Source organism: Mesocricetus auratus, unplaced genomic scaffold (genome assembly GCF_017639785.1).
Source record: "Mesocricetus auratus isolate SY011 unplaced genomic scaffold, BCM_Maur_2.0 Super-Scaffold_100031, whole genome shotgun sequence".
Classification (NCBI taxonomy): domain Eukaryota; kingdom Metazoa; phylum Chordata; class Mammalia; order Rodentia; family Cricetidae; genus Mesocricetus; species Mesocricetus auratus.
This window is the reverse complement of record NW_024429212.1, coordinates 17818453-17890541: the sequence shown is the minus strand read 5'-3', so window position 1 is coordinate 17890541 and position 72089 is coordinate 17818453. Positions and strand designations below refer to the sequence as shown.

Here is a 72089-nt window from a genome sequence, read left to right as displayed (position 1 = left end):
GTACCCGGGGCATCTCAGTCTCGGGAACTGAGAGCCCCGAGCTGGGGACTCAGGGGTTCTTTTATAGCAAAAAGCGCAGTACAGAAGCGAGAAGCCTAGTTACAGGACCCTGATTGGGCAATTTAAATGAGGCTGGGGCTCAGAACGAGGGCAATTGAGGTTTTGCTTGGAACTCAAGTCTCGGCCTTGGCCCTATCTGAGGAACAATAGGTCTCTGTGCTTGCCCAATCTTGCTGGGCTGGCTATGCAGACAGCAGACACCTGTGTCCCTGGGCAGAGTTCCCTTCTGATAGTAGTGACTATTCAGCCATTCAGCCATGAGGACCTTGAGCTGAGCTCCCTTCTGATAAAAAAAATGACTATTCAGCTGAGCTGTGGGGGAAACGGAATTTTCCATAAGCCTCAGCTGCCTGTGTAGACTGGGCCGGGGTCTTTCAGGATAAGAGAAGAAGGGCGGTGAGTTAACATCTGAAGTAAAACTGTATGTCACTGTAGATCTGAAGCAGAAAAATACTAGTCAGATGATAAAGAGGTGAACTGAGGTGAGTCAAACCTTGTGAGTAAAATGTATATGATTGAAGACACTTAAAGAGGTAAACTAAACTCAAAGGCTTTACTTCTAATAATTTACACTGGGAAAAAATTGTATACATATAACAAAGCCTTAAGTTCCCATTCAACTCTTATTATTCATACTAGAGAAAAATAAAGGGAACAGACCCTAACTCAGCCCCCTGCTTTAACAGGCATGACAGGCTACAGAACAGACACGTAGGCCTCTAACACAAGGAAACTCCAGATCCTCTGGCCTTCCAGAGCCTAGTGCCAAAACTGAACACAAAGGAAGTCCAGACCGCCTCCTCCCCTCCAGCCTCCTAGATACTTGGTTCCTGGGAACTGTTTGGCCACAAAAGAAATTCCAGGGGAGACCAAAACCTCCTCTGTAGTCTCCAGGATATAGTTCTGAAAACTATTGGTATCTATGAATAACAGGCCACCTGCAAGTAACAAGACAAAGCCATAGAAACCACAGAATGTTCCCTCTCAGCACTGACCAATGAGAATAAATGGTACACAGACATTTCATGCCAAAATATGACTTTGAGAAATCCTCCTAATTGTTCCCAAATGTCAACCAATCAGAAACCAACCCATACCTACTAATGTAATCCTATAACTTTTGTCTTTAAAACCTATAAATAGACAGGGAACTTCACTCCCTCTGGAGAATGCTATGTTGGTGTTCCAGATGGGATCCCTGTCATGGTTGGATGAACAATAAAACCTTGCTTTTGCAGTTTGGTGGGTGTGTCTTCCTGGTAGTCTCTGGGAATCTTCGCAACTTGGGCACAGCAATATGAAACAGAAAAATATTAGTATTTATATTTAGTTGTGTATATTTTAATAGCTAGGAGAACCAGAGTACAGCAGAAACAAGTACAGAAATTTTTAGAATTTGTAAATTTTCTAAGTATCCTTCCCTCTCACATAATTCACCACCACAGATGTCTCAGAGCTGTGCTGGGGCTTGGGGAAGCGAAGATTCGACCCTCCATGTGCCCTAGGTCAGTGGGTACCAAGAACTCAAAGTTGCTACAATGGTGACCATTGATTTGTCAAGAATCTGTGGATATATATGACCTGCAGTGGGCCTGCCCAGTCCCAGAGAGCAAAGACAAGCTGAGGCCTCATGATGGTACAGTTCCTGAAGGGAAGGCCAAGCCTAGAAGCCACAACCTTGGGTGCTTCCCACATGGCTGCTGCCAAGACAATTGTATGGAAAATGCTAACTAGTGCAGCCTACAGAAACTGCTTTATGATCTTTTAGAAAGAAAGCAGATATCTCTGATTGTTTCCAAATCTGTTCAGATTTTGGACCCTCATACTCAAGCATTAGCTATAGCTGCTGCATTGAAAGAGATTTCAGTTAAAGATATTTTATTCCAACTAACTAATTATGGCCTAGGGAAAAGGAGGGCTGAAGGATGTATGTATGTTCTGTATGGTGTGACCACACATGAGTGTGATTGTGATTGCCTGAATCCTAACAAAAGGAACTCCTTTAAATTTCTTTGAATATAGTCAAAAAGGGCACCAGATCAGACAGCATCCTAACAGGAAAGTTTGGAGAGCTATGCCTCCCATGCCAGCCCCCAGAGCCAGATGGCGGAAAATGGCCAAAGCCAGCATCATGGCCTGAGAACCAAAGGAGCAAGGAGCCTGTATGGATGATTCAATAGCCTTTAAGAGAGGAGAGGATACAGAAATTCTCCTATTTTTGTGGTTAGGGTTATTTTTACTCAAACCACCCCAGAAGGTGGTAACAAAATTGTGATGATGGCCCAGTGATGCACTGTAACTCTTGGTGGTACATTAAAAATAGTAACTCCATGAGTAAAACCCCCATGGGCTCAGGTCAGATGTTTCTATGGATTCCTCCAAAATGGTCTTGACCCCTTTGCTCATATTATTGCTCTTTCTTTTCTTTGACTAGATTCTGGGAGCTCAATCCAGTGCTTAATTAGTGATTGATGGGGGACATCCCAACCTATTGTGAGTGGGGCCATCCTAGGACTGGTGTTCCTGGTTTCTTCAAGAAAGCAGGCTTGCAAGCCATGAGGAGAAAACCAATAAACAACACTTCTCCATGGCCTTTGCATTCGCTCCTACTTCCAGGTCCCTGCCCTATTTGAGTCCCTGCTATGACTTCTCTCATTTTCATTAATGGACTGTTAGGTAGCATAAGTATAAGATGAAATAAATGTTTCTCTCCCTTAGAAACATGGTGTTTCATTACAGCAATAATAACCATAATAATGACAATGTCTCCATGTTTTGTGAGTTGCCGGGCGGTGGTAGCACACGCCTTTAATCCCAGCACTCGGGAGGCAGAGGCAGGCGGATCTCTGTGAGTTCGAGACCAGCCTGGTCTATAAGAGCTAGTACCAGGGCAGCCTCCAAAACTACACAGAGAAACCCTGTCTCGTAAAAAAAAATTGTAATGGTAACTGAGAAGGTTAGAAACTTTATATCTCTGTGAAATTGGAGCTATTGGCAATTGTGTGCTGTCTGACAGAGTATTGAACCCCTCAGGTGGGGGAAGCCACATTTCAACCTTTCACTAGTTGATTTCAGCCTTTTTAGTCCTTTTAGTTTGTATTCACTTGAATAGATTTTTTTTTTGGTTTTTCAAGACAGGGTTTCTCTGTATTGTTTTGGAGGCTGTCCTGGAACTTGCTCTGTAGAACAGGCTGGCCTCGAACTCACAGAGATCCACCTGCCTCTGCCTCCCGAGTGCTGGGATTAAAGGCATGTGCTACCAACGCCCAGCCTTTGAATAGATTTTTATGACTGTCCTTATTTGTTATTTTCATTTATTCCACAATACCTTCTATGCTATTTCTTTTATCTTTAACTCACATACTTTGCCTCTTATTCTTATTTGCCTCATTTCTCCCTTTCCCACTCACTCCTCTATTTTTTAAACAATATCCTAGTGCCTATCTGTCTCAGAACCTTTTGGAAGCATAATTAAAGTAAAAACAACTGAACAAGGTAGTCACTGTCTTTGAGTTGAGTACTCACTGTGAACAAATGAGACTCCAATGTAGTTGCTGATTATTATGTTAAGTGTGCCACAACCAGAAGACAAATAACCATGTGTCTTTTCTATTATAATTACTCTAGATTTAAGTGTGTGTGTGTGTGTGTGTGTGTGTGTGTGTGTGTGTGAGTGAGTGTGTGCTTGGGAAATTAAAGTAGAAAACTGTCTAGAGGAAGGGAAGAACTGGATATCTAAAGGAATGGGGAGGAGGATAAGAGAAAACAATGAAATAAAACATTAAGGCGAAGAGTGGACTACATGGAAGGAGAAAGGAAGCCAGCAAGGGAGCCAGGATGATGATGAAAGATGTAGATAGCTCAGATAAATAAATAAACAAACAAACAAGCAAACATCTCCACCCAAAGTCATGAGAATCTAGTTTTAGTTCCTAATTCTCTTCTATTTTAATCTGCTTTATCAAAAAAAATCAGGGGTGGGGATGGGAGATGAAAAGTGATGTACAGGTTTAGATAGATGACTAAGTGGTTAAGAGCACTGACTGCTCTTCCAAAAGGCATGGGTTCAATTCCCAGCACCCACATGAACTTTTCTCTGGCCCATCTAGGTCCTACCATGCTTCTCTGCCCCAATTAAACACATGGACATTTTATGAGTATAAAGATGTTGACCTTTTGGCTAAGGTTTCTTATTTGCTAACTCAGTATTAATTATTAACCCATTTCTAATAATGTACGTATTTCCCCGTGGCCTTATCTTACCGGAGAAAAAGTCTGGAACTCTTTCTCTGTTGGGGTCTACATCACTTCTGTTTCATGTCTCTGAAGAGAAGAAAAGAAGAGAAGAGAAGAGAAGAGAAGAGAAGAGAAGAGAAGAGAAGAGAAGAGAAGAGAGTGATTTACTGCTTGTCCCTGCTTATATACTAATTTTCCATGCTATGTCACTTCCTGCCTGGATCACAAGGTGACTTCTCTTTACTGCATTTCCCAGAATCCTCCTCAACTCCTAGTCCCTGCTTCCAGATTGGCTAACAGTGCTTTAATCATCAACCAATAAGACAAACATATACATAGAAGAACATTCCCCATGACCCACATGCCAGTTCCCAACTGTCTGTAACTCCAATTCCAGGGGATGTGACACCCTCACATGGATATATATGCAGGCAAAACCCCAATGTATATAAATAAGTGAATAAATAAATAAACAATGTTTTTTAAAGAAAAATGATGTACTAATGATCCAACATCAACCAATCAGTTTTGTGTTGAATTTTGTTTCCATGTCATTATCTCCCAGACCCTTCTGTTTTTCCCCTGCTAAATAGGAACTCTTGTTCTATTTTGGAGAAGTTGAACATTGTTGGTTAATGTATTGTAAGTAAAGGCCAATTCAAACTATGAATAAATACTGTAGTGCTGCCTCATAAAAAATGTGTATATTGGAATATAGAATAGAGTTGTGGAAGGGAAGAAGTTCATAAAATACTCATAATAATTATGAACTGATAAAAAAATCCAACATTAAGCTGATTCCCTTAAAGAAAGAATATATACTATATACTGTACACTAAAACTGTGAAACAGAAATCATTTTACTTGTGACTACTCTTTACTTATTTTTAGTTTAATTATTATACTTTTATTATTTAAAACAATTTTTAAATTTAAATATATTTGATCATGTTTTCCCCTTCCCCAAGTCCTTCCAGACCCTCTCCCCTTCACTACCCAACCAATTTTAAGTTCTTTCTCAAAAACAAACAAAAACCAAGAAAACAAGATAAAACCACACCCAAATGAGAATACAACAATAACAACACTCCCACCAACTGTAACCAAATAAAAGCACACAAAAAAACCTGTGGAGTCAATTGCATGCTGGTCATCTATTCCTAATCATTAGACCTATCCTGGAGTGGTTGATAGACCCAACGTTGCTTTATTAGGGAAAACTGATTTTCCCTCTCCCAGCAGGTGTAAGTAAAGTTCAATTGCTAACTATCATCTTGACATTGGACAAGACAAACCAACAGAAAGAAAAGATCCCATGAGAAGGCATGAGAATCAGAAACCAGTTTGTTCATATACTCGGTAATCCCATAAAAACACTAAACTGGATGCCATAATATATAAGCAGAAGACCTGGTACAGACCAACGTGTGCTCTATTCATGCTGCATCGGTCTCTGTGAGTTCAAATCTATTTTGCTTGTGTTGATTTAGAAGGTCTTGTTTTCTTAGTATCTTCCATTCCCTCTTTCTCTTATACTATTTCTGCCTCCTCTTCCTTGAGGTTCCCTGAGCTCTGAGGGTAGGGCATTAATGGATATATCACATTTTGTGCTTTGTTTTTCCAAGATCTGTCAATCTGTAAATACTCCTGGCTTCTGCAGGAAGAAGTTTCTTTGACACTGATTTATGAGTATAGCAAAATATCATTGGGAGTCCATTTTAGCACCATATTTTTCTGTTTTGAACAGGATTGTTTGTTTTTATCCTGGTCTCTGAGCTGTCTAGTCTAAGGTTCTTGGTCACCTAAGCAATGTTGGATTCATTTCATGGAATAGCCCTTAAATCAATCAACTTATTGGTTGGTTACTCTCACAAACTTTGTGACACCATTTCCCTAGAATATCTTTCAGACAGTACACAATTGTAGAAAAAGGGTTTGTGGCTGGCTTGATGTGTACATTTTTTCTCTTTTTTTCTTCATAATGTGTAAAGTAGCTTCCTGTACCAAGGGCTAAAGGCTCTACGTATGCACTAGTTTGACATCTCCATATTCAATGAGTTATGTAGATGTCTTCAGCGATGAAGCCTTCCTATCACTTTGTAGAGAGCAAGCTATAGACTTGGAAACACCTGTGCTATTTGGGGATTCCCATGGGTCCCCTTTGGCTAACAACTCTATTAGATGTAGCCCAATCTCAGTACTGGAAGCTTTGTTGGATGACAAAGATGGCCAGTTGGGACACTATCTCCCTCATTATTTGGTGGTTTCATTTAGATTGCCTTCACCTTTTAAGATGTTTCTACTATATTGGGTTTTCATACTACATCTAATATGCACCTTAATTTTAGATGTTTCTCCCTGTATTTTCTCCTACAACCCTCCTCTCTCTTCCCCTTCCTCACTTAACCCTCTCATTACTGCCCCCCATTAATCCATAACTGCCTATTTCCTTTTCCTGACTTTCCAGAGCTATCCATTCCTCTAGTTTCTTACTCTATATCTACTCTCTGTAGTTCTATAGATTGCAGTTTCTTTACCATTGGTTTAACAGCTATTTCAACATATATGCAAATACATACCACATTCATCTTTCTGAGTCTGGGACACCTCACTTACTTTGATTTTTTCATATTTCATTCATTTGCCTAAAAATTGCATGATGGTCATTTTTAAAGGCTGAGTAACACTCCATTGTGTAAATATACCACATTTTCTTTATCCATTCTTATGTTGAGAGATATCTAGGTTGTTTTCAATTCTAGCTATTAAGAATAGGGCAGCAATGAACATGATTGAGCAAATATCTGTGGTAAGATAAAGCATCCTTTGGTTATATGCCCAGCAGTGGTAAAGCTGGATCTTGAAGTACATTAATTCTCTTCTTTCTGAGGAAGGGCCACATTAATTTCCACTTTTGTTTTTGATCTTAGGTATTCTGACAGGCATAAGATAAAGTTGAAAAGTAGTTTTGGTTTTCATTTCCCAAGGATGGCCACGGATGTTGACCAGTTCTTTAAGCAGTTCTCAACCATCTGAATTCATCTATTGAGAATTCTGTCTCGATCTATACCCCCATGTTTTCATAGTATACACCTTCTTTAGTTCCTTCTATATTTTGGATATTTGTCCTCTATCAGATGTGTAGTTGGTAAAAATCTTTTTTCCATTGTGTAGGTTGATGCTTTGTCAGAATGATAGTGGCTTTTCTCATGCATAAGCTTCTCAGTTTCATGAGGTCCCATTTGTTAATTGTTGATGTTAGTGTCTGTGCTGATAGTGTTCTCTTCAGAAAGTCTTTTTCTGTGCCAATGAATTCAAAGTTATTCTCCATTTTCTCTTCTATCAGGCTCAGTGTACCTGGTTTTATGTTGAGTATTTGGTCCACTTGGACTTGAGATTTGTTCAGGGTCATCAATCTGAATACATTTGCATTCTTATTTGTGCAGCCATACAGTTACACCAGTGTTGTGTTGAATATGCTGTTTTTCCTCCACTGTGTATTTTTCCCTTATTTATCAAAAATCAAGTAGCCATAGATGTGTGGTTTTATATCTTTGTCTTAAATTAAATTCCATTGATTAACATATTTGATTTTGCTCCAATACCATGCTGTTTTTATTATTATAGCTTTGTAGTACACTTGAAATTGGGGATTATGACACCTCCAGCAATTATTTTATTTTTCAGGATTGTTTTAGTTGTCCTGGAATTTTTGTTTTTCCATATGAAGCTGAAAATTGTCCTTTAATAATCTGTGAAGAATTGTGTTGAAATTTTAATAAACATTGCATTGAATCTGTAGATTGCTTTTGGTAAGATGGGTGATTTTTACTATATTAATCCTACCAATCTATGATCAGGAGAGATCTTGCCATCTTCTGATATCTTCATCAATGACTTGAAGTTTTTGTCATACAAGTATTTCACTTGCCAGCTTAGATATACTCCAAGATATTTATATTATTTGACTGTATTGTGAAAAGTGTTGTTTCCCTGATTTCTTTCTCAGACTATTTGGAGTATTCTTTAATGTATTTGATTTTTGCTTACAAAATGATACTATTTAGTACACTTGAGTCATAGGACATGGAGAAATGAAACTGCTACTGACCTGGAAGATTCATCTTGACTAAATAGCTTCCTAGTGGTGGAAGGTTCTATTTATAATACTATGGGGAAAGACAGAAGATACAACAACTGGCTTTCAAGATCTGCTTGCTAGTGTAATAGTGGCATAGATATTATAGGAATAAATCAAGAACTTTCTGCTTGGACTTAACACCTACTCCACAATATGGAACTCATGCCTGTTAACTGGGTCAGTACCCGTAACTGGCTACATCATAGGGCCTGGTTGATAGAAGTTTCTTTTGCAGTACATGATTTAATAATATAGAGAACCAAATATAATAATATAGAGAACCAAAAGTCATCAATAAACAGAGAATATGAGACTGTGGAATACTCAGCTCTAAATAGAATATCCATATCATACACTGTCACCCAAGGCTCAGGGAATAATCCCAGAAGAAGGGACAGAAAGATTATAAGAGCAAGAAGTACTGGGCATCTGCAGCAGTGCAGTATTTGCTGTAAATTAAAGGACTGCTGCACACATAAATTCACAATAGCTGTAAACACATGTATATAACCTACACAAAATTAAACCATCCGCCACTCCATAATGGACAGAGAAGGAGCTCAAGAACTCCCACCCATAGCTGAAAAGCTTTTGAAAATTGATACGTGCAAGGGGAAATAGAGGAAGTTTTCATCAGGCATGTAACCTATGAAAGGCTCTCATGCATATACATGTGACACTATATGAATTTTGAAGGAAAATGGTGGAGGAATATAAGAAGATTTGGAAGTGGTTGAATGTAGGGTGGATTTGATCAAAATTTATATGTATGTGTGACTTTTGAAACAATAAATATATAATTTTAAAGTCTTACTGCTGTCTACATAACTGATGATCATGGTGTGGAGTATTAGCTGTAGAAGAAATATACAGGAAGAATGTTAACTTCAAGTGCTTCAAAATTAAATCACTAAATACTATGAGGTTATTTCTAGTATTATTTGAATTCTACTGGCTCGTAATATAACTTTTACTTTCATTTTTAATGCTATTTTATGTCCTTTAATTTCATGATTAAAACAGAAAACTATGTGAATTACTCTAAGAATGACTGAATGAAGTTACTTAATAAATTCTTATATAAGTTCCAAAGACATTTATTTATATATTATTTATTTGACTTACTTCCTGTAATTACATCTTATACAATACTTATATACTTATATACAATGTTCCTTGAGTTAGAATGAATTTTAGAGCATATCTAAAGAGAGAAGAAATCTCCCACCCTCTGTTTAGTATCTGTTAATTGTACATAAGAAACATTTCCACTGAGAATTCCAAGGAATTCTCTGTGCTAACACACGCGAGAGAGGGATAAATGAATGACCTGGTTGCAAACAATACCTCAGAGGTTTGATGAAATGCATACAGTAACATACTCACAAACTGTGGGTGATACTTCTACTACCAGCTGCCTGATGTAGGTTGTATCATACTTGTGTCAACTGTAAACGTGAGTTCTGAAATTTGTGATTGAGTATGTACCTATGGAAAACAGTTGCTCTGTTCTCTAAAACATGAAAGATTTAAATGAATCTCTTCACAATTTCACTCCAATAGAAAATATAAGAATAAGACAAGTGAAATGACATTTTGTTTTAAAGACCATGAGATCTCAAGGAAGGTATAAAAATCTGTGGCTACTCACGTCTAACATGTACATGAACAACATACCTTATTTTACCTCAGAAAACCTTCTTGAAAATTAGAAATATTTTGCTCAGTAGTTTTAGAAATAACTAGTTTCCTGTTTGATTTTTTCTGTTTCTTAATCTTAAAATTTGATAAACTTAAGCAAATTGTTTTTTGACATATACTGAATACTTGAATGAAGTGCAAAGTCTTCATTTAATTATGTAACTGTATGATAGGAATTAGTTCATCTACTAAAATGTTAATTTACTAATCATTTAGTGGTTTTATACTACCAGATCTCATTCTTAAGTTCTTAAAAGAAGTTTTTACTTTCTCTTCTTCATGAAAGTGTCAAAAGTGACTTTGCCAACCCAAAGCTGTTGATAACTGAAATATGAGTGCTTTCCTGTAGTTGTGTACAGTCTGTCAGAAATATGAAAAAGAGACAGTAATTCCAGATACTTACTAATGGCTCTGTGTGCAGAAGACTCCAATAAACTTTTATTCTCGTTAATTTATTTTGCATCCATCTACAAATAAAATTTTAGATCCCATATTTAGATAGATAGCCATTAAATATTATATTCTGCTAATAAGTAAAGGACTAAATATTAAAATAATTGTATTAAATAACATTATAAGATACTGAGTCTATATATTCCTAGTTTCAAGAGTTCGTAGAAAACAGATGTTGGCTTTCAAAAGTCCTTGGTGCTTAATTGAGATCTTGAAGATTCTTATAATACAGGTAAAAAATGTATTTGGAGTAGGATAAATTAGTCAGTGGGAAATGTACAAACTCCTGATTTATTAGAGTATATTATCTTGTAAATTAGATATTTCATTATAACATCCCATATAATCTACTTTGGTTATATTTATCCTCTCTATTACTTTTTCCTGCATCTTTCTCCTCTCCCCTGTATGACTAGTTTTCCATTTACTGGCTCTTTTAATATATTGTACATATTTTAAAAATCATGTAGCATTTGTCTCTAAGGTACTGCCTTATTTCACTCAAGAAAACCATATCCAGCTCTACATAATTCGAGTAATGATATAATTTTATTCTTCTCTGCTACTAAGTAAAAACTTTGTAAATTTTCTATTCTCTTGTATTGGTGTCATGTGAGTTTTTGTCATTATGACTCTATAGTAAAAGCAGGTATTGTGACATCTCTATTCTTGTTCTTTTTGCTTAGGAATGCTTGGATACTCCGATTATTTTGTTATTCACCATGAATTTGGAAATTGCTGTGTCTATTCCTGTGAAGAATGTCATTGTAAATTAATGGGTATTGTATTGAATTTGTATATTGGGTTTGGTGACAAGCCACTTAATATCATAAATTCTGTTTATCCCACAAACATGAAAAGGTTTTCTATCTTTTACTGTATTCTAAAATTTCTTTCTTCACTGATTGAAGAAAGGTCTTTAATTTCTTCAATTAAATTATTGTCTGGGTATTATTTGAGGCTATTGTAAATGTTTTTGTCTTCCTTGCTTCTCTTTTCACTGAACTTGCTATTTTTGCATAGAAAATCTAATAAGAGGGTGAAGGGGGATTCCAGGTAGATGTGGTATCCATCTCTAATTCTAGTTTGGAGAAGAGATCCCCAGAAAAAGCTGACTAGGGATAGTGGCCATATTGACTAGCTCTAAGTTTGATTGAGATACCATCATTCAAGGAGAAAGATGAAAGAATAATCAAGAATGATTTCTTACATCAACCCTTGTCCTCCATGCTCACACACCTGTGCACATACACACTTACACACATGTATATCTAGTCAAGAGAAGGAATGGAAAAGGATGAAGGAAAAGTTAATGTTTTGTTTGTTCAGCTTATATTCTACATTTTTAAAATAATGTTTATCAGATGTAAGAGTTGTCTGGTGAAATCTTTAGGGTTTTATAATTTGGGGATCCTATTATCTAAAAAAAATACAGTTTGATTATTTTCTCTTTACTATTAGTATACTTTTCTTAACTTTCTCTTCTTTACTGATCCGGACAAGCTTTCAACCATACTGTTCACAATTAGAAAAGTCTTCTCTTAAATCTTATATTATAGGAAATGCTTTTGTATTTTCCCTGTTAAGTGTAATGTTGTCTACAGACTTGCTACATTATAGCTCTTATTGAGTTGAGGGAAGTTATTTGTATTTTTAGTGCCTTTTGTATTTTGATTACTGAGACAATGTATATTTTTTAAATATTTTAGAGCATTTGTTTAGATAATTATGTGATGCCTGCCCTTTATTTTTCCTTATATGCCATATTGTAATTATTGATATATATGTCATATCATCTTAGGTTTACTACAGTGACTCCTACTTGATCATGGCATTTATATTTCCTTTTTGCTTTGTTATGAACTGGTTGGAATATCAGGGTATTATTAGCTTCATATGATAAGTGTTATACAGCTCCTCATCTTCTCCTTAGTTAAATAGTTTGAAGAACACTGGAAGAGATTTGTGTTTAAAGATCTATAAGAATTTATCAACAAATGTTTCACTCTGATTTTCTTTATACTTTTAGTTTTTCTTTTTTAATTCTGATTCGGCTTAATCTATTTTTTCTTCTAGTTTTTTCCAATTTATAGGAAGTTACATTTTTCAAAGTATTGCCTAATCGTGTTCTAATTTTTAGTGGTGTCTATCATAACACCACTTTCTCCATCTGCAGCAATTTGTGTTTTAAGATTTTGTTTTGATTAGTTTGGTCAAGTTGTTGAAAGTATATACTCTTTTTCAATAACTATTTTGTTCTCTCAGTTTCTAAGACTTTCTGCCCTAATTATTATTATTGCTGTTTTCTAATAAGCTTGATGTGAGTAGTTCTTGTTTTCTTAAACCCTTGATGTTCCTTAATAGATAATTTACTTGGAACCTATTTGTATTTGTTTAAAAGTATTTAATATATTTGTTTAAATTACAGGTGTCTAAAACAGCTATATTATCATAATAGCTTTCATCTGTCCTTCAGGCTAATGTTATACTGTATTTGTATTTACCTGTAAGTTTGAAAAAAATAATTTTCTTCCTAATTTCTTCCATGATAGCAATCATCATTTAAAGATATGTTGTTTAATTGCCAAGCATTTGTACAATTTTTACAGTTTCTATTTCTGTTGCTCTATATTATATTACATTAAATTTGATAAAGCATAATGGATTAGTTCAATTTGTAGTTATAAAGGTATGCTTTATATCCTAAAATATGTTTTATTTTACAAAACCACCAGGTGCTACTGGGAAGAATATTTATCCTGTAACTGTTCAGTAGAACATCCCATGACCTTCTATTTTCCTTTGGTTGATTCAATTTTGAAGTGTTCTTAGTTGTGTTTTCAATTGTTTGTTTTGTTTTCTTTTGTCTAAATTGCCCATCTGTTATTGAGAATGTGGTATCAAAGTCGCCTACTGTCATCATGATAGAATCTGTTCATTTCTTTTGATTAAGTATTCCTTAATGAAATTGGACATGCCAACATTTGGTATATATGATATATGATCTTTGACACTCCTGTTTGATTGTTCCCTTTATTAATACAAGAGTATCTTTTAAATCACTAATACTGCTTGTTTTTAGGATCCATTTCTTGTAAGGTCACTTTCATTCTGTTTGCCTTGCAGATGAGTTCTGTTTCTTACACCCAGAAAACAATTGTTTCCTATATTTTACTCCAATCTGCTAGTCTCTGCCTTTTAATTGGAGGATTGTGATTGGTAACTCCTAGTTAATTCTGAAAGGTGTGTACAACTTCCTATCATATTTTCAATTGTGTGATGTTTGGTTCATCTGTAATCTTTATATCAGTATTTATAATTTTACTACTGAGGTTCATTCTTTTCTGTGTACTCACAGTGGTATGTATGTATGTATGTATGCATGTATGATGTGTGTATGTAATCTGTGAGTAGAATTCTTTTTAATTTTTATTTTTAAATTTAAATTTAAATTGGAATAAAGGTTGCTTCACATGTTAATTCCAGCTCCCTCTCCCTTTCCCTCCCCTCCTCCCAAGCCCTCCCACCGATTGCCCCATACCACCTCATTTCCCCAGGGAGGATGAGGCCCTCCATGGGGGGTTCCATAGTCTGTCATTTCATCCAGGGCAGGGCCTAGGCTCTCCCCCAAAGAGTCCAGGCTGAGATCATCTCTCATTGTGAGATAGGCACCCAAAGTCCATTTGTGTGTCAGGGATAAATACTGGTCTACTACCCAAGGCCCCATAGATTGTCTAGGCCTCCTCACTGACACCCACAATCGGGGGAATTGATCAGTCCCATGCTGGATTACCAGCAATCAGTCTGGGATTCAAGAGCTACCCCTTGTTCAGGTCAGCTGTTTCTGGGGGTTAAACCAGCCCAGTCTTAGTGCCTTTGGCCATCAGTCCTCCCTCTCTGTCAAAGGGTTCTTTGAGTTCAGCTCAGTGTTTAGCTGTGGGAGTCTGCCTCTGCTTCCATCAGTCATTGGATGAAGGTTCTGTTTCCCAGACTCTCTGGCAGTGGGATTGTAGGCTGGAACTCCCCAGATCTATGTCTAAAATCCATATATGAGAGAGTACATGCCATGTTTGTCTTTTTGTGACTGGGTTACCTCACTCAGGATGGTTTCTTCTAGTGCCATCCATTTGCCTGCAAATTTCAGGATTCCATTTTTTTCTGCTGAATAGTACTCCATTGTGTAAATGTACCACATTTGCTCTATCCACTCCGGCTGAGGGGCATCTAGGTTGCTTCCAAGTTCTGGCTATTAAAAATAATGCTGCTATGAACATAGTGGAACAGACATCCTTGTTGTATGAATGTGAATCTTTTGGATATATGCCTAAGATTATAATTGCTGGGTCTTGTGGTAGGCTGATTCCCATTTTTCTGAGGAATCTCCATACTGATTTCCAAAGTGGCTGTACAAATTGCCACTCCCACCAGCAGTAGAGGAGTGTTCCCCTTTCTCCACATCCTCTCCAGCATAAACTGTCTTCGGTGTTTTTGATTTTAGCCATTCTGACAGGACTGAGATGGTATCTCAGAGTTGTTTTGATTTGCATTTCCCTGATAGCTAGGGATGTTGAGCACTTTCTCAAGTGCCTCTCAGCCATTTTAGACTCCTCTACTGAAAATTCTCTAGTTAGTTCTGCAGCCCACTTTTTAATTGGATCCTTTGGTGTTTTGGAGACTTGCTTCTTGAGTTCTTTGTAAATTCTGGAGATCAGCCCTCTGTCAGATGTGGGGTTAGTGAATATTTTTTCCCATTCTGTGGGCTGCCTTTTTGTCTTGCTGACTGTTCTTTGCCTTACAGAAGCTTCTCAGTTTCAGGAGGTCCCATGTATTAATTGTTGACCTCAGTGTCTGTGCTACTGGTGTTATGTTCAGGAAGCTGTCTCCTGTACCAATTCATTCAAGGGTACCACCCACTTTCTCTTCTAAGAGGTTCAGTGTGGCTGGATTTATGTTGAGGTCTTTGATCCATTTGGACTTAAGTTTTGTGCATGGCAATAGACATGGATCTATCCGCATTCTTCTACATGCCAGCATCCAGTTATGCCAGCAACATTTGTTGAAGATGCTTTCTTTTTACCATTGTATATTTTTAGCTTCTGTGTCGAAGATCAGATGTTCATACATGTATGGGTTAATATCAGGGTTTCAATTCAATTCCATTGGTCTACCTGTATATTCTTTGTACCAATACCAAGCTGTTTTCAGGACTACAGCTCTATAATAGAGCTTGAAGTCAGGGATGGTGATGCCTCCAGATGTTGCTTTGTTGAATAAGGTTGTTTTGGCTATCCTGGGTCTTTTGTTTTTCCATGCAAAATTGATTATTGTTCTGTCAAGGTCTGTGAAGAATTCTGCTGTTATTTTAATAGGGACTGCATTGAATCTATAGATTGCTTTTGGCAGGATTGCCATTTTTACTACATTGATCCTACCTATCCAAGAGGTCTGTCTTTGAGGCTGAGGTGTGTTTCTTGTATGCAACAGAAGGATGGGTTCTGTCTTCGAACCCATTCCGATAGCCTGTGTCTTTTTATTGGTGAGTTAAGGCCATTAATATTGACAATATTGATGACCCTTGATTGCTCATTCTTCTTTGATTTGGAAAGGTTGGTGGTGGTGGAATTATGTGTGGAATTCCACCGCCTATGTTTTTCTGGCTGTATTTAACTTCCTTGCCAACATGTGATTTATAGGATTCAATGCTCATGATTTTTGACACTCCTGTTGGATTGTTCCCTTTATTAATACAAATGGATCTTTTTAAATCACTAATACTGCTTGCTTTTAAGGTCCATTTTCTTGTATTGTCACTTTTGTTCTGTATGCCTTGTAAATGAGATGTGTTTCTTACACCCAGCAAACAATTTTTTCCTATATTTTAGTCCAGTCTGCTAGTCTCTGCCTTTTAATTGAAGAATTGTGATTATTAACTCCTAGTTAATTCTGAAAGGTATGTACAACTTTCTATCATATTTTCATTTGTGTAATGTTTGTGTAATATTTGTCTCTTCTGTAATCTTTATATCAGTATTTATTATTTTACTACTGAGATTAATTCTTTTCTGTGTACTCACAGTGGTGTATATGTATGTATGTATATAATCTGTAAGTAGAATTCTTAAAAGAATCTTCGGTAGCACTGGCTTCATGATCAGACATTTCTTTAGTGTTCATCATGAAATTTTAAAGGTTTTGTATTTTAGTTATAAAGGATAGCTTTTTGGACACAGTAATCTAGTTTGGCAGAAATTTTCATTAAGGAATTAAAGCCAACCATTCCATACTCTATTGACTTCAGAGTTTATGTGGCTAAAGACATAGTTAGTCTTTCAAAAATGTCTTTTAATCTCTGCATATATGTTTTTGGGTGGGGGAAGTATGTGCACAAGTACAGAAATGGGCATTGGATTTCCTGGAGCTGAAGATACAGGTAGATGTGTGCTACTCATTATAGGTACTGGGAAGCCAGGTGGTGTCTTCTAGAAGAATGGTAAGCATTCTTAATAACTGAGCCATCTCTCCAGACCCCAACAAAAAAACTACTGTTATTCTTATGGGTTTTTCTTTATGTGTGACTGGCACTTCTCTCAGTTTTCAGTAATTGTTCTTTGTTCTTTGTATCTACTCATTTACATTAACATGGCAGTTTTAAACTTTAGGTAAAAGAAATCAAAGGAGAATGGCAGTAATCAATGAAAGTTATCCAGAAGAATTCATTCTGCTGGGATTTGCTGACCATTCTTGGCTGGAACTCCCTCTCTTCATTATTCTCCTGATAACATACCCCATGGCTTTGATAGGGAACATTGCCATCATACTGGTGTCCACCTTAGAACCCGGTCTCCACAGTCCCATGTATTTCTTCCTCACAAATCTCTCCTTTCTAGACATGTGCTACACCACAAGCATTGTGCCCCAGATGTTGTTTAACCTTGGGAGCTCCAGAAAGACCATTAGTTACATTGGATGTGTCATTCAACTTTATGTCTTCCACATAATGGGGGGCACAGAATGTCTGCTTCTGGCTATTATGTCCTTTGACCGCTATGTGGCTATCTGCAGACCTCTCCACTACACCCTCATCATGAATCATCGAGTCTGCATCTTGTTAGTGTCTATTATGTGGCTAACTGGAGTAATCTTTGCTTTTTCAGAGGCTACACTTACATTACAACTGCCACTGTGTGGCATTCATAAACTGGATCACTTACTGTGTGAGATTCCAGTTCTCATAAAGACTGCCTGTGGTGAAAAGGAAGCTAATGAGCTAGCACTTTCTGTGGTATGCATTTTTATACTGGCTGTTCCTCTCTGCTTAATTCTTGCTTCTTACGTTAATATTGGATGTGCAGTACTGAGAATTAAATCTTCTGAAGGAAGGAAAAAGGCCTTTGGGACATGTTCCTCTCATCTCATTGTAGTTTCCTTATTTTATGGTCCAGCCATTAGCATGTACCTTCAGCCTTCTTCATCTATCACAAGAGATCAACCCAAGTTCATGGCTCTCTTCTATGCAGTGATAACTCCTACACTGAATCCCTTCATCTATACCCTAAGGAACAAAGATGTAAAAGGGGCCTTAAAAAGCTGTTAAGAAGCATTTTCAGTTCAAAATGAAAGTTCACTGATATCAAATGAAATAGTTTAATGATTATAGTAATTTTATATTGGTTTCTCTAATAACTGTCATATATTCTAGGTTCACAGAATATGTCCTTGCCAGATTTGTCTCATTTTTAGCAATTTTATAATCAAGTCATATGATAGAAATTTTATAATCAAGTTGTATAATCATATTATAAATAAATTGGTTGCACAAATATGTACCAATATGGGCACATATTTGTATAAATACAGAATATTTTTCCTAGTTGATTCACAATAAACTAGTAACTATGTTAAGTAATAAAGGTAAATAATAAGCTCTAAGATTGTTATGTCTAAGTCAATTATTGCAAGGTCTTTTGCTGAATACAATAACATCAATTGGCTTCCAGTCAGTGTTACCTACAAAACATTTCTTTACTCGTGAATTGTGATTCATGTAGCTTCATAATGGTCTTAGGGAGAAATACACTATGCTTAAGTGTGACTTTATTAAAGCTGAGTATGTTCATGCTTTTAAAGAAAGCACTGTGAATTTTGCTTATGAATCGGGATAACATGTTTAAATAACGAATTTCTCAAGAAATATTAAATTGTGCAGAGACAAAACCATGATTAAACTTTTAATTCTCCATTTAAACATTGCTAGCATGAGTCTTGAATCAATAAGGAAAAGGAAGGGACATTACTAATGAAGTATAGTCTGGAAACTCTTCTGAGAATAAACTCAGAAATTTATCATGAATCAGTATGAGAGAAAGTTATGTTTCTTATGTGGAAGCAAGTGAATTGCATGAATAAACAATGAGTATATTTTTGATGTGAGCGATATTCAAAATGTGTTCCATTACAGCCCTGAATTTCTACATCGTAATTGTCAAAATTATAGCCCAAGGTTAATTTTTCACATAAAATTCCTTACAATTCATGCAAGAAAATTAACTTGATGTTGAAATTTTGTTACTCCATAAGCCATTGTTGAGAGAGAATGGGCTGGCTGTTTGTTATATAGAGCTGATCAGGAAAGAAAAAGAGAGACAGAGGGGGGGAAAGGGAGAGGTGTGGGAGAGGGGGACTATAACCCTCAAAGCTCATCTCCGAATGATCCACTTTCTCCATATAGGCTCCAACCTCTAAATGTTCAACTTCTCAAAACAGTAGCATCAACTGTACCCCAAATATTCAAACAGATGTATCATAGAGTAGGCGTTTTACAAACAAGCCATAACATAAGGGAATCTTTATTACACTGAAGTCAGTTTTCTCAGCATAAACTTTACAGTGTAGTAGAGAATAGAAGATAACAGGATAAGGTATCCAAAGCCTTAAGAGGTTAAAAAACCCACAAATTAAAAATATTATATAAATTAGATTATTTTCCGGACCACCTGTGTGTGCTTGGGGACTGCCACGGTGGGTTCCATCCCAGTGGTGGGAATCAAGGCACCCTAGTCTCCTGATCCACCCATGGGACTAGGTAAACCAGGACCCATACCCGGGCCACCTGCCTGTGCTTCAGGACTGCCAGGTGGCTTCCACCCCAGTGGCAGGACCCAAGGAACCCCAGCAGCCGAGTCTCCTCATCCACCCACCTTACTAAGACTATCAGGGCCTGTCTCCAGGCCACACTCCTGTTCCTAGGGTCTACCACTCAATCCCAGCAGGATCTAAAGTACCTCAGCATCCTAGCCCATTTCTCCACCCACAAGACCAGGAAATGGAGAGCTACCAGAGAATTGGACTTGCCTACATCCACCAGAAGGGAACCCTGGTCCCACACCAACAGGGAGAGGAAGAGGCACCTTCTGGAACCCACTGCAAGAATGGATGGGAAGGAGACAATATAAAAACAAAAGGAGCAACAGAAAAACCAATATGAAACCACCAGAGTCCAGAGACCATACACCAGCAAGACTGGAACACACCCAACACAAATGAAGCAGAAGATAGTGACATTAATAACAACTTTATGAAAATGATAGAGGCCCTCAAAGAGGATATGAGAAAATTCCTTAAAGAGATGGAAGAAAAAAACAATCCAAAAAATGCAAGAAATGAAAGAAAAGACAAAGCAAAAATTGGAAGAAACAATTCAAACAGTGCAAGGACAGAAATCTGAAATAGAAACAATAAAAAAGACACAGTCTGAATGAATGCTAGAAATAGAAAAGCTGGGAAAACAGCTAAGCACTGAGCTGAACTCAAGAAAGCCAGTAACAGAGAGGGAGGACTGATGACCAAGGGGTTAAAACTGGGCTGATTTAACCCCCAGAAACAGCTGACCTGACAAGGGTTAGCTCTTGAATCACAGGCTGATGCCTGGGAATCCAGCATGGGACTGATCAAGACTCCTTGAATGTGGGTGTCAGTGAGGAGGCCTAGGTAATCTATTGAGCCTTGGGTAGTAGATCAGTATTTATCCTGGGTATACAAATGGACTTTGGACTCCCATCCAACAATGTGAGATGCACTCTCACCCTGGACTCTTGGGGGAGGGTCTAGGCCCTGCCCTGGATGAAATGACAGACTATGGACACCCCCATGGAGGGTCTCACCCTCCCTGGGGAGATGAGGGGATATTGGGTGGGTTGGTGGGAGGGCACGGGAGAAGGGGACGGAAACGGAGGGACCTGGAATTGACATGTGAAGCATGCTTGTTTCTAATTTAAATTTAAATAAAAATAAATAAATAATATTAATAAAACATCTGGTCCCTATTAGGGAATCTTCAAAAGTGTGGGCCTGAAATCTCACACTGTTAGCCACAGACTGCTGCAACTTGGTATCATAGAGGTGCAGACTGCTGCCCTGTGATCCACACTTTAACCAGAAGCAAACTTTAACCAACCAGGACTGCCCTTATTTGCGCAGGCCCCATTCACATGGCCACAGTGCAGCTTACACTGACCTCCCAGCCTAGCTAATTAGAACTGCATTTGTTTGCATGGGATGAGCTACATGCTAGGAAACTACACACAAGGAAACTCACCCTAACTATAAATGTACTTTGCTAAAATGGAGACATCTCCCCAACACCTGCTTCACACCCACTGCCCTGTGCTATAGGTGATACTGTAGTCACTTCCCAGAATGCTGGCCTCTTGCAGTCTATTCAATAAACTATTATTTCTATTCTGGAAAGAAAACATACAAAAGAGACTTTGAATGTCCTCATTATGAGGGAACAATAAATACTTGGGAAGAGGATAGCTTAAGTAGTCTCAACTTGCCTATCCATGATATATAAATAAACCAAAATATCACACTGTATTCCTAATTAGTTATTTTCCATAACCTCCCCAAAAAGAGCCACCAACTGGGGAACCAAGTGTTCAAACAATTGAATCTATGGGAATATTTTATTCAAACCACCACAATACCCAATTATTAGAAATTATTTTCTTAACAAAATAAATACTTGCAGCCGGGCGGTGGTGGCGCACGCCTTTAATCCCAGCACTCGGGAGGCAGAGGCAGGCGGATCTCTGTGAGTTCGAGGCCAGGCTGGACCGACAGCCTCCAAAACAGAGAAACCCTGTCTCGTAAAAACCAAAAAATAAAAAAATAAAAATAAATAAATAAATACTTGCATACATTCTCTAATCAATAAATGAATGGTGTTTAGCAATGTCCTTGAAAAATGAAAGATCCCCTCATTAGAGGGAGACTCCCTAAGTCTTAGGAAGTAAAAAACTTGAAAATCTCAGGAAGTCCATGAAAATAACACAATTTACAATGTTCCTCAAAAGTTATAGAAGCAACAGATGCTATTGAGAAGAAGCACTCTGACTAGACAACCTGTTTGAGTACACTCAGACCTATGGGGCTTCCCAAAAGTCATGCATCCATTCTTGGGTAGGCTTTCTAATTATGCAAATATTGTTGGGCCACCCATGCTTCTATAACCTGTAACTCCAATAATCACACTGGTACTCTAAGCTATACTTTGGTGGAATCTTTTCTTTGGTCTGTCATCAGTGCCTATCTGGGATGAAGACATGTTGCTTTAAATCACCAGAGGAAAAGTTTTAAAGAATGAATTAAATATCAAATTATATAGTTAATTAGGAAATTTAATGAGTTTCTTTTAAAACACATCTAATAATTGGAGATGTGAAAAATTTATCTTAAAGCATTTCTAAGAAGAGAATTGCTTACAACCCAACTAAGGAGATAATTAACTACACATAAGAAATAAATCCACAAAGAACTCTGTCCCTAAGAACGTTTTCTGCTAATTCAATAAGGATAAAGCTACGTAAATGGTCTGCTTAAAAACTATCCCAGGAGTTTTGGAAACAGTATACAAATAGCACATATGGATCATTCCATGTATTTTCTACTGTCATCTCCCTAATCCATGATTTCTTTTTTGTCATAGTTTATCAATCACTCACTTAATTCATCATTTAATTATCCAAACTTGTTAAACACTGTATTTTTCTTTCAACTAAAGGTTCTTAGTTCATCTCTGAAAATAAAAACAAATCTAATTTCCTGCATATTTTCTTCTCATTGAAGATTATAAAAACAAGGTAAGTCAAAAGACATATTTTCGTGGGTCATGCATTTCCTGGAAAATATGTAGGTAATAGTCAATTAATGCATATTTGAAAATCAAACAGCATTTCATTTCAGGAAGTCTTCTCTGAGACTTGGAAATCCTGATTCATTGACTATGAGAACAAGCAAATCTCTTCATAAATAGTATCTCTTTTATGTAACTCTTACTTGAAACATCACTAAAAGTATTGAATTTCATTGACTACTATATATGACATTCTAAATGACAGAATGATGTCACATATATAAAAATTTTATGCAATGATTTTATTAATATTAGTACACAAAATATGGATTATTTTTAGATGTTTTCTTGTATATAAATGATTTTGAAATCTGTGGTCAAGTTTTTCCAAATTGACTTTTTCACATATTTTATCTAGTTGTTTCAGACTTAGATAAAATAACCAATATTGCTTTTTTATCTTCCCTACATGAAGCTAAGTAAGAGATGCAGCAAATATATTTTATGTTATAGAGGTGGCACATGAATAATATATGTGTATTTGCATATATAAAGAGAGAGAAACAGAGAGAGAGAGGGCTAAAGGGTTTCAAATGAATGGAGTTTGGGTTATTCTAAGGTGATTTAGAATCTAATTTATACCATGATTTCTTTCATATCAAACATCTCTTACTTTCTTAAAATATCATATTACTCATGTACTGAATGTTGTGGTTTTGTATGTGTCATTTAACTGAAAAGATGTATATATACATATATATCTTGCAAGTCTGATTCTCTGAACCTGACTTTTCTCCTGATAGTTGTAAAATTACTTAATGTTCATAAATGTATCTATAGTTATAGTTAGTATGACTTTGGTAAGTGTATGAATGCATTTTTAAGACAGGGTGGTACACTTATTAAATACAAAAATGCCTAAGATGAATGAATTAGTTCAAATTAAACATTTTTTCAATTATTTCAATATCTAAGCAGTTACACAAGAAAGAATACAACAAATACTTGAGCATGAAGAAAACAATATAGTTGTTTAATGTCAATGATTATATTGTTGAATAATAGTGTTTTGGAAGTTACATTTGGGGTAGCAAGATGACTCAGATGGTAAAGGCCCTTATTGCCTAAGACTGACCCTGTGTTTGATTCCTAGAACCCAAGATAGCAAGTGGGAACCAACTCCCAGGACTTGTCTCTCGGACCACACATTCCATATGCATTCTTCGACTTGCAGATATCCACACTCTTCCAACTTATTCACACATACACAAAAATATATAGAGTTTGAGACACACCTGGATATAGAGAGAGTTCCAGGACAGGCTCCAAAACAGTACAGAGAAACTCTGTCTCGAAAAACCGAAGAAAGGAAAGAAGGAAGGAAGGAAGGAAGGAAGGAAGGAAGGAAGGAAGGAAGGAAGGAAGGAAGGAAGGAAGGAATAATGGATTGTCCCTTGTCATTTCTCAAAACTATTTTTCTCTTCTCCCTGCCTCCCCCTCCCTCTGCTACTTTGTTATTACAGGTGAAACAAATTGAAGAGAATGGTAGTCATTAATGCAACCCACCCTGAAGAGTTCATTCTTCTTGGCTTTGCCAATCATCCTTGGCTGGAGCTCCCTGTCTTCATTATTCTTCTGGTAACATATCCCCTAGCCATGATGGGGAACATTGCCATCATTCTGGTGTCCATCTTAGAATCCCGTCTCCACAGCCCCATGTATTTCTTTCTCACCAACCTCTCCTTTCTGGATATGTGCTACACCACAAGCATAGTGCCTCAGATGCTGTTTAACCTGGGAAGCTCCAGAAAGACCATCAGCTATGTGGGGTGTGCACTTCAACTTTATTTATTTAGTGCAATGGGGGGCACAGAGTGTCTTCTTCTTGCCATTATGTCTTTTGATCGCTACGTGGCCATTTGCAGACCTCTGCACTACTCCCTGATCATGAATCAACATGTATGTATTCTTTTAGTATGCATCATGTGGCTCTGTGGAATTGCCTATGCCATCTCAGAAGCCACACTTACTTTACAGTTGCCACTATGCGGCATCAACACACTGGATCACTTACTATGTGAAATACCAGTTCTGATAAAGACTGCTTGTGGTGAAAAAGAGACAAATGAGCTGGCACTTTCTGTGGCATGCATTTTTATACTAGCTGTTCCTTTATGCTTAATACTTGCTTCCTATATTAGTATCGGGCATGCTATACTTAGGATTAAATCTTCCGAGGGAAGGACAAAGGCCTTCGGTACATGTTCCTCTCATCTTATAGTAGTTTCCTTATTTTATGGCCCAGGAATTAGTATGTACCTTCAGCCTCCCTCCTCTATCTCAAGGGACCAACCAAAGTTCATGGCTCTCTTCTATGGTGTGGTGACTCCTACACTCAACCCATTCATTTATACTCTAAGGAATAAGGATGTAAAGGGGGCATTAGTCAATTTGGTAAGAAGAATTTTATGTTCCAGGTTATAATTAGTGTAGCAAAAAAATTATTTAACAATTAGATTATGTTCCTCCTGGTTAAAACTTTAAAAACTTAATAGCATTTTGTCATTTATTATTTGAAAAAAAATTTTACACACATTTAATGTATTTTTATCTTATTTATCCCCCACCACCTCTTTCCAAATCCCTTCAGGATCACCTAACCTGTTTTCTTCCTGGCTTTATATCTTCTTAGCAGTAACAACACCATGAGTCCAATTAGTGTTGACCAATTAGACTTGACCAATTAATTAGTGCATGGGTGTGGAGTCATGTTTGGGAAAAGCATTCTATCCTTTGCATCTTTCTGTCTTCTGCCACAGTGGAAACTGTGATATTCATCACAAACACCAGCCAATAAAGAGCAACCTCAGAAGTTAAAGCTGTGTCCTTAAAAGACAGTAAAAACTTCAGAGTATTTTCTTGTACTCTCAACTTTCATAATCATGAGAAGAAATGTTATCACTTATAAATGATGCAGTGTTGAGTATTTTTGTTATAGCAAGACAAGTGCATTAGGAAGCCCCAATATCATCACAACAATAGGTGTAGTACATGAGATAAAACCAAGAACTTTGCAATTACTAGATAATTAATTTATTAATCAATCATTGCATTTTCTAATGTAAAAAGGACTGTAAGAAAAACAAGAAAGTGTTTTTATTTTTTTATTCTTTTTTTTTCCTTTTTTTATTAATATTTTTTTATTTTCCATTTTAAATTTAGATAAGAAACAAGGTTGCTTCACAAGTCAGTACGAGGTCCCTCTCCCTTTCCCTCCCCTCCTCCCGTGCCCTCCCCCCCATCCCCCCCCCCGTTATCCCCTCATTCCCCCAGGGAGGGTGAGGCCCTCCATGGGGGTGTCCATAGTCTGTCATTTCATATAGGGCAGGGCCTAGACCCTTCCCCAAGAGTTCAGGGTGAGAGTGCACCTCACATTGTTCTATGGGAGTCCAGAGACCGTGAGTATACTTGGGATGGGTACTGATCTGCTGTCCAAGGCTCAATAGATTACCTAGGCCTCCTCACTGACACCCAGATTCAGGGGGTCTTGATCAGTCCCATGCTGGATTCCCAGGCTGATGCCTGGGATTCAAGAGTTAACCTTTGTCTGGTCAGCTGTTTCTGGGGGTTCAACCAGCCCAGTCTTAATCCCTTTGATCATCAGTCCTCCCTCTCTGATACTGGCTTTCTTGAGTTCAGCTCAGTACTTAACCAGACAGTAAATGAAGTTTCTGTCTCCCAGACTCTCTGGCAATAGGATTGTAGGCTGGCACTCCCCAGATCTATGTCTAAAATCCATATATGAGAGAGTACATGCCATGTTTCTCTTTTTGTGACTGGGTTACCTCACTCAGGATGGTTTCTTCTAGTGTCATCCATTTGCCTGCGAATCTCATGATTCCATTATTTTTTTCTGCTGAATAGTACTCCATTGTGTAGATGTACCACATTTTCTCTATCCATTCTTCGGGTGAGGGACATCTAGGTTGCTTCCAAGTTCTGGCTATTACAAATAAAGCTGCTATGAACATAGTGGAACAGACATCTTTGTTATATGAATGGGCATCTTTTGGATATATGCCTAAGAGTGCAGTTGCTGGGTCTTGTGGTAGGTTTATTCCCATTTTTCTGAGGAATCTCCATACTGCTTTCCAAAGTGGCTGAACCAGTTGGCACTCCCACCAGCAATGGAGGAGTGTCCCCTTTCACCACATCCTCTCCAGCATAAATTGTCATTGGTGTTTTTGATTTTAGCCATTCTGACAGGAGTGAGATGGCATCTCAGAGTTGCTTTGATTTGCATTTCCCGGATGGCTAAGGATGTTGAGCACTTTCTCAAGTGCCTCTCAGCCATTTTAGACTCCTCTATTGAAAACTCTCTATTTAGTTCTGCAGCCCACTTCTTAATTGGGTCCTTTGCTGTTTTGGAGACTTGCTTCTTGAGTTCTTTGTAAATTTTGGAGATCAACCCTCTGTCAGATGTGGGATTAGTGAATATTTTTTCCCATTCTGTGGGCTGCCTTTTTGTCTTGCTGACTGTGTCCTTTGCCTTACAGAAGCTTCTCAGTTTCAGTAGGTCCCATTTATTAATTGTTGATCTCACTGTCTGTGCTACTGGTGTTATGTTCAGGAAGCTGTCTCCTGTACCAATTCTTTCAAGGGTACCACCCACTTTCTCTTCTAAGAGGTTCAGTGTGGCTGGATTTATGTTGAGGTCTTTGATCCATTTGGACTTAAGTTTTGTGCATGGCGATAAACATGGATCGATCCGCATTTTTCTACATGCCAGTCTCCAATTATGCCAGCACCATTTGTTGAAGATGCTTTCTTTATTCCATTGTATATTTTTAGCTTCTTTGTCAAAGATCAGATGTTCGTACGTGTGTGGGTTAATACCCGGATTTTCAATTCGATTCCATTGGTCTGCCTGTCTATTTTTGTGCCAATACCAAGCTGTTTTCAGGACTATAGCTCTATAATAGAGCTTGAGGTCAGGGATAGTGATGCCTCCGGACGTTGCCTTTCTTGTTGTTCAACAAGAAAGTGTTTTTAAATGTTCTTGTACATCTTTTATGTCATCAAATTTTAAACTGAACATGGCAAGGAAAGGAAGTTCTATCCTAAATACAAATGGGATAAAACCCAGGTCCACTCTTAAAAAATTACAAGTGCTGTGTCTTACTTATCAAAACTATTGGAAGACATATTTATCACTGGGCCTTTCTCTGTTTGAACCATCAATCCTTCAGTCCCCAATTTTTGCTGTTTCTAAATATGTAGAACTCTGAAATAATTTCATATTTTAGATGAAGAACATCACTTTTCTTTATTTATTATAGTAAGTTTCTAAGCGAGGTAGCTTAAAAATATGCTGCACTAGAGAATGTAGCATTAAACCCACCCATTTATAATTCCAACACTGCTGACATAATTTTAAAGAGTAAACATTACAACATTTGAACTTAAAAGTTTTCTTTAAAAAACTGAAAGCAGGTCAATTGTGCTAGGATTTGCTTCTCACTGTATTCTTTCAGAGTATGAGAAGAAGAAACAGCTGAGATAGAAAACATCAGAGCAAAGCTCTTCAGAAGTATTCAAAAGGTGGGTCAATGTATTGTGTAGAAAAAATAAGGAAAGTGTATTTATCTCTTCTGTGAGAGACTGATAGTGCACAAGGTAAAATTAGACACTTAATATCTAAAGTACCAGTGGATATTAGAATTCCATTTTTTTCACAGCAGAATGTCTTCACGCACCCTTAATTTGATATTAGCATTAGATGATGACTAGTTAGAAGGCCCAGTGAAAATTATAGAAAACCTGAAAGACACAATTATAGATCATAATTTAAATGTTGTCTCAGTTGTTTTCTGAAGCATATTGAAGTGTATAGATGTTACCTTTAAATCAATGTCTCATTGCCCAAATAATCATGACTTCATGTTAGGCTCTGCACTCAGTGTTTCTCTAGCTTTTTTATATTTTTAAGGTCTATCTTTTCTTTTGCCTATTTGCTAAATTTTCTTAAATGGAGTATTTTTCTTTACTCTTCAGATATTAATATTATTTACATATAACATTAGAACTCTTTCATGCCACTGCACAAGAACGACACACAAATTTTTGAAGCATTCCACATTGAAAAGATTATAGGTAATGCTTTTTCTGTACCAACAAAATGTAGTAAAGGAGAATATATTGATTTTTGTACAAAAAGAACTTTATAAGACTTGCCATTTATATATGTACAATAACTTACTGTTCATATATGCAAGTGCAAGCTTAAAGATGCTGTAAACACTAACTTAAGACATTATTCACTGTAACTACAACAGAACAAATAATGGATTGAACAGAAAGGGGAAGCAATAAAAACTATATTGGCACATAGTAGACATTGAAAATCAGCATTTATTTAATCTGATCTCTTTACAAGTGTTTATCAACATGTGGACACCCTATGAAATTTGCGATTTTTTTTCTCTTAAGGTACAGGGAAAAATGAATGGTAATGGAAAAGTTCAATTCAAGTCCTGGAGATTATTTTATTCTTCTGGGTTTTTCTAAATGGCCTAATCTAGAAGTTGTTCTCTTTGTGGTTATCTTGATATTCTACTTGATGACATTGATAAGCAATCTCTTCATCCTGTCATATCTAGTTCCCACCTGCACATTTCTATGTACTTCTTCCTCTCAAATCTGTTTCCTCTGGATCTCTGCTACAACACTAGCTCTGTTCCTCAGCTGCTGTTCAAACTCTGGGGTCTGGAGAAGACAATATCTTATGCTGAATGCATGCTCCAACTCTACTTTTTCCTTGCACTGGGTACCACAGAGTGTGTTCTGTTGGTGGTGATGTCCTATGACCGCTATGCAGTTGTGTACAAACCCTTACATTACTCTGTCCTCGTTTCTGCCACCTGCTGGCTGCAGCATCCTGGGTAAGTGGCTTTGCCACCTCAGCACTTCATTCCTCCTTTACCTTCTGGGTACCCCTGTGTGGACATCGGCAAGTGGACCACTTCTTCTGTGAAGTCCCAAAACAGTTGTGCTTATCCTGTGTTTATATTAGTGCAAATGAGCTGACCGTCATGTTCATGAGTGCCATTTTTGTTATACCACTTATTCTCATTCTAAATTCTTATGGTGCCAACTCATGCATTGTCCTAAGAATGGAGTCAACCACTCGACTTCAGAAGGTTTTGGGGACTTGTGGAGCCCATCTTACTGTTGCTTCTCTCTTTTTCATTCCAATTATGTGCATTTATCTTCAGCCCACAACAGAAAATTCTCAGGATCAAGCCAATTTCATTGCCCTATTCTATTCTGTTGTCACACCTAGCCTGAGTCCTCTCATCTATACCCTAAGAAACAAAGATGTCAGAGGGGCAGCAAGAAGGCTGAGTTAGCATGAGAGGGAGCAATGACAGGAGCCTCCCATTGTGCTGTCTTTGATCAGGCTCTGGCTCATCAAGAAGGACACTTTAAGATTTTTAGATATTTGTTGAGCAGTAGGTCATAAAACATAAAATAGTTAAACCAGCTTGTACTCTTGTGCAGTGAGTCATACCAAGTCATGAGAACATCAGCCAGTGATGGCTGATGCCTGATGACGTCCACAAACAGCTCACTATCTAATGGGCTCCTTGCCCCTCCTGCTGGGTATAGGAAGGCAGAGGGCTGGGTGTCACCACTGAGACAATGGGAAGCAGAAGGAAGTCACTTGATTTTACACAGGCCAGCCCCTTGACTCCTAGATCAATAATCTCAATGGTTAGCAGCCTCCTTGCTCTGTCATCATCCCTGCCACAAAGCTTATGCCTGGGAATCTAGACAGTGATCAGAATGTGCACAGTTGTCAACTCCCTCATTTCTGGTTATGAATCTCACTCTATCCATTGCAGATGAGGTTCATGGTCTCCCTATGTATGCTTATTGTTTGCAAGCTGACTAGAATCTCATATTCAACTGGGGGGTTCTCCAAATATTCAACTATGTGCCCTGAATGCTCAGGCATCCTTCAGCCCCTTCCCTCTAGCTCCTTCCTGTGAGTGCTAAGCTTCTTGTCAAGAGGAGTGTTTGCCTAAGCCCCAGGCTGTAGCTCTGCAGTAGCTCCAGTGGGTAAAGTTGGTCAAGGGTCTTCCATACACCCATTGTTCCCTTTGAAGGTTCCATGGCAGAGTTGACCTCTAACTATAATCGCCCTCCACAAATACCAATTGTGACTCCTTTCTCTGATATCTTTAGTGAAAACCTTCAGCAGCTCAAAGAACTAAACATAACCTTTGTTCAATTTGATCTCAGGGGTGACAAGACTCATGACTCCAGAGGTGTCTCTGTCACACTGGAGAAGTCACTTGAAATTTAATGAGGGTTCATCCCTGATAATGAGTTTGATGACTACCTTATATGCCATCCTAGAGCCTTCATCCAGTGACTGATGGAAACAGAGGCAGACACCACAGCTGAACATTGAACTGAACTCCTGGAACCCAGTGACAGATAGGGAGGAATGATGAGCAAAGCGGTCAAAACTGGACTGCTGAAACCCACAGGACTGTTGACCTATACAAGGGGGAGCTCTTGGACCCTCCACTGATGACTAGGTGGCCATCATGGGACTGATCCAGACCTCCTGAATATGGTTGTCAGCCAGGAGGTCTGGCCAATATATGGGACCTTGGGCAGTAGATCAGTATTTATCGCTGGCATACAAATAGACTTTGGGTGCCACTCATACAATGAGGGATGCTCTCTCAGCCTGGACTCTTGGGGAAGGGCCTAGGCCCTGCCCTGAACAAAATAACAGACTCTGGATATCCCCATGGAGGGCCTCACCCTCCATGTGTAGACCATGGAGTGGAGATTGGGTGGAGGGCTGGGGGTGGGGGGCCAGGAGAGGAGAGGAGGAAGAGGGAGCTGGGATGGACAGGTGAAGCAAGCTTGCTGCTAATTTAAATTTAAAACAAAGAAATTTAATGAGGCTTGAGTAAAGAATTCCTGCAGACTTCAGGGGCTCTGGATCCAGCAGTCTTCTCTGTAGGTATATTGAAGAGAAAGCCCTGCTGGGAGCTGGGGAACTGGGAAGCAGGGAGGAGAGGGAATGAGGAAAAGAAGGTTAGACAGAACTTTTCTCCAGGACTTCTCCAAAGAGATGCACACTTCAAACAAACCAGGGATTGCTCTGCAATGTGCAGACTCGGGGAGCACAGGGAATTCTGAAGGGCTCCTGGAAATCATCCCACCCCAACCTACTTTAGTGGAACTGAGGTCAGGGAAGAGGGAAAAAACTTGCCCAAATCGCTCATCTACATGGGTTAGGGTCTGCTACATGTAATCAGTATAGCTTTAGTGGTGGCAGGAAGAGCTGTCCAGGAATGAGGACAGTACCTGCTGCTTGGACTTCCACTGACAATGGAAGATGATGTGCAGTAAATGTGAGAACTTAAGGAGCCAGGGATCTAGAGACATTGAGATACACACAATATATATTTATGTTATAAGGTACACATTTTCTCTCCAATTGGATCAGAGATAGGACCTGTAAGTGGCCATTTTATAAGTTGCTTTGGTGACTTAGTGGGAGCATGCTACAGTCCCCAGGTTTTCTAAAGTAATTGCTCATGTCCACTGTGAGTATGTGTTTCCCTACTTTTAATTCTGTGACAGTTTCACTAATAATTCTGAGTGGCCTGATTAGCCACAGGGTTTGCCAGCCTGATGATCTTGGAGAGACTAGCTATGATGACAGTGTCCCAGTCTAAGAAAAGCTGTCCTGTGTTTCTGTTATTGCATTTTCCTCTGCAGTTCAGTCTCTTTTCTGCAGACAGCTTTCTTAGGCAGGCCATTTTGACTACAGGCTGATGCATTTGCCTTTAGAAGTTCTTGCTATCTCACTTCAGTCCCATACTTGCCAGAATGTGTCAACTCAACACATGTCTTTCTTTGCACAAGTACAGTTTGAATCCAATATTACACTTTGGGGACTCATGAGACCCTTACTTATGTATGCACACATTCATGGACATATGCACTTGTTCGTTCATGTGCAACACAAGGCTGTGGGTGATTCTTGGTTGGCCAGAAAGAACAATCATATTGTTTTCACCAATTGGTGGCACCACCTAGTGGTGACAGTAAATAAATCACCTTTCTATTCTGACCCATCAATAATTTCTCATATCCTGTCTTTTCTATGTAGACCATAATTAACAGGCATGCGTTTAACTAACTCACCATTCAGAATTATCAATAAATTGGCCACAGAATTTAAAATGGGAAAATACTATACAATTTGACTGTAGATGTCAGCACTCATATCCTTGGCCCCAGAACTGTATGGTAAATTTCTATAGGGTATAGTCCATAGGAGCCAAGTAGATCAGTGCACTAACTAAGAAATGACATTTCTGGAAAGGAGTTAAAGGTATTTCCCAGTAGTGCTGTCCAAAAACTCTGCAAGAGGCAGCCATGTCAAATAACAAACCAGAGGTGGGCTTCAACAACAAATGGATATGTGTTCTAGACAACTGAACATGTCTCTCTGAGAAAATCCAGCCAGGACTCTACCCATTCTTTTCTTTGACAAAAATGCAAGGACAGCGGCCAGTAGATTTGTCACCTGGGCACTTAGGTCAGTTAGAGAAAGAAGACCGACTACCAGTGAACTGAGGCCTGCTAGAGCACATGCCTAGAAAACAAAACCACTGACAATCAAAGGGCAGGGATCTTCAATTTCTCCAAGCAACAAGCTTGAAAATGTGCTACATAAATGTTTATAGACGCTAACCCCAAGCCAACCAAGATCAAAGTCCCTCCATTCAGTGAATAAGTAAAAAAGGGTCAATAGATAAGGGATTATATCATTGCCACTAGAGTCACTAGACTCCAATAGGGGAGATAGCAAAAATTCCCTCATCTATGTATGATATATAGAAGAAAGTCAAGCTATTAAACTGGACTTTGAACATTTTTTACATATTTGTTCTTGTTGCAGCTGTTGCTGGTGTGCGTGTGTGTATGTTACAGGTGGACAGTTTGCAGAAGTCAATTTCTCCTTTCCTGTGGGTCCTAACCCACATCAAATTCTCAGATTTGCAATCAAGCACCATTATCCAACTGAGCCATCTTGCTAGCCCAGGTTGATGATTTCTCATTTGGAACCCAGACCAGAACATTCCATATAACTCAGAAAAGGAGAGCATTAAAAAACAGCAAGAGGAGAAAAATGGCCTGGAAATCAAATGTGTTCTTTTTTTTCTTTTGGTTGAGACTTCCCTTTTCTCTGTGTTCTAGTCTGGTCTGGACAGACAACATGCCCTAAACTGACTTTAGACTGCAATCCTTCTGCACCAGCCTTACAAGTCCTGGGAGACACACCCCACCATGCACAAAACTCAAATATGTTTTTATAATGAATATTGTAAAGTAGAGAGCAGAAACAAAATGGAGTCATGAGATGCCTTGGTGCATAAAGACACTTACCCCCAAATTTGGTGACCTGAGTTCAATCCCCAGAACACACATGGTAAGAGACAATTGGTCTCTTGATCTTTGGAAGTTGTCCTCTCATTTCCACATACATGTGCAACAGATGTGATAAGAGTATTGACGCATATATAATGCAAAAATAAAATGTAGTAAAAAAACAAGCAATAAAGTAAAATCAATGGAAAACATTGACAGTTTTCTTTTAAATTAATCACAATCTACCAAACAATTCAACAATTTACCTAAATGAGTTGAGAATATGCCTGGATGTCTTAAGATATTTGTGAAAACCTGTGGCTATATTGAAACAGCTTCCCTGAAAGAAATCAAGGCAGAAAATCACACAGGAGGACAGTTAAAGGTTATGTAGCACAGGGAGTCATATGCACACAATTGTTAGAAACTAACCTTTGTCAGTGGTAACTACCTGGCTATATGACAGGAAGCAATCGTCAGAGATTCATCTTTAGACATTGTAGCTACTTGGCTATAAGGCAGGAAGCAATTGTTAAAAGTTTACCTCTGAACACAGTAGCTGCCAGACTGTTGACTCTAAGTAGAAAGTAATTGTTACAAGTTAACAGTGGCTGTCACCTTCAATTTCCCCAGAATATGGGCTTTTGTTGTTTGTTTGGTTTGGTTTGGTTTGGTTTGTTTGTTTGGTTGGTTGGTTTGGTTTGGTTTTTCGAGACAGGGTTTCTCTGTTTAGCTTTGGAGCCTACCCTGGCACTAGCTCGGGTAGACCAGGCTAGTCTTGAACTCATAGAGGTCCACCTACCTCTGCCTCCTGAGTGCTTGTGGTATTAAAGGCATGTGCCACCAATGCCTGGCCTTCCCAGGATATGTTTAGGCTTATATTTTAACTATTAGTAACACACTTTTTCTCTCAGGCTGTACATCTTAAACCTGTAAATTAACAGATCTTTTATGCAGGGCCACGCCATTTTATCCAGTTCTATTTTGCTGAAACTAGTGGAACTACTGTAATTTGGTTTCATGATAAATTCAGTTCTCTATACAGATTCTCGATTACAGCTCTGTGGATGGAAGAAATGACCAGTCAGAACATTCATCAATCATCAAAACTTTATTGCCTCACTACTTATTGAAAAGTTTCTACACCCTGATAAGCCTCTCCACAGATGCAGCACTCCAAATTAGAGTAAATCAAACTGAATAAGAAAAAGCCATGTTTAATGGAAGCAATGCTCTCAGATGGCATTCCAGCCTCACAGAGAGAAGACAGGAAAGAGAGACCAGAAAAACCACAAGTCTGTTCTCTGGAGGACAGTTTAAATACCCTGTGGGAGGGATCTTGAGTATCTCTGGGGGAGGGACCATCTTTTGGTGTGCTTTCTGAGATGCAGCAGTGTTTGGAGGGAGCTGGGGGAGGGGACTTGGGAAGAATTTCCACCATAACATCCCAGACTGTTTGGATATATGGATGCCAGCTACTGGGGTGAAGCTTCTACCTTAACACTGGAGACTTAGTACCTAACAAAGAGCTTAGTACTGAAACAAAAACAGACAGGTAGACCAATGGAATCTGATTGAAGACCCTGATATTAACCCACACACTTATGAACATCTTATCTTTAACAAAAGCTAAAACTATGCAATAGAAAAAAGGAAGCATCTTCAACAAATGGTACTGGCATCACTGGATGCTGGCATGTAGAAGACTGCAGATAGATCCATATCTATCACCATGCACAAAACTTAAGTCCAAATGGATCAAAGACATCAACATCAATCCAGCCACACTTCTTTGAAGAGAAAGCAGAAAGTACCCTTGAATGAATTGGTACAGGAGATTGCTTCCTGAACATAACACCAGTAGCACAGACACTGAGATCGACAATTAATAAATGGGACCTCCTGACATTGAGAAGTTTCTGTATTGATAAGGACACAGTGAACATGATGAATCGGCAGCCCACAGATTGGGAAAAGATAGTCACCAACGGCGAGTCCAGCTTCAGGTGAGATTGGGTCTCCAGCAGGGACTGCCCGCCCATCACCCATCCCCTTGATCGTCCGGGCCGCTCCTGGCATCCAGAAGACCCGCCCACACAGGAAAGACATCAGCCCTTCCAAGACCCCAACCCCAGCGAGTCCAGCTTCAGAAAACCCGCCCACACAGGAAAGACATCAGCCCTTCCAAGACCCCAACCCCAGCGAGTCCAGCTTCAGGAAAGACATCAGCCCTTCCAAGACCCCAACCCCAGGGAGTACAGCTTCAGGAGACCTGCCCACACAGCAAAGACGTCAACAATTCCAAGACCCCAACCCCAGCCAGTCCAGCTTCAGTAAAGACATCAGCCCTACCAGGACCCAAACTCCGTGTCAGCATCCCCAGCTTCAGCTGCAGGAAGGAGGGAGACCATGGAGACGGAAAGACCCCACCAGCACCCACTGGAAGAAGAGATGGGAAGAAGACAGAATAAGAGATCACTCAGCAATACAAACACCAAGATGACCCCACCAGAATCCAGGGATCCAACACCAGCAAGACCCGAAAAGCACTACATAGACGAAGAAGAGGAGACAGACCTTAAAAATTATTTCATGAAGATAATGGAGACCCTTAAAGAAGAAACGCGGAAATCCCTTAAAGAAATTGAAGAAAAAAACAAACAAAAAAATCCATGAAATGGGGGGAAAATTCAAGAAATAAACAAGTCTCTCAAAGAATCTAAAGAGCACCAAGAATAAACAACCAAAAAAATTAAGGAAACAACTCAAACAGTTGAAGGATTGAAAGCTGAAATAGAAATGATAAAGAAAACACAGAATGAAGGGATGCTGGAAATAGAAAAGCTGGGTAAACGATCAGGAACTACAGATGCAAGTATCACCAATAGAATACAAGAGATAGAAGAGAGAATCTCAGGTGTTGAAGACTCATTAGAGGATATAGAGTCGTCAACCAAAGAAAATCTCAAAACCAACAAATCCTTAACGCAAAATATCCAGGAAATATGGGACACCGTGAAGAAGCCAAAACCTGAGAATAATAGGTACAGAAGAAAGTGAAGAAATTCAACTTAAAGGTACAGAAAACATATTCAATTCATAGAAGAAAACTTCCCTAACCTAAAGAGAGATATGACTATGAAAGTACAAGAATCTTACAGAACACCAAATAGCCTTGACCACAAAAAGAAGTCACCTCACCATATAATAATCAAATCATCAAACTTACAGAGTAAAGAGAAAATATTAAGAGCAGCTAAAGAAAAAGGCCAAGTAACATACAAAGGCAGACCTATCCGAATTACCAGTGACTTCTCAATGGAAACGATGAAAGCCAGAAGATCCTGGACAGATGTCCTACAAACGCTAAGGGAACAAGGATGCGAGCCCAGACTACTATATCCAGCAAAGCTCTCAATTACCATAGATGGAGAAAACAAAATATCCCATGACAAAGCCAGATTTAAACAATATGTATCCATGAATCCAGCTCTACAGAAAATGCTAGAAGGAAAACCTAGAGCCAAGGAAGATAACTACATTCACAAAGACACAGGCAATATATAATCACACTTTACAAAACACCAAAAGAAAAAGGGAGGAGAAACTACACAAAATAACTTCACTAACAATAAATCAAGCACAAACAAGGATCACCAATCAATGGTCATTAATATCCCTCAATGTCAACGGCCTCAACTTGCCTATAAAAAGCACAGACTAGCAGAATGGATATGAAGACAGAACCCTTCCTTCTGCTGCATACAAGAAACACATCTCAACATCAAAGACAGACGTTATCTCAGAGTAAAGGGTTGGGAAAAGATCTTCCAATCAAACGGTCCCAAGAAAGAAGCGGGTGTAGCAATCCTAATATCTAACAAATTAGACTTCAAATTAAAATCAATCAAAAGAGATGAAGAAGGACACTTCATATTCATCAAAGGAAAAATACATCAAGACGAAGTCTCAATTTTAAACATATACGCCCCAAATATAAAGGCACCTACATTCGTGAAAGAAACATTACTAAAGCTCAAAAATGCACATAAAATCTCACACACTAATAGTAGGAGACTTCAACACTCCGCTCTCACCGCTAGACAGGACCTCCAGACAGAAACTTAACAAAGAAACAAAAGAACTAATAGAAGTTATGACCCAACTGGGTTTAACAGACATCTACAGAACTTTCCACCCAAATACAAAGGGATATACCTTCTTCTCGGCACCACATGGAACCTTCTCTAAAATTGACCACATAGCAAATCTCCACAGATACAAAAAAATTGGAATAACCCCCTGCATCTTATCAGACCACCATGCATTAACATTAGAATTCAACAATAACACAAATCGCAGAAACCCTACAAACTCATGGAGATTGAACAATGCACAATTGCACCATCCCTGGGTAAAGGAACAAATAAAAAAAAGGAATTAAAGACTTCCTCGATTTCAATGAGAATGAAGACACAACATACACAAACTTATGGGACACTTTGAAAGCAGTGCTGAGAGGAAAGTTTATAGCACTAAGTGCCCACATGAAAAAAACTGGAGAACAGTCATACTAGAGAATTAATAGCACAGCTGAATGTTCTAGAACAAAAAGAAGCAAACTCCCCCCAGGAGGAGCAGACGCCAGGAAATAATCAAATTGAGGGCTGAAATCAATCAAGTAGAAACCAGAAAAACACTGAGAAGAATCAATGAAACAAACAGTAGGTTCTTTGAGAAAATCAACAAAATTGATAAACCTCTGTCCAAACTAACCAAAAGACAAAGGGAGAGCATGCTAATTAACAAAATCAGGGATGAAAAAGGGGACATAACAACAGACTCTGAGGAAATCCAGAGAATCATCAGGACATACTTTGAAAATCTGTACTCCACAAAATTTGAAAATTTAAAGGAAATGGACAATTTCCTGGATAGATATCACTTGCCAAAACTAAATCAAGAACAGATAAACAATCTAAACAGACCTATAACCCCTAATGAAATAGAAGCAGTCATCAAAAGTCTCCCAAACAAAAAAAGCCCAGGCCCACATGGCTTCAGTGCAGAATTATACCAGAAATTCAAAGAAGAGCTAATTCCAATACTCCTCAAAGTATTCCACACAATAGAAGCAGGAGGCTCACTGCCAAACTCTTTCTACGAGGCTACAATTACCTTGATACCCAAGCCACACAAAGACACAACTAAGAAAGAGAACTATAGACCAATTTCCCTCATGAACATTGATGCAAAAATACTCAATAAAATACTCGCAAACCGGATTCAAGAACACATCAGAAAAATCATCCACCATGATCAAGAAGGCTTCATCCCAGGAATGCAGGGATGGTTCAACATTAGAAAATCTATCAATGTAATCCACCATATTAACAATCTGCGAAAGAAAAACCACATGATCATCTCACTAGATGCTGAAGAAGCCTTTGACAAAATCCAGCACCCCTTCATGATAAAGGTCCTAGAGAGATCAGGGATAACAGGAACATACCTGAATATAATAAAAGCAATATGCAGTAAACCAACAGCTAACATCAAACTAAATGGAGAGAAACTCAAAGCAATTCCTCTAAAATCAGGAACAAGACAAGGCTGTCCACTCTCTCCATATCTCTTCAATATTGTACTTGAAGTTCTAGATACAGCAATAAGACAACAAATGGAGATAAAGGGGATACAAATAGGAAAAGAAGAAGTCAAACTTTCACTATTTGCAGATGATATGATAGTTTACATAAGTGACCCAAAAAACTCCACAAGGTTACTCCTAGAGCTGATAAACACCTTCAGCAATGTGGCAGGATACAAGGTAAACTCAAAAAAAATCAGTGGCTCTTTTATATACAGATGATGAAGAGACTGAGAAAGAAATCAGAGAAACATCACGCTTTACAATAGCCAAAAGCAGCATCAAATATCTGGGGATAATGTTAACCAAGGAAGTGAAAGACCTGTATATCAAGAACTTTGTGTCTTTAAAGAAAGAAATCAAAGAAGATACCAGAAAATGGAAAGATCTCCCATGCTCTTGGATGGGTAGGATCAACATAATAAAAATGGCAATCTTGCCAAAAGCAGTCTACAGATTCAATGCAATCCCTATCAAAATTCCATCACAATTCTTCAAGGACCTGGAAAGAACATTAATCAACTTTATATGGAAAAACAAAAGGCCCAGGATAGCCAAAACATCCCTATACAATAAAGGAACTTCAGGAGGCATCACCATACCTGACTTCAAGCTCTATTATAGAGCTACAGTCCTGAAAACAGTTTGGTATTGGCACAAAAATAGGCAGGTAGACCAATGGAACCGAATCGAAAGCTCTAATTTTAACCCACACACCTATGAACACTTGATTTTTGACAAAGAAGCTAAAACTGTACAATGGAAAAAAGAAAGCATCTTCAACAAATGGTCCTGGCATAACTGGGTACTGGTATGCAGAAGACTGCAGATAGATCCATGTTTATCGCCTTGTACAAAACTTAAGTCCAAATGGATCAAAGATCTCAACATAAATCCAGCCACACTGAAACTTTTAGAAGAGAAAGTGGGAGATACTCTTCAACGAGTTGGTACAGGAGACCACTTCCTAAACATAACACCAGTGGCACAGGCACTGAGATCGACAATTAACAAATGGGACCTTCTGAAACTAAAAAGCTTCTGTAAGGCAAAGGACACAGTCAAAAAGACAAAAAGGCAGGCCACAGAATGGGAAAAGATATTCACTAACCCTACATCTGACAGAGGGCTAATCTCCAAAATTTACAAAGAACTCAAGAAACAAGTCTCCAAAACACCAAAGGATCCAATTAAAAGGTGGGGTACAGAGCTAAATAGAGAATTCTCAGTAGAGGAGGCTAAAATGGCCAAGAGACACTTAAGAAAGTGCTCAACATCCTTAGCCATAAGGGAAATGCAAATCAAAACAACTCTGAGATACCATCTTACTCCTGTCAGAATGGCTAGAATCAAAAACACCGAAGACAATTTATGCTGGAGAGGATGTGGAGAGAGAGGAACACTCCTCCACTGCTGGTGGGAGTGCCGACTCATACAGCCTCTTTGGAAATCAGTATGGAGATTCCTCAGGAAAATGGGAATTAATCTACCACTAGACCCAGCAATTCCACTCTTAGGCATATATCCAAATGAGGCAAGTTCATACAACAAGGGCATCTGCTCCACTATGTTCATAGCAGCATTATTTGTAATAGCCAGAACCTGGAAGCAACCCAGACGCCCCTCAACTGGAGTGGATAGAGAAAATGTGGTACATTTATACAATGGAGTATTACTCAGCAGAAAAAAACAATGGAATCTTGAAATTCACAGGGAAATGGATAGCACTGGAAGAAACCATCCTGAGTGAGGTAACCCAGTCGCAAAAAGACAAACATGGTATGTACTCACTCATATATGGATTTTAGACATGGATCAGGATAGTGCCAGTCTGCACTTCCACTGATAGAGAGTCTGGGAAACAGGAAATAACCTAAAAGATATGCATATATGCATAGTTCCCAAGAGAAGAGGATTGAGACAAGATCCTCTGCATGGATGGGGAACACGTCGAGGGGTGGCGGGGAGTGGGACCTGGGAAGAAGAGAGGGGGGAAGAGAAAGAGAGTTGGTCATGGGGGAACAGGAAGTTGAGGGGGTGGGGGTAGGATAGGGGGAAGAGGGAATCATAGGATCGAATACAGATCAGGCACCAGAGTGACCTCAAGGGATCTAAAGGGATAACACCAATTGGCAAGCTAAGCAATAGTGGAGAGACCACCTCGAATGCCCATTCCTGATAATGAACTTGATGTCTATAACCATCCGGGAGCCTTCATCCTGTGACTGATGGAAGCAGAGGCAAACACACAGTTAATCACTGAACTGAACCCAAGGAACCCAGCGACAGAGAGAGAGGAGTGATGAGCAAATTGGCAAAGAATGGGCTGGCAAAACCAGCAGAGACAGCTGATCTGAACAGGGGAGAGCTCTTGGACCCCAGACTGACAGTAGGGAGGCCAGCATGGGACTGATCTGGACCCCCCAAATGTGAGTGTCAGCGAGAAGGCCTGGGCAACCTATGGGGCCCTGAGATGTGGATCAGTGTCTATCCCTGGTATACAAACAGTCTTTGTGTGCCTATAGCACAAAGAGAGATGCTCTCTCAGCCTGGACTCTTAGGGGAGTGCCTGGACCCTACCCAGAGTAAAATGACAGACTCTAGATATCCCCTATGTGGAAGGATTTGGCAATAGGGTGAGAGGGTGGGGGGGAAGGGGAGTGCGGGAGGAGGGGAGGGAGAGGGAACTGGGATTGACATGTAAAACAAGCTATTTAAAATTAAAATAAAAAATGATAAAAAAAGATAGTCACCAACCCCACAACTGACAAAGGGCTGATCTCCAAAAATCTATGAAGAACTCAAGAAGCAAGTCTCCAAAACACCAAAGGATCCAATTAAAAAGTGGGTTACAGAACTAAATAGAGAATTCTCAATAAAGGAGTCTAAAATGGCTGAGAAACACTTAAGAAAGTGCTCAACCTCCTTAGCCATTAGGGAAATGCAAATCAAAACAACTTTGAGATACCATCTCACTCCTGTCAGAATGGCTAAAATCAAAACCACCAATGACAGTTTATGCTGGAGAGGATGTGGAGAGAGGGGAACACTCCTCCACTGCCAACTTGTACAGCCATGTTGGAGATCACTACGGAGATTCCTCAGGAAAACGGAATTCATCCAATCACAAGATCCAGCGATTCCACACTTAGGCATATACCCAAAAGATGCACATTCACACAATAAGGACATCTGTTCAACTATGTTCATAGCAGAATTATTTGTAATAGCCAGAACCTGGAAGCAACCCAGATGCCCCTCAACTGAAGAGTAGATAGAGAAAATGTACATTTACACAATAGAGTACTACTCAGCAGAAAAAAAAAATGGAATCTTGAAATTCGTAGGCAAATGGATGGCACTAGAAGAAACCATCCTGAGTGAGGTAACCCAGTCACAAAAAGACAAACATGGTATGTATTCACTCATATATGGATTTTAGACATCGAGCAGGGGGGTTGCCAGCCTACCACCAGAGAGTCTGGGAAACAGGTAGGACCAAGAGAGATATGCATGGTACCCCAGAAAAGGGGAATAGGATGGGATCTTCTGAGCAGATTGGGAACATGGGTGAGAGGAGGGGAGAGGAAGCTGGGAGAAAGAGAGGAAAGGAGAGGAGAAGAGAGAAGAAGAGAGGAGAGGAGAGGAGAGGAGAGGAGAGGAAGACATGGGGGAGCAGGAAGGTTGAGTCAAGGAGCCACTATAGGTTTGAGAAGAGATCTAGCACTAGGGAGATTTTCATAGATCTACAAAGATGACACCAACTAGCAAACTAACAAATAGTGGAGAGGCTTCCTTAAATGCCCTCAGCCCATAATGAGATTGATGTCTACCTTATATGCCATCCTAGAGCCTTCATCCACTGGTTGATGGAAGCAGAGGCAGACACCCACAGCTAAACACTGAACTGAACTCCTAGAAACCAGTTGCATAGAGGGAGGAGAGATGAGCAAAGGAGTTAAGACCTATCTGGTGAAACACACAGAGGCAGCTGACCTAAATAAGGGGGAGCCTTTTGACCCCAGACTGGTGACTGAGCAGCTAGCATGGGACTGACCCAGACCCCCTGAACGTGGGTGTCAATGAGGTGACCTCGGCAATCTATGGGACATTGGATAGTAGACCAGTATTTAGCCCTGGAATACAAATGGACTTTGAGAGCCCATTCCACATGGAGGGATGCTGTGTCATCCTGGAAACCTGGGGGTGGGCCTAGGCCCTGCCAGGAATAATATGACACATTTTTGAAGATTCCCCATGAAGGTCCTCACCCTCCCTGGGCAGTGGAGGAGGAATGGATTGGGGGTTGCGGGGGTTGGTGGGGGAAGGGAGGGTGAGAGAGACGGGATTGACATGTCAAGCAAGCTTGTTTCTAATATAAATAAAATTTAAAATGTGGAAAAAATGCATACATTAGTAATCATGGATTAATACTTAAGACAGAACTAGCCAATAAGAAGCCCTAGTTATTGATCAACAGCATTGTAACTAATAGAGTCTCTGTGTGCTTTTGGGGTTGACACAGCACTGGGACCTGGATGGTAGGAAGAGTTATAAGGAGTGGTCACATACAACCATGATGCCTATGGAGCACAACAATAACAATCATGGCAAATACACCTGAGGGAGAAATAGTGACACACACACCTTGGTGGTAACCAACATCTCACTAGGTGCTTTTGATCTCTTTTTAATCGGTTGTCACATATGATCCTTTGGCCACAAATGGTCTATATCAAATGGAACATGGGGAAAACTTAGCAAAGGAAGTGTTTTAAAAGCTGTGAAAAGTTTTAAAACATTAATAACGGATGATCATGGAGCTACCACTAACTATAAGTCCACTCTGAACACAGTATTTGGAATAACAAAGGGAAGTGTGCACAACACAAATGTGCTTTGTAGAAACCAGACTTCCTACAGAAGTTTGTAGAAGGTAATGTGAAGGCATAACCTCTGTCAAATCTGTGAACATGTGCCACCAGAGTTCCTGCTTGGGCAATACTCCAAACCAGCTGTCTTTCACTGTCTACTCTTCCTCTGAAAATTCCCATCATCTATATTTAACAAGAAACCAGATCACTCTTCTTCTGAAATCAGCTTTGAGAGGCACAGCCATGGTAGAAATACCAGGGGCTGGGGCCCAGAGGAAAGGAACATAGAACACCTAGCAGGTCTATAATGAAAAGGGGGCACTCAGATATCAGTGACTTTGTTTAGAGGAAGGACTATGGAATGGGGGACAAAGAGAAACACCTCTAAATGTACCTGGTATTCAAAGTATTTAAATTATTTCTCAAGTTGATGTGCATTTGAATTATTAATACACATTGAAATATTCCAAATAACACCGACTTCATAATGTTGTTGCAAGAACAGAGTGAATACACTCATTACAATTATATACATTGATTGTGCATGAATAATTCATGAGGGACAAATCTCAAACTGCTACATGGCCCATGTGACAAAATTCTAACAAGTGAATATAAGAATGTAAAGTAGGTATTTTTCAGTAAGTAGTAGGCAGATTATTTTCATTTCATTGCCTTTGTATTATGATAAAATACTAAATATTCAGAAGGTTTTTCAGTATTTCTACATTATTCATAGTGGATAATGCATGTTTCATTGCATATTATTTTTGCTATTCTCAAGGATTTTTATCCTGTATTGTTATATGATATCCCCAGATGAGGTGACATGTCAAAAAATTCTCATGTAAATTCCTCAGAATAACGACTGGATAAAACAAGCTCATCTTTAATTATTACACATTTTAGCTGGTATTCAATGTGTTGGGAAATGGAATCAGTTTATTTCAAAATGCATCCTGCTGCATCAGATTGGTGCCTAACCTCAAAACAACAGGTAACTAATTGTGTGTGAGAAGCATATCCTCAGGGGCTTTATTCTCAAGGAACTGTCTCTGTCTAGTCACTCAGGGAAAAGCAAATGAATGGCCTGTGAAAACATTCCCAGGAGTCTCAGAAATAGGAAAGAAAGATGATAACTTTAAAACCATCTTGGTATTTTCTATTACTGTGTTCCTAACTTGAGCTTTCCCTCCACTTTGACACCTTTGTATGAACTGAAAACTTGAGAGTTCTGAGGCATATCTTAAACTCTTACTTTCATTAGAGTCTGTCTTCTGAAAGGGGAATATTGAAATACCTTCCTTTGTAATTACTTTTTACTAAATAAAGGGGTTCATAAAAATAAGGTAAGTAAAGAGACACCTGTATTGACAGGTATGCATCCCGAGGAAACGTGGAAAGTGTGGGTTGCAGGGTCTAATTACTAGACAAGAAAGACAGCATCATATCAAAAGGCCATTCATAAGCTTTGGCTGTATCCATTTCTGTGGCTCTAGGAACAACTAGACTTTAATTTGTAATACATTTCTTTCTCAGTCTATCACCGAAACCAAACTTAGAAGCCCTTAAGTTTCCATACACACTATGAATGTTGATTACCTGAGTGAAGTATTAATGTTTTAGTCAGTCATATTAATGTTTCAGTCAGTCATTTGATTTTATAAAATGTTCAAAATATGAATTTTGTTCCTCTGACTTAAAAAGTCTTCTTTAATGAAGGCTGTTTTCCAAATAAACATAGCTTTTGCAGCCTCCAAGGCCAAAATATTCTGTAAATATAAAAGAAATGCTGTCTGTTATCTAGTTGAATGTCAATGTGTTATTGGTATGAAATGCAAGCAGAAGTGTAGACAGCATCCCAACAGCAAATCAGCCTGTAACTGATCAGTGATTTTAAATGCTCCTAGATGAATATATCCCTGTGATCTGAAATAGTAAGAACTCACTGGGTAAGAAAATAAAAATCTCTCTTCTATTCCCTTCCCTACCTTCCCTCAGTCCACCCACAAAATCTATTTACTCTACCCACACAGTACCTTGTCCCCCACCCCAGACCTCTCCTCTGAATCTATTTGTTGGATCTGTAAACTTTACTAGGGTTAGTCTTTACATAGGAGTTCATATCTACTTATAAATGAGTCCATACAATGCTTGTCTTTCTGGGTCTGGATTGATTGACTCTCTCCATTGATTTGTTTGAGTTCCATCCATTTTTTGTTGAACTCCTAACAGTGGGAATGAGGATGTGTCTGACTCTCTTGTCTGCTAGCAAGATCCTTTTCCTCCTACAGTGTTGACTCATCCACCATTGATCAAGGGTTGATGTCTAGCCCTATGGCATCTTGTTATATCATGTTTTGTTGATATCACTGGAAGACCCTTTCTTTTCTGAAGAGAAACAAGAGCAATGGGTCTAGGGGAGAGAGGAGGTATGTGAGGTAGACTGTGAGGAGAGGAGAGAGAGGGAAGGCTGTGGTCAGGATGCATTTTATGAGAGAAAAATAAAGAAAAAGTCATTGAATTTCAAGAGCTGAACCATGATATATCATAAGAGTAACTACAATAACACACAAATCTAAAGACAGAAGAATAAAGATAAATATACTGGAAGATAAGGCATATTCACCTCAGTAGAAGTGAGAAGGGGAAGGTGGAGTACATATTAACATGAAAGTTAAATAAATTTAATTATACAAGAATTTGTAGAGACTAAATTTAAACTTGCCTTTAATAAACACTAATGGTTCACCCATATTTGAAAACTATGACAGCAATGTTAAGTAAAAAGCATTCAATAATGTACATAGGTTACAGTCTTCAAAATACTTATTTTATAGTCGTAATAATTGATGCAATGCTCCAATTTCATATTTCTTCTGCAACAGAGAGATTCCCTTGAAGATCATCAGAATTAGAGGTGCTATCTTAATATGGCCAGATCAGAAGCTATGCAGTATCCATCTGCATCATCCCCTTAGTGTCAGGTACTTTCTGTGGAGCCCAGAAATGCTGACTTACAGTCTGATGCTTTGTCACTGGTACATTCTTGATATCTAGGTTATCCATAGTTGTTAGGAAGCTAACAGAACAAACACTTAAAGTATCTTATAATATAGAAATAAGGTCCTCTGTGCCACAGTATTTGGGAACAAATGGTAGAGGATTTTAAGAGTGGGACAAGGTTGTTACAGTGCTTACGACAAGGGACTCATTAAGAAGTTCTAAGAGAGGCTGGATTGATGCTCCAGCAGTTGAGAATGGTGATTGCTCTTCTAGAGGAGCTGGGTTTTATTCCCAGCATTCACAAGGAAGCTCACAATAATCATTAATCCCAGTTCCAGGAATCCTTTGCCCTCTTCTGGCCTCCGTGGGCTCTATACTGGCTAAGTTATCTAATAAGGACCCTCCATGTTATTTCAGTCACAGAATGCTAACCCTGTCTTCTACAGTGACAACCAATGAATCGTGAGCCTTTGTTATTCCTGTAATACTAACTTACTTGATACTTCTTTACTATAGGTGAATCAGATTGCAAAGAATGACAGAAACCAATAAAAGTCACCCAGAAGAGTTCATTCTACTCGGCTTTGAAGACCATCCTTGGCTGGAACTCCCTCTTTTCATTATTCTTCTGGTAACATATCCGCTGGCCATGATGGGAAACATTGCCATCATCCTGGTGTCCATATTAGAGCCCTGTCTCCACAGTCCCATGTATTTCTTCCTCACCAACCTCTCCTTTCTGGACATGTGCTACACTACAAGCATTGTGCCTCAGATGCTAACGAACCTAGGAGGTGCCACAAAGACCATCAGCTACATGAGGTGTGTAGTTCAGCTTTATTTTTTCCACACAATGGGGGGCACAGAGTGTGTGCTCCTGGCTCTTATGTCCTTTGACCGTTATGTTGCCATCTGCAGGCCTCTGCACTACACCCTTATCATGAATCAGCGTACCTGCCTCCTGTTAGTGTCCACTGTGTGGCTGACAGGAATTTCATATGCTGTCTCAGAGGCTACTGCGACACTGCAATTGCCACTGTGTGGCCACAATAAACTGGATCACATAGTGTGTGAGATTCCAGTTCTGATTAAAACTGCCTGTGGTGAAAAAGAGAGTAATGAGCTTGCTCTCTCTGTCGTATGCTTTTTTCTATTAGCTGTTCCTCTGTGTTTAATTCTTGCCTCCTATGCTGCTATTGGACATGCTGTACGTAAAATCAAATCTGTAGAGGGAAGGACAAAGGCCTTTGGTACATGTTCCTCTCATCTTATAGTAGTCTCCTTATTTTATGGCCCAGGAATTAGTATGTACCTTCAGCCTCCCTCCTCTATCTCAAGGAACCAACCAAAGTTCATGGCTCTCTTCTATGGTGTGGTATCTCCTACACTCAACCCATTCATTTACACTCTGCGGAATAAAGATGTAAAGGGAGCTTTAGGCAATTTGGTAAGAAGGATTTCTATGTTCTAGGTAATAGATAGTATAACGAACAAAATTATTTAACTGTTAGGCTATGTTCCTCCTGGTTAAAACTTTAAAAACTTAATAGCATTTTGTCATTTATTCTTTGAAATTTTTGTACACACATTCAATGTATTCTTTTATCTTATTTATACCCTCTCTCTAAATCCCCCCAGGATCACCCAACCTCTTTCCTTCTGACTTTATGTCTTCTTAGTAGTAACAAACCCCTGAGTTCAATTAGTGTTGACCGACTAGTGCTGAGCAATTAGTGTATGGGTGTAGAGCCATCCCCTGCATCATAGGCAACCTAAAAGTGGCCAGATCCCCAAGAAAGGTGATGCTTTGTCCTCTAAGAAGTCATCTCAATTCCAATATCATGTTATGTATTTTTCTAATGAAATATCACATATTCATTATAATTAATTTAAAACATGAGGTGTTTTATTTACATGGATCCTTTCAAATATATAAAATAGTTCTTGTGTCTTCTTTGGACTGAGATAACAAATATGTAATAGTTTAGAATGTACAATAAAATTACAAGCTGGTTAATGTATTTATAACAATAATATGACCATCATTCATTGGTCCACATCTCATTGATATCACTTAAGGAATTTTCATCTTTTTCTGGAAGTTTGGCCCCAGTGTGTAATCATCTCATGTACCTACCCTGTACATTCTGGGTAAAGAATAGTATATTATGATCACCTTCAATTGTTTTATATGATAGTATATTTTAATACTCTTCTTATATATTTGCATGTGTGGGTGTGGGTTATGTGAATGTGCACTTGTCATGGCACACACATACTGAGATCAGGGACAACTTGACTAAAAGAGTACTTTCCTCCCACCGTGAAGATCCTGGGAATTTAACTCAGGTTCTCAGTCCTGGTAACAAGTACCTATACCTGGTCAACTTTCTTATTGGCCCACTAGTTTATTTTTAAGTTCATGATGAATTTTTTTGTCATTGTGGTATTTTTAAGTTCATCTTCACTCATGATTAAGTGTGTGATTATGTGTGTGTGTGATTATCAGTATCTAAGGAATTTTATCTACATATAAAAATCACTTGGACAAAGATATATTTCTTGACATCCCTGTCAAATACTACAAAGAAGAGAGTTTGAAATCAGTGAGAGAACAAAGAAGTGACTATAATAACTGGCAACCTGAATAATATTTCTATGCATTAATCAGAATAATCAGTAACATCTTTCGAATACGAAAGAATAAGTTTGAGAAATACTTGCAGTCTTGTAATTAAAAACAACTTTACTATATCAATAATTCTAATGAATGTCTTTTGATTGGTTGTATTTTTGGATGCAAATGATAGCCCCAAAAGTTAAAAGTGGGATGCCCAGCTGTTCATAGCATGTAATGCTCTTACAGAGGGCAGGAGTTCAGGTCCCAATATTCATGTCAGCCTGATACTCCAGCTATAGGTCATCTAGTGCCCCTTGTCATTCTCAGACCCCTGCACATGTGTATGTACTGACATACAGGTGTACACACATACTCATAAGTTAACAAAGATTTTTAAAATCTTATAAAAAGTTAAAAGTGTAAAAAATTCAACTTTAGAATTCACACTTTTCCTTTTTATAATACTGTGTCATATCTAAAATTCTTCTGTTAAGAGGGAACTGTATAAGAGCTGATTACTTCACGAGATTCTTAAGGAAAACATTCTATTCTATGCACCTTTCTGTCTTCCGCCACAGTGGACACGGTGATATTCATCACAAAGACTGGCCAATAAAGAGCCATCCCAGATGCTAAAGCTGTGTCCTTACAAGACAGTAAATACGTCAGAGTATTTTTCTTGTACTCCCAACTTCCATAATCTTGAGAAGAAATTGTTATTGCTTATAAATAATGCAGTGTTGAGTATTTTTGCTGTAGCAGGACCAGGGCATTAGGAAGCCCCAATATCATCACAGCAGTAGGTGTAGTACATAAGATCAAACCAAGAAGATTGCAATTATTAGATAATTCATTAAGCAACCATTGTACTTTCTAATGTAAAAAGGACTCTAAGAAAAACAAGAAAGAGGTTTTTTTTATTTAAATTACTAACAAGCTTGCTTCACCTGTCAGTTCTAGCTCCCTCTCCCTCGCCTCCTCCCCCACCCTTTGACCCACCCCTCAGCCCCACCACCACCTAACCCCCACTCCATTCCCCAGGGAGGGTGAGGTACTCCATGGGAATCTCCAGAGTCTTTCGTTTCATTCAGAGCAGGGCCTAAGCCCATCCCCAAGAGTCCAGGCTGAGAGAGCATGCCTCATTATGGGAGGGGCACCCAAAGTCTATTTGTATGCCAGGGATAAATACTGATCTACTGCCCAAGGCCCCACAGATTGTCCAGGCCTCCTTGCTGACAACCATATTCAGGGGGTCTGGAAAGTCCCATAATGGCCTCTCAGCCATCAGTCTGGGGTCCAAGAGCTCCCCATTGTTCAGGTCAGCTGTTTCTGTGGGTTAAACCAGCACAGTCTTAACCCCTTTGCTCAACAGTCCTTCCTTTCTGTCACTGGATTCCGGGAGTTCAGTTCAGTGTTTAGCTGTGAGTGTCTGCCTCTGCTTCCATCAGTCACTGGATGAAGGTTCTGTTTCCCAGACTCTCTGGCAGTGGGATTGTAGGCTGGCACTCCCCTGATCCATGTCTAATGTAAACGTTTTAATTTACTTTTGCCCTGACCCTCGGGGCCAAATCAACATGGGTTATCTTGTGGGGAGGCAAATGGGGGACAGGAGACATGGAGAATGAGAACAAGACAAGCTGGCTGATCAAGCTCTGTTTTGAGAATTTCATACGAGCTTATATAGGAGAACGTGGCATTGCATGTGGAAGAGGAATGTTGGAGGTTTTGTAGACAGGAGGCACTGAGGAAGGAGGCAGGGAGCTGTCAGAAGCAGGAAGCTTTCGATAAGCAATGAGCAGGAGATTTCCCCAGGGAGTGCAGGTGTTAAGGAAGCATTCTTAAGCAATGGGTTGTCTCTATGGTGCCTGGCCATCTGTGGGATGGTGCCTGAGTTTTGGGAAGTGCCTTGGGGTGAGAAATAGCGATTTACTGTGACTTGGTCCTCAACAAACTTTAAAATATGATTTCTGGCAGGGTCAGGGTTAGGGGTTAGGGTTGGGGGGTTAAGGGGTTAGGGTTAGAGTTGTGGGAGGATTAGGGTTACAGTTAGGGTTATGGCTAGGGAGTTAGTGTTAGGAATAGGGGGGTGTTAGGGTTAAGGCTAGGGTTATGGTTAGGGTGCTAAGGTTTAGGGTTAGCGTTAGGATTTAGGGTTAGGTTTAGGTATAATTTTTTTTGTTTTTGTTTTTTGTTTTTACGAGACAGGGTTTCTCTGTATTGTTTTGGAGGCTATCGGTCCAGCCCGGCCTCGAACTCACAGAGATCCGCCTGCCTCTGCCTCCCGAGTGCTGGGATTAAAGGCGTGCACCACCATCGCCCGGCTAGGTTTAGGTATAATTGTTGTGGTTTGGCTGATAAGGTAAGGATAAGGGTCAGGGTCAGGGGATTATGGTTGAGGTGGGTTTGAGGTTGAGGCTTTTGTTAGGTTTAGGGTCCTACGATTGGATCAGGACAAATAACTGTGGGGCTGCCCATGCTGTCATGACAGAATTACTTGGTTTCTTGGCCACTATTGTTGAAGGGGGTTGACTCTGTAAAGATGTGTCTTCCCAAGCTCTCACTCCAACTCTAGAGTAAAAAGTGACAGGAGCTCGGTGGCAGGTTTGCACCTTTTACCTTTGGAATGCTGTCGGAGTGAAAGAGAGGGTCTTCACTGAAGACAAGGCCTCATCACTAGTGAGGAGATGTGGATGTGGAAAAAGACCTTAGCTACATTTGTTTCCCAGAGAATGACCAGCCAGGATCCTGTGGTCAGATGCGACAGGAGTTAGCTTTTCCTGCTTGCCCTTCCTGGGATGGTGAATACTATGGACTGAACCAAGGTAATGTGTACTATGCCACAGGTTCACCTAGGTGTAAGGGGGTTGAGAGACCTTCTACCCACCCTCAGGGAGCTAAGGTTCCTCAGGAGCTCAGCACAGTAGCACTTTTCTCTTGGTAAGTTTGTAGCATTAAGCTGATTTAAAAGATGAAATTGGCTGTGCCGGGTAACTACAGGCTGGCTCACTGGCAAATGAAGTTTTTGTTTTGGACTGATAGGTACTGATGCCCATTTGGGGATAATTTGTCTTATTCTAAGTTCGACATTCTATCCTCCCCCTCAGGGGACACTAAGCCTATACCCATCCTCCTGCCTCCTCCCCTTGCCTCTTCCCGTACTCCCTTCCCCCATCTCTCTGCTTTCCTCTTAGGCTTTCCCTAGTTCCTCTCCTCCCTCTGGCCGTTTGCCCTCTGCCTGTCTCCTCCCCCCTCCTTGTGCCCTCCCCTTCCCAGTCCTCTGCTCATTTGCATTTGATCATGGAGAATGGAGCATGGAGCCACCACATGTGTGCTCTCTTCCCCAGACATGTGTGTGCTAGTACAATAGCAGAGATTGCACAACTTGTTCCACACTGGGAATGAAGTAAGTCTCAGGATTCAAAGGGGAGCTGATGCTGCTGAGTGTGCATTTTGCTTTTGTTCAGCTTCGCTTTATTTTTGTTTGTAGGACACTTGCCAAGACAGTGGGGGTAGGAATTATCTAACTTTTGAATGTGTAACCAAAGACCAAGCCAGCAGAGACTGGATGACTGACAAGCAGTGTCCAGAATCCTTCACTGCATCAGAGATCTCAGCTATGAAGGGGAGAAGAGATGCCAAGTAGGAAAGGCAACACAAATGGAATTTTGACAACGAGAATCATAAGTGAAAGAAAGCAGGTACAAGTGGTAGCAAGGGTTAGAAGGGATTTAAGGCAGCATTTTAGGCATAGGGATTATGCTTCAGAGATAGAGTTAAAATGGTTAAGGACAGGATCTGTGTCCTGCCCTGGGGTTAGAGGGGCTAGGGAGTTAGTCTGGAGGTAGGGGTGAGGGTGAGGATGAGGGCTAAGGTTTAGGAATTAGGGTAGGGTTAGAGGGTGAGAGCAAGGGTAAGGATTTAGAGTTAGGGTTCTGGTGAGTATTGTTCTTTCAAGGTCTGTGAAGAATTGTGCCGTATTTTGATCAGAATTGCATTGAATCTGTAGATTGCTTTTGGAAAGATTGCCATTTTTACTATGTTGATCCTACCTACCCAAGAGCATGGGAGATATTTCCATTTTCTGGTGTCTTCTTTAATTTCTTTCTTTAAAGACTAAAAGTTCTTGTCATACAGGTCTTTCACCTGTATAGTTAGCATTACCCCAATGTATTTTATTTGCTTGTGGCTACTGTAAAGGGTGATATTCCTCTGATTTCTTTCTCAGTCCATTTATCGTCTATATATAGTAGGTCTACTGATTTTTTTTAGTTAATGTTGTATCCTGCCACTTTGCTGATGGTGTTTATCAGCTGTAGGAGTCCCTGGTAGAAATGTTCAAGTCACTTATGTAAACTGCATATCATATCATCTGCAAATTTGACTTCTTCGTTTCCAATTTGTATCCCCATGATCTCCTTTTCTTGTCTTATTGCTCTAGCTAGTACTTCAAGTACAATATTGAAAAGATATGGAGAGAGTGGACAGCCTTGTCTTGTTCCTGATTTTAGAGGAATCATGTTGAGTTTCTATCAATTTAGTTTGATGTTGGCTATTGCTTTGCTGTATATTGCTTTTATTGTGTTTAGGTATGTTCCTGTTATCCCTGATCTCTCTAAGACCTTTATCATTAAGGGGTGTTGGATTTTTTTCAAAGGTTTTTTCAGCATCTAGTGAGATGCTTATGTGGTTTTTCTTTTTCAGTTTGTTTATATGGTGGATTACATTGATGAATTTTTGTATATTGAACCATCCCTGCATCCTTGGGATGGACCCAACTTGATTATGGTGGATGATTTTTCTGATGTGTTCTTGGATTTGATTTGTCAGTATTTTATTGAGTGTTTTTGCATCAATGTTTATGAGGTAGATTGGTCTGTAGTTTTCTTTGTTAATTGTGTCTCTGTGTGGCTTGGATACCAAGGTAATTATAGCCTTGTAAAAAGGTTTACAATGACCCTTCTACTTCTATTGTGTGGAACAGTTTGAGGAGTATTGGTATTAGCCCTTCTTTGAATTTCTGGTAGAATTTTGCACTGAATCCTTCTGGCCCTGAACTTTTTTTTGGTTGGGAGACTTTTGATGACTACTTCTATTTCATTAGGGGTTATAGGTCTATTTAAATTGCTTATCTGTGGGAGTGTCAACTTGTGTTCCCACTTGGAAAATTAGTGTGGTGGTTTCCAAGGACAATGGGAATAAGTCTACCTCAAGATGCAACAATTCCACTCTTGGGCATATAACCAAAGGATGCACATTCATACAACAAAGACAAATGATCAACTATGTCCATAGATAGCAGCATTGTTTGTAACAGTCAGAACCTGGAAGCAACCTAGATGCCCCTCAACCAAAGAATTGCTAGAGAAAACGTTGTACATTTATACAATAGACTATTACTCAGTGGGAAAAAAATAATGAAATCTTGAAATCCACAGGCAAACAGGTGGAACTTGAAGAAACCATCCTGAGTGAGGTAACCCAGTCACAGAAAGACAAGCATGGCATGTACTCACTCATACATGGATGTTAGACATATAGCAAAGGACTACCAGTATACAATCTACACCACCAGAAAAACTAGGAAACAAGGAGGACCCTAAGAGAGAAATACATGGTTTCCTGAAGGAGGGTAGAGGGACAAGAACTCCTGAGGAAATTGAGAGCATGGGGGGGAGGTGGAGGTAGGAAAAAGAGAAGGGGAGAAGAGGAGGTGTCAGGAAAACAAGAGGGATCAGGAAGACTGAGTCTGGGGAGGAAGAAAGGGGAACAAGAAAAGAGATACCTTAATAGAGGGAGCCAGTACAGGTTTAAAGAGAAATCTAGCACTAGGGAAATGTTCAGAGATCCAGAAAGATGACCCCAAGTAAGAATCTAGGCAGTAGTGAGAGGCCACCTTTGATGCCCTTTCCCTGTAATGAGATTGATGACTACCTTAATTGTCATCCTAGATCTTTCATCCAGTAGCTGATGGAAGCAGAAGCAGACATTCACAGCTAAGCACTGAACCATAGTCCTGGAATTCAGTTTGTAGAGAGGTAGGTGGGCTAAGCAAAAGAGTCCAGACCGTGCTGGAGAAACCTACAGAAACAGCTGACCTGACCTAGTGAGAGCACAAGGGCCCTAGTCCTAAATCTGGGGAACCAGCATTGGACAGAACCAAACCCTCTGAATATGGGTGCCAGTAAAGAGGCATGGGCGGTCTATGTGACCTCTAACACTGGAACCAGTATTTATCCCTCATGTACAAATGAACTTTGGGAGCACATTCCCTATGGAGGGATACTATTTCAGCCCAGATACATGGAGGAGGGCCTAGACCCTCCCCCCAAATAATGTGAGAGGCTTTGATGATCCCCCATAAAAGGCCTCACTATCCTTGGGGAGCAGGTGAGAGGTGGGTTGGGGGGTTTGGTAGGGGAAATGGGAGATTTGAGGGAGAAGTAACAGGGGGAGGGGATTGATATGTAAAGTGATTGTTTCTAAATAAAAAATGTATTTAAAAACTCTAAATTCAATGGTGTCTCCTGATAAAACTGTTCTAATGGCTTTCATTGTTTAGAGACAGTTTGTAAGACAGATCCACCACATAGTAGGCATGTTTGGAGGCTTACTTAGAAAGTAATAATTATATCTACTTTAAACAAATAGTTTATATCAATAATTCAAAACAGTTTTCCCTTATGCTTTCATTCATAGAAAAATAAGCTTTTTCACTTTTAAGTAGAAAAGGACTTAGTTGTGTGTGAGGTGCTTGGTCAAATTACTCTGGGTAGGAAACTCCTAGTAACCTGTCTTTTCATTGCTTTGCTTTTTGCCAACCAGCTAGAGTGGGAAAAAACTTACAAAGCACTTGCAAGGTACATGATGGGTAAGCAGTACAAATAAAAAATGTAGAATCCTGCCGGGCAGTGGTGGCACACGCCTTTAATCCCAGCACTCGAGAGGCAGAGGCAGGCGGATCTCTGTGAGTTCGAGGCCAGGCTGGACCGACAGCCTCAAAAACAATACAGAGAAACCCTGTCTTGAAAAACCAAAAAAACAAAACAAAACAAAATGTAGAATCCCTAAGCCCAATAGACATTCTTTCCAAATTAAAGCTAATACATATAGAATTATGACTGTAATAAAGAAGGATCAATTTCTTAATTATTTAAAACATTTCCCAAATACATGTTGATTTCTTTAGAAATCTACTTTAGTTTCGGGGGGGGGGGGTTGAGTTCATACTTTAGGAGAATTACCAGGTATAACTTTTTTTTGTTGTTCACTTGGCTATTCCTGATGAATGAAACTAGTAATCAATCTAAACTCAACATCACACTCATGATGTTCAAATTTAAGATGATTTTGTTTTCATTTATTATAAGTTATTCTTATTATGGATAAAAAAATAATTTTAATCCCGATCCCTGTTGTTCTTCTCCCCCATGTTGCCTATAGACACTACCAATAAAATGAATGTTTTCACTATCATTACTGTTCCCTAAGCAATGCTTTGTAAAACCTGAGTAATGCAAATAAGATAACCTCTTTTAGAATAGTGGCTCTTCATCCTAATGGAAGGTGTGTCTAGGGTTCTTTGAACGCCTCACTTCTTAGGCTGGCTTCATTTTCACTTTTAAGTCAATGATTTTTCTGTAGTTCCTTGTAGCTCTCAACCTTAGTTGTATCTTACTCTCACCACAAAATTGACTCTTCTTATTTTATAAGTCATGCTTGTCTATAATCTAACTTTTAACACCTGCAGACTACTGGATTAAATGTGTTAGAAATTTTGAACTTAGGGAGTCAATACCTCTGTTATAATTAAGCAGAATTCATGGAAATAAGAATTTTGGTCATGAGGGAAATATGAAAAATAGCAGCATGAATTATTTACAAAACTATTGAACTCTATGTCATTCTTCTACTGGGATAATTTTTATCTCTCTATTCCTTTTGTGTAATACACACAGAAGGCAATTCCAGATTTAAGGGTAAATTTAAATCTGAAGATGCCCCCCAAGCTGCTGTCACTGACCCTCAGTGTTCCCTGGTACTCTTTCCAATCACGTTGCCCTCAGACACTATGCCTTAGAGCTACCTTCTTTTGAAATCTGGGTGATAAGCAGCATGTAATTCATACTACTTGTTCCGGGTTTCTGTTGTCTACCATTTTTGCTTTTTCACATAACATTTATATTTCCACCTATGAACAGAAAATGTACAATAACAATTATATTTTTGGTTATGTATTGGAGCACATGATGTTGGAAGGACTTGTATATATGTTTCAGTGATCAAATGAACATTTTTTTGCTAAATCTAGGAATGTGATTTTTTCATCTAAATGTTAGAGCACAACAATCTTTTTTCCCTCAATATATGTTTTTATTTAAATTAGAAACATGAATGTTTCACATGTCAATCCCAGCTCCCTCTCCCACCCCTCCTCCCTTGTCCCTCGACCAGCACCCACCCAGCCCCCCACCCAAGGAGGGTGAGGCCCTCCTTGGGGGGGATCTCCAGAGTCTGTCATTTCATCCAGGTCAGGACCTAGGCCCTTCCCCATGTGTCCAGGCTTCGACAGCATCCCTCCATGTGGAATGGGCTCCCAAAGTTCATTCATACGTCATGGTAAACACTGATCTAATACTCAAGGTCCCAGAGATTTCTGAGGCCTCCTCAGTGACACTACATTCATGAAGTCTGGATCAGTCCCCTGTTGGCCTCTCAGCCATCAGTATGGGGTTCAAGAGCTCCCCCTTGTCCAGTCAGTTGTCTTCATGGTTTCACCAGCACGGTCTTGACCCCTTTGCTCATCAATCCTCCCTCTCTGTCACTGGGGTCCAGGAGTTCAGTTCAGTGTTTAGCTGTGGGTATCTGTCTCTGCTTCCATCAATCACTGGATGAAGGCTCTAGGATAGCATATAAGGTAGTCATCAACCTTATCATCAAGGAGAGGCTATTAATGTAGTCTCTCCACTATTGCTTAGTTTGCCACTTGGTGTTATCCTTGTAGATCTCTGGAGATCTCACTAGAGTCAGATCTCTCCTCAAACCTATAATGACCCCAATCTATTATGGTATCTCTCATACTGCTCTCCTCTATTCTTACCTCGACTCAACCTTCCTACTCCCCCATGCCTTCTTCTCCCCTACTCTTATCCCCCTCTCTTTTTCCTGGCTCCCTCTCCCCTCCCCCGATGTTCCCAATCTGCTCATGAGATCTTGCCTCATTCCACTTCTCTGGGGTATCATGCATCTCTCTTGGGAACCTCCCTGTTTCCCAGACTCACTGACGTTGCTTTGTTGAGCAGGGTTGTCTTGGCTATCCTAGGTTTTTTGTTTTTCCATGTAAAGTTGAGAATGGTTCTTTCAAGATCTGTGAAGAATTGTGCTGGGATTTTGATGGGGATTGCATTAAGTCTATCGATGAGCACAACCATCTTTAATAAAGGCTGCTATCCAGGTTGCAAAGGGATTGAAATAATTTATGCTCCAACCATCATCAATCTGAAATTGGTACAGGTCATTTGGAAAATCATGGGATTCCATCTGCACATACCTTATCAGCAGTGCATTTGAGGACAGGACAAGGGTTAAAACTCTGTACAAGAGAGTATTAAGTTTAGTCATGATTTTAGTTAAACTGAACTAGCATATATGAAGAGTGAAAAAGAGAGCAAAATATACATCTTTGTTGGAGGATGACAAATAAAAGTTAAGGTTCATGTAGTATTAGTAAACAAGACTTCCCCCCAAAAGGGTATTAAATAAGATGATTTTTGCTTAATATGTTTCATTGTCTTTTGAAGATGACAAGCTCTGTATTGTATTTGTCACTGTCACCAAGTGTGCATCTCATAAATATCTGTAACATAGAAAATAAGAATTGGAAAATCATTAAAATATGGAATTTACAAGGCAGGAAAATATCTAACTCTAACCCCATTACTGGGGTCACAAAAGACCAAAACTCAAACTGAGGAATGCGGACATAGTGTCTTAGAGTAACAGCACAATAAATCCATGTTGGGCATGGTTAGACTTAGCCAGCACTTCTGGGCTATGTAACAAAAGGTCCACAATATGTCAACAGTGGTAATGAGACAGAAGTAACTCAGAGCATATACCATCCATTCAGAGTACAGAAGTGGATGCACATATCTTTTAAGTCTCTATCAAAAACACTGAAACCATTAGGGATTAGATTGATTGAAAGGATTACTTGAACATAAGAAAATTAGAATACAAAAAGAATTGTCCTAATAGCACAGTCACTTGACTTCCATCTGCTTGAGAAACTGATTCAGGACAGCAAATTCAAGCCCTGTCTGGGAAACTTAGTGAGATTTCTTAAAAATAAATAGGAGTTAAATACATGGAGCAGTGGTTAAGAGTACTTACTGTTCTTCCACGGACCTGAGTTCAGTTTCTAGTACCCATATTATCCTGTAATTACAGCCTGAGGAGGGGGTAATTCAACATTCTCTTCTGGCATCTGTAGACACCTGTACACACATGACGTATATGCACACAGATTCATTCACATGAACAAAAATAAATCTTTAAAGTTTTTAAAGTAAATAAAAACAGACCTGTGGTGGAGGTCAAAGAAAGTGTGTGCTTAATTTGTAGAATGCTCTGGTTTCAACTCCAGGAACAATATGAAGTAGATCGGAAGAGTGGAAAGGTATGAAACACATTACTTAGTGCTTTATTTTGTAAATATTGTGGTTCTTTCTCACAAATCAACTGTATTATATTTCTCAAGAAAATGCAGATGGGGTGGAGTGGGGATGATGAGTTGAGAGGATTAAGGGGGTAGGGGAGGAGGGGAGGGAGAGGGAATTGAAAGTGGCATGCATAAAAAGTTAAATAAAAATATGTAGAAAATGACTATTAAAATAGTTTATCTGTCATATTGTGCCTGAAACAGTACCTTGAAGAAATTGAAGGTCTAATCACTAACAGATAGATAAAGCAAACACCACACTCCAAATAAAATGAAACTATCCTTGACATGGTAGGGGAGCTACCTCAAGATTATTTTAGCTATTACTGTTCTGTCTTTTTAAGTAGAGAAAATCACATGCTAGCTTCCTCAGTTATCTGTGGGAACTCCAAATCCTCCACCCCAATCTTATCACTGCTTCTGTTACCTCCTTGTCCCTCAGTGACTAGACGAGGGGGTCAAAAGTTGGAGTGTCAACTGACTTCTCCATGGAAACTTTGAGAGCCAGAAGGTCCTGATAGATATTCTACGAACAGTAAGGGAACACGGATGCCAGCCCAGACTGCTATACCCAGCAAAGCTTTCAGTCACTATAGATGGAGAAAACAAGATATTCCATGGCAAAACCAGATTTAAACAATATGTATACACTAACCCAGCCCTACAGAAAGTTTTGGAAGGAAAACCCCAACCCAAGAGAGTTAACTACAACCAGAAAAACAAAGGCAATAGGTAATCCCACCTTACCAATATCCAAAAGAAAAGAGTTAAAAAATACACATATAATTCCACCACCATCAACTATTCCAAAACAAACAAGAATGAGCAATCAATGGTCATTAATATCCCTCAATATTAATGGTCTTAACTCACCCATAAAGAGACATAGGCTAACAGAATGGATTCAAAGACAGAACCCATCCTTCTGCTGCATAAAAGAAGCAAACCTCAGCCTCAAAGACAAACATTACCTCAGAGTTAAGGGATGGGAAAAGATTTTCCAATCAAATGGACCCAAGAAACAAATGGGGGTAGCAATCCTAATATCTAACAACTTAGATTTTAAAATAAAACCAATCAAAGGAGATAAAGGAAGTTACTATATACTCATCACAGGAGAAATCCACCATGATGGACTTTCAGTTTTGAACATCTATGCCCCAAATACAAAGGCACCCACGTTCATGATAGAAACATTACTAAAACTCAAATCACATACAAAGCCCCAAACTCTTATAGTGGGAGACTTCAACACCCCACTCTCACCTCTAGACAGGACTACGAGACAGAAACTTAACAAAGAAGTAAAGGAACTAATAGAAGTTATGACCCAGTTGGGATTAACAGACATCTGTAGAACATTCCACCCAAATAAAAAAGAATATACCTCTTCTCAGTGCCGCATGAAACCTTCTCAAAAATCGACCACATACTTGGCAATATATCAAATCTTAACAGGTGCAAAAAAATGGGATAACTCCATGAACCTTATCAGACCACCATGAATTAAAATTAGAATTCAAGGACAACACAAATTGCAGAAACCCAACAAACTCATGGAAGTTGTATAATGCACAATTGCACCATTCCTGGGTCAATGAAGAAATAAAAAAATAATAATAAAGACTTCCTAGAATTCAGTGAGAATGAGGACACAACATAACCAAACTTATGGGACACTTTGAAAGCAGTGCTACGAGGGAAGTTCATAGCACTAAGTGCCCACATGAAGAAACTGGAGGATAGTTACACTAGAGAATTAACAGCACAACTGAAAGCTCTAGAACACAAAGAAGCAAATTCACCCAGGAGGAGTAGACGCCAGGAAATAATCAAATTGAGGACTGAAATCAATAAAGCACAGACTAGGAAAACATTACAAAAAATCAATGTAACAAAGAGTTGGTTCTTTGAGAAAATCAACAAGATAGACAAACATTTATCCAAATTTACCAAACGACAGAGTGTGTACTTGCAAATTAACAAAATCAGAAACGAACAGGGGGACATAACAATGAACAGTGAAGAAATCCAGAGAATCACCAGGTCATACTTTGAAAACCTGTACTCCACACAATTTAAAAATCTAAAGGAAATGGACAATTTTCTGAATAGATATAACTTGGAAAACTAAATCAAGAACAGATAGGCAATTTAAATAGACATATAACACCTAAGGAAATAAAAGCAGTCATTAAAAGTCTCCCAACAAAAAAAAAGCCTAGGTCCAGATAGCCTCAGTGCAGAATTCTACCAGAAATTCAAAGAACAGCTTATACCAATTCTTCTCAAAGTATTCCATGGAATAGAAGCGGAATGGTCTTTGCCAAACTCTTTCTATGAGGCTTCAATAATCTTGATACCCAAGCCACACAAAGACACAACTAAGAAAGAGAACTTCAGACCAATATCCCTCATGAACATTGATGCAAAAATACTCAATAAAATACTGGCAAATCAGACCCAAGAACACATCAAAACAGTCATCCACCATGATCAAGTAGGCTTCATCCCAGGCATGCAGGGTTGGTTCAACATTCAAAAATCCATCAATGTAATCTACCATATAAACAAGCTGAGAAACAAAAATCACCTGATCATCTCACTGGATGCTGAAAAAGCCTTTGACAAAATCCAACACCCCTTCATGATAAAGGTCTTAGAGAGATCTGGGATAACAGGAACTTACTTCAACATAATAAAAATTATATACAGCAATCCAACAGCCAACATCATACTAAATGGACAGAAACTCAAGGCAATTCCTCTAAGATCAGGAACAAGACAAGGCTGTCCACTCTCTCCATACCTTTTCAATATTGTACTTGAAGTTCTAGGTAGACAACAAAAGGAGATCAAGGGGATAAAAATGGAAAGGAAGAGGTCAAACTTTCACTATTTGCAGATGATATGATTGTTTACATAAGTGACCCAAAAAGACTCTACCAGCGAACTCCTACAGCTGACAAATACTTTCAGCAAAGTAGCAGGCTACAAGATCAACTCAAGAAAATCAGTAGCCCTGCTATATACAGATGATAAAAGGGTTGAAAAAGAAATCAGAGAAACATCACCCTTTACAATAGCCACAAACAACATAAAATACCTTGGGGTAACACTAACCAAACAAGTGTAACACCTGTATAACAAGAACTTTGAGTCTTTAAAGAAAGAAACTAAAGAAGACACCAGAAGGTGGAAAGATCTCCCATGCTCTTGGGTAGGTAGGATCAGCATAGTAAAAATGGCAATCTTACTGAAAGCAATATACAAATTTAACACAATCCCCATTAAAATCCCAGCACAATTCTTCACAGACCTTGAAAGAACAGTAATCAACTTTGTATGGAAAAACAAAAGACCCAGGATAGCCAAAACAACCTTATTCAACAAAGCATCATCTGGAGGCATCACCAGCCTTGACTTCAAGCTCTATTATAGAGATGTAGTCCTGAAAACAGCTTGGTATTGGCACAAAATTAGACAGGTAGACCAATGGAATCGAATTGAATACCCTGAAATTAACCTAGGTGCTCCACAACTGAAGACTGGATAGAGAAAATGTGGTACATTTACACAGTGGAGTATTACTCAGTGGAAAAAAAACAATGGAATCTTGATATTTGCAGGCAAATGCATGGCACTAGAAGAAACCATCCTGAGTGAAGTAACCCAGTCACAAAAAGACAAACATGGTATGTACTCATTCATATATGGATTTTAGATATGATCAGGGTAGTGTCAGCCTACAATCCCAGTGTGAGCGAGTCTGGGAAACAGGGAGGTTCCCAATAGAGATGCATGATACCCCAGAGAAGTGGAATGAGGCAAGATCTAATGAGCAGATTGGTAACATTGGGGAAGGGGAAAGGGAATCAAGAAAAAGAGAGGGGGATAAGAGTAGGGGAGAAGAAGGCATAGGGGAGCAGGAAGGTTGAGTCGAGGTAAAAATAGAGGAGAGCAGGATGAGAGATACCATAATAGATTGAGTCATTATAGGTTTGAGGAAAGAGCTGACACTAGTGAGATTTACAAGGATAACACCAAGTGGCAAACTAAGCAATAGTGGAGAGACTACATTAATAGCCCCTCCTTGATGATAAGGTTGATGACTACCTTATATGCCATCCTAAAACCTTCATCCAGTGATTGATGGAAGCAGAGACAGATACTCACAGCTAAACACTGAACTGAACTCCTGGAACCTAGTGACAGAGATAGAGGAGTGATGAGCAAAGGGGTCAAGACCTTGCTGGTGAAACCCACAAAGACAGCTGACGGGATAAGTGGGAGCTCTTGAACCCCAGAATGATGACTGAGAGGCCAACAAGGGACTGATCCAGGCTCCATGAATGTAGTGTCAGTGAGGAGGCCTCAGAAATCTCTGGGACCTTGGGTATTAGATCAGTGTTTACCATGATGTATGAATGAACTTTGGGAGCCCATTCCACATGGAGGGATGCTGTCTCAGCCTGGACACATGGGAAAGGTCCTAGGTCCTGCCCTGGATGAAATGACAGACTCTGGAGATCCCCCCAAGGAGGGCCTCACCCTCCCTTGGGAATGATGTAGGGATTGGGAGGGGGATTGAAGGAGGGCTGGTGGAAGGACAAGGGAGAAGGGGTTGGAGAGGGAAGCATGTGAAGCAAGCAAGCATGTTTCTAAGACATAATTTATTTTAATAAAAATTTTAAAAAGAAAGAAATATGGCAGCGGTAGGTTCTCCTCCAAAACTGATGACCTTACAAGCCCCAGATAGTTGGATTGTTTCTAGTACCAGGCATGGTTTCAATGTCTACCTAAAGAGGTGTGTGTGTGTGTGTGTGTGTGTGTGTGTGTGTGTGTGTGTGTGTGTGTGTGTGTGTGTGTGTGCTTATGTAGTTTAAATGAAATCTTCCTATCTTCCTATCTGGGATGACAATTCTCCCTATAAGGGTCACAGATTATCTAAGAAAAATCCCATAGTAGGAATGAAAAACTTCCTTTGAGTTGCTGGTCAGGATGCTCAAGAGAATCCCCAATTTTTTTATTTAAATTGAAAACAATCTTATTTTACATACCAAGGCCAGTTCCCTCTCTCTCCCACTGCCTTCACCATCTCCCCATCCCACCCCGATCCACTCCTCCAGAGGCCTCATCATCTCTGAGACTCCCCAAATATCGTAGGCAACTGGTGTTGCCTTTCCTTACAGCCCAGCAGTGAAAGGTAAATCTCTATTCCTAAAGAGACCATGCACGACAGTCACAGGACCCAGAGGATCTGAAATAGATCTGAAAACCTTCTCCCTAAGAACTAACTTTCATGGTACCAGAAGCCTCCCTGAAATCTTATAATGGAGGAAAGTAACCAGTGGTCACATACAACCATGATTCTTATGGAGCATAAACATAATCATCGTGGCACAGTACACCTGAGGGAGAAATAGTGGCACACACACCTTGGTGGTAACCAACATCTCTCTAGGTGCTTTTGATTTCTTTTTCATAGGTTGTCACATGTGATCCTTTGACCATAGATGGTCTATATCAAATGGGACATGGGGAAATTTAGAAAAGGAACTGTTTTAGAAGATGTGGGAATGTATTAAAACATAAATAATGGATGATCATGGAGCTAGCACTAACTTTAAGTCCATTCTGAACACACAGTCTGAAATAACAAAATAAAGTGTGCACGACACAAATGTGCTTTGTAGAAACCAGACTTCCTACAGAAGTTTGTAGAAGGTAATGTGAAGGCATAGCCTCTATGGAATCTGTGAACATGTGCCACCAGAGTTCCTGCTTGGGCAATACTCCAAACCAGCTGTCATTTCACTGTCTACTCCTCCTCTGAAAATTCCCATCATCAATACTCAACAGGAAACCAGATCACTCTTCTTCTGAAATCAGCCTTGAGAGGCACAGCCATGGTAGAAATACCAGGGGCCGGGGCCCAGAGGAAAGGAACATAGAACACCTAACAGGTCTGCAATGAAAAGGGAGCACTCAGATATCAGTGACTTTGTTTAGAGGAAGGACTATGGAATAGGGGACAAAGAGAAACACCTCTAAATGTACCTGGTATTCAAAGTATTTAAATTATTTCTCAAGTTGATGTGCATTTGAATTAGTAATACACATTGAAATATTCCAAATAACAAAGACTTCATAATGTTGTTGCAAAAACAGAGTGAATGCACTCATTACAATTATATACATTGATTGTGCGTGAATTCATGAGGGATACATCTCAAACTGCTGCATGGCTCACGTGACAAAATTCTAACAAGTGAACATAGTATGTAAAGTAGGTATTATTCAGTAAGTAGTAGGCAGATTATTTTCATGTCATTGCCTTTGTATTATGATAAAATGCTAAATATTCAGAAGTTTTTTTAGTATGTTTACATTACTCATAGTGGATAATGCATGTTTCATTGCATATTATTTTTGCTATTCTCAAGGATTTTTATCCTGTATTGTTATATGATATCCCTAAATGAGGTGACATATCAAAAATTTTTCATGTAAATTCCTCAGAATAACGACTGGATAAAACAAGCTCATCTTTAATTGTTACACATTTTAGCTGGTATTCAGTGTGTTGGGAAATGGAATCAGTTTATTTCAAAATGCATCCTGCTGCATCAGATTGGTGCCTAACCTCAAAACAACAGGTAACTAATTGTGTGTGAGAAGCATATCCTCAGGGAGTTCATTCCCAAGGAAATGTCTCTGTCTAGTCACTCAGGGAAAGGCAAATGAGTGGCCTGTGAAAACATTCCCAGGAGTCTCAGAAATATCAAAGAAAAATGATAACTTTAAAACCATCTTGGTATTTTCTATTACTATGTTCCTAACTTGAGCTTTCCCTCCACTCTGACACCTTTGTAGGAACTGAAAACCTGAGAGTTCTGAAGCAAATCTTAAACTCTTACCTTCATTAGAGTCTGTCTTCTGAAAGGGGAATATTCAAATACCTTCCTTTGTAATTTCCTTTTACTAAATAAAGGGGTTCATAAAATAAGGTAAGTAAAGGACACCTGTATTGACAGGTATGCATCCCCAGGAAACGTGGAAAGTGTGGGGTGCAGTGTCAAGAAAGAGAGCATCATATCAAAAGGCCATTCATAAGCTTTGGCTGTATCTATTTCTGTGGCTCTAGGAACAACTAGACTTTAATTTGTAATACATTTCTTTCTCAGTCTATCACTGAAACCAAACTTAGAAGCCCTTAAGTTTCCATAAACACTATGAATGTTGATTACCTAAGTGAAGTATTAATGTTTTAGTCAGTCATATTAATGTTTCAGTCAGTCATTTGATCTTGTAAAATGTTCAAAATATGAATTTTGTTCCTCTGACTTAAAAAGTCTTCTCTAATGAAGGCTGTTTTCCAAATAAACATGGCTTTTGCAGCCTCCAAGGCCAAAACATTCTGTAAATGTAAAAGAAATGCTGTCTATTATCTAGTTGAATGCCAATGTGTTATTGGTATGAAAATGCAAGCAGAAGTGTAGACAGCATCCCAACAGCAAATCAGCCTGTAACTGATTAGTGATTTTAAATGCTCCCAGATGAATATATCCCTGTGATCTGAAATAGTGATAAATCGCTGGATCAGAAAATAAAAATCTCTCTTCTGTTCCCTTCCCTTCCTGCCCCCAGTCTAGCCCCAAAATCTATTTGCTCTTCCCAGACAGTACCTTATTCCCAACGCCAGACCTCTCCTCTGTATCTGTTTTTTGGATCTGTGGATTTTACTAGGGTTAGTCTTTACATAAGAGTTCATATCTACTTATAAGTGAGTCCATACAATGCTTGTCTTTCTGGGTCTGGGTTGACTCTCTCAGTGTGATTGTTTTAGTTCCATCCATTTTTTGTTGAACTCCTGACATTGGGAATGGGGGTGTCTCTGATGCTCTTGCCTGTTAGTGAGATCCTTTTCCTCCTACAGGGTTGACTCATCCAGCATTGATAAAGGGGTTTATGTGTAGTCCTATTGTATCTTATTATGTCATGTTTGGTTGATATCACTGGAAGGCCTTCTCTTTTCTGAAGGGAAACAGGAGCAGTGGGTCTCGGGGAGAGAGGAGGTATTGGGATGGAATGTGAGGAGAGGAGGGAAGGAAGGCTGTGGTCAGGATGCATTTTATGAGAGAAGAATAAAGAAAAAGAAAAAAGTCATTGGATTTCAAGAGCTGTACCATGATATATCGTAAGAGTAACTGAAATAATCCAAAATATCTGAAGACGGATGAATAAAGATAAATAAACTGGAAGGTAATCCACATTCATCTCAGGAGAAAGGAGAAGGGAAAGGTAGAGTACATATTAATATGAGAGTTAGATAAATTTAATTATGGAAGAATTTGTAGAGACTAAATCTAAACTTGATCTTTGAAAAGCTAATGATTCACACATGTTTGAAAACTATGACAGCAATGTTAAGTAAACAGCATTCAATAATGCGTGTAGGTTACATTATTGGAAATAAATATTGATATAGTGCTCCCAATTTCATATTTCTTCTGCAACAGAGAGATTCCCATGAAGATAATCAGAATTAGAGGTGTTATCTTAATACAGCCAGATCAGAAGGTGTGCAGTGTCGATCTGTATCACCCCTTAGTGTCAGGTACCTTCTGTGTAGCCCAGAAATGCTGACTTACAGTCTGCTGCTTTGTCATTGATACATTCTTGATATCTAGGTTATTCTTAGTTTTTAGGAAGCTAACAGAACAAACACTTAAAAGTATCTTATAATATAGAAATAAGGTCCTCTGTGCCACAGTATTTAGGAACAGGTGCTAAAGGATTTTAAGAGTGGGAAGAGCTTGCTAGTGTGCTTATGATAAGGGACTCATTAAGATGTTCTTGGACAGACTAGATTGATGCTCCAGCAGTTGAAAATATTGACTGCTCTTCTAAAGGAGCCGGGTTCTATTTCCAGCATTCATAAGGATGTTCATAATAATCATTAATTCCAGTTCCATGAATCCTTTGCCCTCTTTTGGCCTCGGTGGGCTTTATACTAACTGAGTTATGTACTAAGTACACTCCATGTTATTTCAGTCACAGAATGCTAACCCTGTCTTCTATAGTCACAACCAATGAATCGTGAGCCTTTGCTATTCCTGTAATACTAACTTACTTGATACGTCTTTACTATAGGTGAATCAGATTGCAAGGAATGATAACAACCAATAAAAGTCACCCAGAAGAGTTCATTCTACTTGGCTTTGCTGATCGTCCTTGGCTGGAACCCCCTCTTTTCATTATTCTTCTGGTAACATATCCGCTGGCCATGATGGGAAACATTGCCATCATCCTGGTGTCCATATTAGACCCCTGTCTCCACAGTCCCATGTATTTCTTCCTCACCAACCTCTCCTTTCTGGACATGTGCTACACTACAAGCATTGTGCCTCAGATGCTAACGAACCTAGGAGGTGCCACAAAGACCATCAGCTACATGAGGTGTGTAGTTCAGCTTTATTTTTTCCACACAATGGGGGGCACAGAGTGTGTGCTCCTGGCTCTTATGTCCTTTGACCGTTATGTTGCCATCTGCAGGCCTCTGCACTACACCCTTATCATGAATCAGCGTACCTGCCTCCTGTTAGTGTCCACTGTGTGGTTGACAGGAATTTCATATGCTGTCTCAGAGGCTACAGCGACACTGCAATTGCCACTGTGTGGCCACAATAAACTGGATCACTTAGTGTGTGAGATTCCAGTTCTGATAAAAACTGCCTGTGGTGAAAAAGAGAGTAATGAGCTTGCTCTCTCTGTCGTATGCATTTTTCTGTTAGCTGTTCCTCTGTGTTTAATTCTTGCCTCCTATGCTGGTATTGGACATGCTGTACTTAAAATCAAATCTGTAGAGGGAAGGACAAAGGCCTTTGGTACATGTTCCTCTCATCTCGTAGTAGTTCTCTTATTCTATGGCCCAGCCATTAGCATGTATCTTCAGCCCCCCTCCTCTATTACAAAAGACCAACCGAAGTTTATGGCTCTCTTCTATGGAGTGGTGACTCCTACTCTGAACCCCTTCATCTATACCTTAAGGAATAAGGATGTAAAGGGGGCATTATGTAACCTATCCAGGAACATTTTTAGTTCAAAGTGAAAGCTTATGGACATTCAAAATTGTTACAAATTGCAGACTTTTTATACCTCACTCACCATACAAAGCTTGTCTTTCTTTTTTATGTGTTCTTGTAAAACTTGTCTTGTTACTTGAGTTCTTTAGAATCATGCTAGGCAATGCTTAGTCTTGAGTAGTACCAACCAATATGGATGGGTGCTCTGTTTAGAAGATATGTTACAATACTTGTATTGAGGTTAACATTCAGAAGTAGTTTCTTTAGTAAGTGATAAAATAAACAAAATTACATTGTTGCAAACTAATTGTCATGAAAACCACATAATAACCATTCACTAATAGCTTTTTATTTTGTCATTTGTGAAATAAATCTTTACTCTGGTTAAGTTTTCTCAGTTTCTTATGGGAAGGCTTGCTATACAGTGTGAATCAGAAATTGCACTTAATGAACTATTGTGAAAGTTCATAGACTTTGTTTATGTGAATGCTTACAAAAAGCAGTTAACTTTTCTTAAAAACTAATACACATGTATTCTATATGAGGAATTGGAGAATTTATCATTAAATACAAAAAAGAATAGGAAAAAAGATAAAACACATCAGTTTGTTGACATTTCTTTTGAATATTGTATTAATTAAATAACAAGAAAATAACATGTAATGACAGCCTGGAGTCATTTCTGTGCATATACTTGTGGCAAGATGAAATGTCTTTTAAAACCACGAAAAAGTTAGTAATTTATAATTTGGATTTTGGATTGAAATAGGACTTGTTTATTTTATCCACAATATGAGTTCTATAGATATGTAATTTTCATTTAAGGGTGTTCAGATCTACATGACTAAGAGTTTAAATAGCTAAAAACACTTCTAGGAATAATATCAAGAATCAAAATTTTATCAAGAAATTAGCTAAATTTCATTATAACAAATTGATCAATT

General features: G+C 39.1%; 4 protein-coding genes and 1 pseudogene across 4 annotated transcripts; all 5 read left to right on the top strand.

Annotated features, from left to right (window-relative positions):
• Nucleotides 1-17270: 17270 nt before the first annotated feature.
• LOC101842886 (olfactory receptor 2B11-like) lies at nucleotides 17271-18185 on the top strand. The gene has a single exon (XM_021231359.2). The coding sequence runs from the start codon at nucleotides 17271-17273 to the stop codon at nucleotides 18183-18185; it is 915 nt and encodes a 304-aa protein (XP_021087018.2).
• A 6081-nt stretch (nucleotides 18186-24266) lies between these two features.
• On the top strand, nucleotides 24267-25208 carry LOC101842626 (olfactory receptor 2B11-like). Its single transcript, XM_005077453.1, has one exon. It carries the CDS (start codon nucleotides 24267-24269, stop codon nucleotides 25206-25208), a length of 942 nt encoding a protein of 313 aa, XP_005077510.1.
• A 4021-nt stretch (nucleotides 25209-29229) lies between these two features.
• On the top strand, nucleotides 29230-30151 carry LOC106021720 (annotated as a pseudogene).
• An 18104-nt stretch (nucleotides 30152-48255) lies between these two features.
• LOC106021716 (olfactory receptor 2B11-like) lies at nucleotides 48256-49191 on the top strand. The gene has a single exon (XM_040733395.1). It carries the CDS (start codon nucleotides 48256-48258, stop codon nucleotides 49189-49191), a length of 936 nt encoding a protein of 311 aa, XP_040589329.1.
• Nucleotides 49192-70232: 21041 nt separating this feature from the next.
• On the top strand, nucleotides 70233-71171 carry LOC101831508 (olfactory receptor 2B11-like). Its single transcript, XM_013118592.2, has one exon. The coding sequence runs from the start codon at nucleotides 70233-70235 to the stop codon at nucleotides 71169-71171; it is 939 nt and encodes a 312-aa protein (XP_012974046.2).
• The last annotated feature ends 918 nt before the right edge of the window (nucleotides 71172-72089 follow it).

What these genes read in the sequence shown, in the direction of transcription:
- LOC101842886 (XM_021231359.2), top strand. Translation starts at nt 17,271, where the DNA reads ATGGCAGTAATCAATGAAAGTTATCCAGAAGAATTCATTCTGCTGGGA.
- LOC101842626 (XM_005077453.1), top strand. Translation starts at nt 24,267, where the DNA reads ATGGTAGTCATTAATGCAACCCACCCTGAAGAGTTCATTCTTCTTGGC.
- LOC106021716 (XM_040733395.1), top strand. Translation starts at nt 48,256, where the DNA reads ATGACAGAAACCAATAAAAGTCACCCAGAAGAGTTCATTCTACTCGGC.
- LOC101831508 (XM_013118592.2), top strand. Translation starts at nt 70,233, where the DNA reads ATGATAACAACCAATAAAAGTCACCCAGAAGAGTTCATTCTACTTGGC.